The sequence below is a fragment of the Onychomys torridus genome, chromosome 3, assembly GCF_903995425.1.
Source record: "Onychomys torridus chromosome 3, mOncTor1.1, whole genome shotgun sequence".
Taxonomy (NCBI): domain Eukaryota; kingdom Metazoa; phylum Chordata; class Mammalia; order Rodentia; family Cricetidae; genus Onychomys; species Onychomys torridus.
Window position 1 is genome coordinate 28695064 of NC_050445.1, and position 72089 is coordinate 28767152.

Here is a 72089-nt window from a genome sequence, read left to right on the forward strand (position 1 = left end):
ACCTGTGAAAGCTGAAGTGTCTTTCTGTACACATGGAACCGCACCTTCAGATTTCTTCACAATCACAAGTTGTTTGGGTTGAAAAGGGCCTTGGAAGAGTTTCAGCACAAAGTGTCTTCCAGTTACAGACAGGAATACAATAGAGCCAGCACTAAAGCCCAGCTTGCCAGTCTCCAAGTCAGCCATGGCAGCCCCTGGGTAGTGCTGGTGTGTGTGTGTGTGTGTGTGTGTGTGTGTGTGTGTGTGTGTGTGTGTGTGTAATGTGTCTGCTCACCTGCTAACCTCCACTGGCTTTATGAGCTGGCACTCAGGGTTTTTGAACCCGGTGACTGGAACAAACTCCACTCTGAGTGAGCACTGTTTGTGATGTCATGAACCTCAACTGCCCTGCCCTGGCTCCATCCTTGAAGACCCCACCGCCTGTCAGCCATCGGCAGGCTAGATCTGCCAACCAAACTGCCTGTAGGCACCAGACTAAGAACCATGGGCAGAGAGAGTCATTGGATCCAATGAAAAGAGGAGCTGGAGAGGACTAAGAAGCCAGAAAAACCAGAGTTCCACAGAGACTACACAGAGCTTTAGACATGGATACATAGACCCACACACTGCACATATACTACCCACACATGCAAACAAAGTGTGCTCTACATACACCCACCGTACAATACAATACATACATACTCAACATGTAGCACATACACATACAATCCATGTATGCATACGAGTCACACATCACAATAGTAAAATATTTGCATGTCCCATTGTAATGCACACACACACACACACACATACAGATATTCATAAGTACATACCATATACAACAAACATATTATGGAACATGCATGCAACACAAACTGTATGCATATACACAACACACAGCATATATATACATTCACATGCTAAATACACATATAGCATATAATACTCATACCCTATACATACACACACTGTACATATAATGCTACATACTACACACACAACACACCACAAACATATTATGTACCACCTCCATATATACCTCATTCATTCTATGTGTACACTTCACACACTATGACATACAAAACACACATACACAGATGCACTCATTACATACTACATACATGTCATATATCTACAAAGCAAATTCTTCATGCCCACTAGCCAAGTATAACACACACACAATACACACCTTACAACAGAAACTAAAGGGGGGAAAATAGAGACATAATTGCAGACTGGTGGAAATAGTTACAGTGACAACTGAAGGAAATGTGATATGGACACACACACACATACACATACACACACATACACACATATACACACACATACACACATATATACACACATACCACACATACTCACATATACACACATATTTACATACACACACACACACACACACACACACACACACACACACACACACTTTATTGGTGGCTCTCAGTGAACGTTGATTTTGTCCCTTGAAGATGTTGGCAGTAAAGGCTATTGTTACCTCATGACTGGAGGTCCAGATGCTGCAAAGCATTGAGATATGCCTGAATCAAGTCCTACAGGGAAACAGTATGCACAGTACCCAGGTCCAGCAACAATACCAAATGCAGACACAGGCATCTCAAGCCCATTCTCACACTTACGCATAGGTAAATACTTAAAATCTCATCAACATCTCTAGCCCCCCATGCATGTGATGCCTAGAGACAACTACTAATATTCTGATGTCCTTCTCCCCAGCTTACAATTGGAGGTGAGGTTAAGCCCAAAGCAAGAACCAGATAGATCAAACTGTTTCTACACAGCATCTTGACCTGTTCTGGGCTTCATATTATCCTTGCTGTCTGCTGACCCACAGACAGGGAGCTACTTACTGAGTAGGCTGACAATTTGTCTTAGATTTGTCTTCTCAGATTTGTTATCAAAGAAATAGATTTAGGAAGAGTAAGATTTCAAGTCTCTCAAGTTGAGGCCAATCTCTGTGACCTCCTTCACTCCAACACAGACAGCATGCAGCATAAGGACACCCTTTGGCTGCCAAATGAATTCCTCTCACTTAAGTGGGCAATACTGCCCCGTAGTGTCATGGGGACAAAGCCATGCCATCTTCAGAATGCTTTCTGTTCCCTCAGAACCAGCAGTCCAGGAGGCATGGAGGATATACCTGTCAACTGCAAGTCTGGTAGTGGATGAGGGGGTTGCTGTTACCAAGGCCTTGGGTGGAGACATGAGTCCATAGCTTCACTCTGTCCTAAGAACATGATGTGGGATGCAAAGACAGGGACTCTTGATGTTTGAGTTTGTGACCACTAAGCCACCCCATTTGTGTCTGATATCAAGGCCGGGTGAAAGAAGCTGAGAAAGAAGGGGAAAGGGCATTTGAAATTGACGTCTTCCTACTGGCTTCCTGTTGTCTCACTCCCCAGCATGATACAAGCCTTGCTATATTATCTGCTCTCCCACTTGTGACTACACTGGGGTCTTTTCCTGGAGCTGAAGAGGACAGAGAAGGTGGGGTGGGTCAGCGACAGACAAACACTTGGCTTAATGGGCACAAAGGTCCTGGGTTCAAGGTTTGAATTCTAGACTTACAACAACCACCCAGCTTGAACTCACTGACCCCTAGCTGGGTGGGGAAGGCAGCTAATCGAAGTGCATTGTTTGCTCAGGGCTGTATGTCCTGGCCTTAGGCCCAAGAGCAGGAACATGAGTAGCTTTTCATTTGAAGGTGGCCCTTCCATACCCTACCCACAGAGATACCTCAAAGATACCTCACTTTTGCTCCCAAGAACCTCCTCTCCACCCATGCTTGAGTATGCTCATACAAACTAACCCACACAACATATGTGACACACTCCACTGAGCCAACGCATGCTTCATCATACATACCATACCTAGATTCTAGACACACACCACATACCATTATTACATGCATATTAAGCACAAAACATGCACACATACTTCATGGACCATGCACATTACATGAAAAGCACATACTATACGCACATAGCATATATAAAACACACAACACATACAACACAAACAAACACACAGTAAAAACATTCCATATCCTACATACACGTATACAAGATTCCCCATACCTGTCATGTAGTATCATAGTCAGCATGAAGCTTTCCCATAGAAAGAACCAGGGGCAGATCAAAGGCACACACAAAAAATACACACTGGACATACCACGTGTCAAACACATCACATATACACAGCACACATGGGGCACACAGAGCACATGTATGCCACATACACGTGTGTACATACCACCTGCACATTAGGCACTTGCTGTACCACACACATTCACACCTCCCCTGTTGAGCCTTCCTGCTCTGTGAGTGTGGCATGGGAGCAATAAGCTGAAGCTGGCAAGTGACACACAGACACCCGTGACTTTAGACAGCCAGCTGCTACCCCAGCTAACTGGTCCCCTGGGTGGCAGCAGAATTTTGAATTAGACGATCTTCAGCTTCTTCCACATGGGGAAGGTGAACAGATAAGTCTCTGGGTGGGCCCTGTTGAGGTCTGGTGCTGTGACCGAGGATGCCTGTGACCTCTGCAGAAATCATTTTGCCTACTAGAGTAAGGATATGGGGAAGCATGAGCAAGGTGGACTACAGAGTTAGGGGTGATTTGGGGCTTCACCTGTCACTTCTGTGGCCTTAGGGACTTGGAGTACTTGGAGCCTCAGTTTTCTCCAGGGGCAAAATATGGACAATAACTGCCTCATAGGATCACTCTGAGTTTGTGTGGACACACTCAAGTATAGGACCAATGTCTCTATGAGAAAGTTGCCAGCTAAAATACTCTAGAGCATATTAAAAAAAAAAATCTGTATTTATCTCCCTAGTCAGATTTAACTAGGTTTTTTTTTGTTTTGTTTTGTTTTTTGTTTTGTTTTGTTTTGTTTTTCAAGACAGGGTTTCTCTGTATAGCTTTGCACCTTTCCTGGAACTCACTTGGTAGCCCAGGCTGGCCTTGAATTCACAGAGATCTGCCTGGCTCTGCCTCCCGAGTGCTGGGATTAAGGCATGCGCCATCACCGCCCGGCTTAACTGGGCATTTTTATACCTTCTATTTCTAGACCAGGTCTCACAGTGTAGCACAGGCTGGCCTCTATCTTTCCATTTTCTGCCCTTCCTGTGCAGTACTGGGATAACAGGTAGGTGCCACCTCACTGGGCCCGGCCTGTATCTTATCTGGTAACCCACCCACCACCAGAAGCAGGATTTTTCACAGCTAGATTTTATACCCTGACTCACTGGCTTGGGGATGGATTTTACATCTTTATGTGGTGGTGATGAAGACAACCCACAGCCAAAGAGCCAAGACTGTTCATTGGAGACAGTACTGGGCTTACAATGCCCAAAATACATGCACTGCTTGGTTCTTTACAGAAAGCAGTTTTCAACTCAAAGTGGGTGAGAACTAAGTCTTTGCTATTTATACACCTGTTCTGAGCCAGAAAAGACATTTAACCCTGAGAGTCAAAAGAACGTAAACCCTCAGGACTTGAGAAGAGAAGAACAGTAGTAACCCCTCCATCCTGCAAAAGGTCTTTTCTTGCCTTCCTCCTCCACAGCCAAGAGTCCCTCAAGGGAGCCCGACCTATCCAGGCCTTCCAAGAAAAAGGTCATTGGGCATCCCAAAGTCCAGGGGCCAGCTCTTTCATCTCTTTGAAGGCCTAGGAACAGAGGGAGAGTTCCAGGGTGGAGAGCTGCAGCTGGCTGACGCAGGCACCAGGCACGGGCCTCAGCAGGCAGGACTTTAGGGCCTGTCTCTTTAAATCTCAGGTAATTTGGGAGGAGGGAGGGAGTGCCCACACAGCTCCTGCTCACTCCCAACAGAAGCTCCAGATATACAAGCCCAGCAGATTCCCAGCCCTGCCAAGTGGAACAAAGCAGGAGCCCTCTTCAGACTCATAGAGGCGGCCACGGGAAGCCTCACCAGCTCTACAGGAGAAAGTCAAGACAGGAGACAGGAGACGGGACCTCTACAGAGAGAAGGCAGGCCGGCTCTTGGGGGTGCCAATGTGGCCCCAAGGCCGAGCCCAGTTGGGGTCTGGCATCAGCCTCAGCCTCACAAGGAACCAGCCTTCCACCCCATGGGGTGGTCACTGCCTAAGGAGAAGGGGTTGATACTTTGCCTATGGAACAAGTTCTGCAGATGGTTCCACAAACAAGAAGAGTCCTGGGCTCAGAGCCGAGACGAACAGAACCTGCTGCAGCAGAAGAGGTAAGCTTGCCATCTGCTCCTGCTCTTCTACCTAGCAGCAGAGCTTACACCCTACCCCTTCCCAGCTTGCTTGAGTCTTCTCTTGGCACCCCTGGCTGGACAGTCTGTGCCCCAGGTTATGGACTGGCTCCTTGTTAGCACTTTCTCCTGAGTCTTGGCCTGTGGAGCTAGCTGGCCAGGATGCCAGGTGAGAGGTAGCCTGGGTACAGATGGTAGTTATCTTTATGGTCCCATTCAATCCTGTAGGCCTCCTGTGAGTACCTTCCCAGTAGCCAGGCACCTCACTGGCCCTTGTGAGCCCTCTACCTGAGAGGGATTGAGGCTGGATAATGTATTATTCTTATGTGTCTGGACTCCATGATCCTTTTGGCAGCTGATGGCAGAAACACATTTTATATATAAGCATACATGTGGGAATAAATGAGACAGCGATTGAATGAATAAAGCAATAACAAAATATGGCAAAAAATGTGAAAACACTTACACTCCTGCCCATTTGTCTCAGCCACTGGAGGGATTTAAAGACCTGACTAAGCTCACATGCAACCTGAAGTATCTTCCTCTCTATTGGTGGGTTTGCAAGACCTCCTGGCCACAATGCCTGAGATGCTCACCATGCTGCCTTTCAAGCTAGGGTGTCTGGGAGAGAACCTGGAGTCTGAGCCCTTAGGAAAAGCCACATTTTGTTTCCATTCCCTGAAAACTTCCTTATACTCACTTGATGATACCCATGCCTGCCTCACTTGATATCCACCCCTGCCTGAGACAGCATCTTAGAGTTGGCTTTGGGAGCAGGAGCATAGGAAATCTTGGGCCCACCCTGTGGTGGTCTCTTCTCTGACATTGTCAGTGGAGTTCCTCACCCAGTTGGTGACATGCTAAAAAGAAGTTCTGTTTTGGGGGGCTCCCCCAGGCTATGCAGAGACAGGTAGCATGTGTATTCAAAGGGGAAAGGCTGAAGGTTTTGTCTTTGGGTTTTTCTCCATCTCTGAATGCAGGGTTTGTCTTAACCTGGCCTGAGGGCTGCCTGGGATTTCCTCTTCTTTGGATTAAGCATTCCCAGCTGGGATGTGCCCCTTCTTGGAGCTGTGGCTTTTCTGTCTCTCACACCAGCCACCCACCTCTCTCCCCCCAGGGCTGGGAGAGTGGGGGCCAGGGCACATGTCTGGCTGATGACGTCTTAAGGCAACAGAACGGCATTGTTGTCGAGAATAATTCCTCATTGGTTTCACTTCTTCTCTTCCCATTCTCAGGACCCTGTCGCTGGGGGCATCAGGCACAGATTGCAGAAAGGTCATGGGCTTTGAAAGGGGTAGGTGTAGTTCTTATATCTCCTGTGCAGGAAGAACTCAGTAAAGAATCTAGGCCTGAGTAGACAGCCTGGCTAAGCATATGCTATTTGCATGTGTCTAGTCTGTACCCATTTCTTCTTACCATCTAGTGGCCTCCTCTGTAGTGTTGGGCTAGGAAGACCTAATGCCACCAGTCAGAGGATCCTCCCCTCCATTTTCTGATCTCCACATCTGGTTCCATAGTTTCTTAACCCTCTTCTTCCCAGACACTTGGTGTCCATGGTAGTGGCCCTCTTTGGATGTTACTTCCCAGAAGGAGCTGAAATTTCTTAGGAGTTTCTTGGTCTGAGAGGTCAGCTATACACAGGGAAGGCATGCTGGAAATGAGCTGAGGCTGAGCACTTAAGTAAACCCTATGAGTCATGGAGGGTCTCATCCTTTATGGGCACCATCACCCAACTTATCTGATATAAAACCAAACCCAGGCTTTGGATGGAGGGAGATTCTGCCATCCCCATAAAAACAAATCAGGCTTAGAGCTCAAGAGGGAGCCCCAGAGAGGAATTCTGGGATAGGACTAGCTAGGATTTCATGGCCTAGATGATGGTCTCACCAGAAGGCAATGCTTTAAGAACTCTGCAAGATGAGCAGAGGCAACCTTCCACTGTGTAACACACTTCTCTTGGGTCTTAATCATGCACCTCCCCAACTGAAATCCATATTAACTGAATTCTCAACTCTACCAACTCTTCTAAACCATTTCTTCAGGCCTTCATTTATGTATATCCAATGTATGAAACACTGATTGAGCATAATACATACTCCACTAGGTTTGTGGGAAATTAACCTGATATAGTTCTTGCTTCTCAAAGAGCTCATGTTCTCATGGACAAAATGTACCAACGTTCATGTTGTCCCTACATGTCTTCAGATTAAATCAATCTCAGACAAAGAAGCTATATTGCTGCTTGTATATCATACAACATTAGGCTCATGGCAGTTGCATCAACGATGAACATGTACAGCATTTTTTCCTTGTCATCATTACAAAACAATATGGTACAATAGCAATTTATATATAATTTATATTCCACTAGGCACTATAGATTACCTAGAGATAATTTAAAGTACACAAGAGGAAGGTAGAGCAATGGTGTGTGCCTATACTCCCAGTACTTGGAATACTGAAGCACGGGACTGATAAGCACTCAAGGCTAACTTGGAAAACACAGTGGAACTTGTCTCCAAAAATCTAAAACTTAATAAGTTGAACATTGTGGCCTTCACTTGTAACTCCAGCACTTAGAAGGCTGAGGCAGGAGGGTTGCCACAAGTTTAACATGGACTGCACAGTGAGTTCCAGAGCAGCCTGGGCCACAGATTGTAGCTTAAAGTCTACTCGATGAATATGTAAACGATATGCAAATATCATATCACTGTAAGGAAAGTGCTAGAGCTTATATGGATTTTGGTACGAGAGGAATGTTAGAGAACCAATGACCTACCAACTCTGGAAGAATAACTGTACTTAGGTTAAAGGTGAGCATGGTGAAGGTCATGAAAAGGTTTAAGCAAGTGTTGAGAGAGCAGAGAAGGAAACTGTCTTATCTGTTATCTGATTTCTGCTAGTGTGGGGTGTGCTGGGAGCTTCACAGAGGCTGCCCAACCTGACTTCCCACCCCTCCTGTACTGGCATTTTTCACTCCCTGGGAGGACACAGAGTCATGCTGGACGTTTGAGTTGGGTTACATAGATACCTGTATAAATAAATAGATGTGAGTTGAAGTTTCTGTGCAATCTCAGCTCTGCCAAGCTTCTGTAGACGTACCTCACTTCTTGCCTTGATACACACATACATATGTGCCTGTCTGCTTGCCTGTGTAAGGGAGTTGTGGCAGTTAAGAAACAGCTTGGTTCCACATCTTGAAATAAGCACAGTCTCCAGGTTGTGACTTCCTCATCTCATCGCCAGGGCTCTCAGCTGGAGGGAAGTGGCCCATGAGTGCCCAGTGCCATGTTCCCACACATGACTGATCTTTCTCATCTGTGGTCATTGCTCTGGGCCTGACCCCCACCTCCCGAGAAAAATCAGGAAGAGCCATAAAAACTAGAAGAACCACATAATTTAGTGGTAGGCACCTGGGGCTATGTTCTTGGTAAGTCAGTCTGCCTTTTAACCCTGTGTGATCTTCTGGCAATATCTGACCTTGCCGCCTCAGTTTCCTTTTCTTAGAAAAACTGAAGAGAATTACTCACCTGCTATTGTATGGTTGTGGAAAGCAATTAAGTGATGTTACTTTGGAAACTGATAGGCTTGAACAAATGGGATTATGACAGAAAATAGCATTAAAAAGGCAACGACTGAGGATGACAAGAATCGGTGGGGCTATGAACTTCTTCCTAACAGAAATGAATCCAACCAGAATGAAAATGTATGCCCTTGGAAACCACATGGTATTATCATTCCCAGTCTACTCGGCGTCTACAGTCAGCTGTAAGGGTATCTGTAGAGAAACTTCTGTGTATCCTCAGAGGTTTCCCCCTCCCCCGGCTTCTAACCCTAATCAACACAAAAAACAGGGACAGAGAAATGGCCAAGGAGGCACTTGTCTCAGCTCAGACTCTGACCTGGTTGGACAAATCACTTCTGAGTACTCACTCTAAGGCTCCATCTGTTACATGAGTAGGTTAGACTCCATTTCAGCACAATGTCTACTATCCTATTTTGAACATTCCTTAAACCTCTTTGGATCCTTCCTTGTTTCCCAAAATAAAAGACAGAACATGACTCACGCGCATGGCACACATAGACTTATACATTCCTAAGAATCAGAAGCAGAGGGTTGGAGGAGCGTAGTCATGAAGGAGGGAAGCCATGGACTCTCACTTGGAGACACAATCTTGGCCTTGAACAAGAGAACACTAACTTTATCAACAACAACAAATATGCTGGGCTTTGTGTCAAAGAAGCCTATTACTGAATTTTCCCCAAGCCATCATGGAATCAGACTGCTTAATTTTATACTTAATTGCCAAGTAAAACAAAATATTGAAGAACTTGGAAATATCTTCCATGTTTTTATAATTTCTATTTCCTTTTGCTATTCTCTCACCACATCTTTCTGTTTCTTTCTTGTTTTAATTACTAGAAAACATTTTGAATGTTTTATGAAACTTTAGTTTCTTTTTATGTGAAGAATCCCTTTCTCTTAGTAAGTTACGAGTAATTGCACCTGTAAATCAGGGTTTCTTCACCCTGGCACTGTTAACATGTTGAGCAGGATAATTCTTTGCAGGTGTCCCATATGGGAGGTACAGATTGTCTCTTCCATTTATCCCCTGTACTTAGTTGTTCTTTAACCTTCTATGATGGGTTGCTATTGGAGAATTTACAAGAATCTTCGATATTCCTCACACTTCTCCTTTTGGAGACCAAAGATTGTGAGGCAAGCTTGAAGTTCTGTGTCCTTGCTGTTACAACCACCTTAGGGACTTAGGACCTTCTCTGCTATCACCTGGTGGCCCTAAGTAGTTACTGCAAGTGGGAAAGTAGGCTGAAAACAGCTCTCTGACCCTTCCTTTTCCCAGTTCTGGAGTTTGCAACCAGACGAGGCCATTTCTTACAAACATTGTTGAGTTGGATTATAAGCTGTTTCTTTACCAGGGGTGTGGTCTGACTAAGTTGCCAGATAAAACAAAGGGCACCTCTTTTAATTTGACTTTTAGATGAATAATGGGTAAGTTGTTACTGTAGACATGTCTCCAAATATTGCATAGGATGTATTTATAGAATTGAGGGAAGACATTGTGAATGGATATGATCAAAATACATTGTATAAATCCATGACATTTTCAAGGAATGCATAAAATAGTATTGAAATAGTTGCATAACTAAAGTTCTATTTTGATTGAGGATCTTGTAACTGTACTCTACATCTGGTAGTCTTTGGTCTTCCACAGGTCTGCTAGGATAGCAGCAGACAAACGGGGAAGTATTACATAGGGAATTGAGGCTTGTGGGGAACCTTTGCCAGCTTCAGAGATGTGTCATGAACAAAAAGAAATTCTGTGATTCCCAAGAATAGAGAAAGAAACATATTCTATTTACGACACAAACTGCAAGATATTATAATAAAAATAAGACCAAAGGAAAGAGTGAAAAATATTCTGGGAAGAGTGATGTTGGATGATGGTGTGTATGTGTGTGTATGTGTCTGTGTGTGTTTGTGTGTGTGTGTGTGTGTGTGTGTGTGTGTGTGTGTGTGTGTGTGTGTGTGTGTGTGTGTGTTGGAGGAAGCTGTGTTTCCCCTACATTCTAGTGCTGACTCTAAAACATCTATGTAAGAGAGCTTTGGGCAAATTGCTGGAGTCATTGGGGTGGTGAAGGATCTAGAAGACTTGTTTTGCAGAAGTATTTTCAAACTAAACACTGTTTTTCAGTTAGGTTATATGTTTATTGAAGGTTGGCTTGGTGGGGGTAGTAGATAAGTAGATAGAGACAATAAGAGGGGCAGTAAAGCCACTGTGGCATCACTACTGATTCATCCACTCTACAGCTATTATAGTGAGCAGCCACAGCACAGTAGGGAATTTTGCTGGGCACAGAAGTGTAGAATGCACAATGGACAATGATTGGTTGGGGTAGTGGATTCAGGAAGAAGCAGCCTTGTGGGCATAGGCCCAAGAAGAACGGTGTGCTCTGTGGGACTGAGGCGTGTGGTGAGACGGAAAGGCCAGGTGTAAGGAGTGAGGGGGAGGATCAGAGAATGGAAAAATGGTTGCATAAAGACCATGAAGGAGCTCTGTGTTCCTTATCCTTGGGCACTGAAAGACTCATTGGCCTTCTGTAAGCTGTGACTGCATTGCCATTTAGAAAGACAGTCTTGACAGCATTAAAAAAGATGGACTTGGGGTAAGTAGGGTACAGGGAAACAAAGAGAATGCCTTGTTAATCCTGGACCAGAGTGCAAAGATGTGAATTAATGAGCTTTAGCAGCAACAAAGGAGAAAGAACTAAATGGAGACAAAATCTTAGATGATTGATTGAACCTGCTTGCTGCCCATGGACCTATGCGGGAGCTGGGGTTATGGTTGTTCAAGATAGAAGTCACTTTCTTCTCTTTATCACTTTCCTAACCCCAGCTTTGCAGTAAGATTCTTGCCACTGCCAGCTCTTCAGGATGAGAGCTCTTGTCCAGATTTGGTATGCCATGTAATGAGTTATCTATGGGTAAATATGATAATTTTATTTATTTATTTACATAGAAAGACCAAATTGCTCCAAGCTGAAGGAAAAATTCAATAAAAATAGAACCCTCTTTCTTGGAGTAAGACTAGAGAGGTGATTTGCAGAGCCAGGGAATATAATTTTTCCTAAAATGCATAAAAGTCAGTTAATAAATGGGGAAATACAAGGGACTGCGAGTTGGGATAAGGACTCTGAATTCAAAATTGGGTACACTCAAGAAGAAATGGAAGGGGGAAATGAGACTATTTGGACCCACATGAAATTCAATAAGTGAATTCTCTAAATTAGATTCTCTGTTTCCACCTCATCTGTCATTGTTGGCCACCATTTATATCTTCACAGGTACTAATAGTGAAAATAAAGTAGCACCTAAGGCCCTATAGACAGGGTGTGAGGATAATGAATGACTTTACTTCCTAAGCTTTAAAGAGTGCTCTTTAGAGAATGGGATGCCAACGCTTGCCTTGGATTTATTACTTTAGCATTTTCACATGCATGGACCACACTCAATGACTCCTGGTTTGAGCGATGTTCCCTGAACTTTCATTTGCACAAGAATCCATTGGGACTCTTCCTAAACTGCAGACCTGGACATTTCAAAGGGTAATTAGAGTTGAAGTTTATTATTAATTTGCATGAGATGCTGATCATCTATAGGATTCCTGATTTAAGAAGGAAAATTGCAGAAATTAAGATGTGAGGGGAGAGAGAGGTATGAATGACCACTGCCTCGAGCAAGGCTTTCTCACAAGGGCCATTGGTGTTTTTAGATTGAGTCCTGAAGATACTGCCAGAAAGAGGAGGAAAGTAGAGGAATCAAATGCTCCACACTGAAGGTCAAATAGCAAGGCATCTTGTAATAGAAGAAAACCCACTAGTCTCTGCATGTTGGCTTCCTCCACAAATATGAGGGAGGAACTCCTTATACCTTCAGTACATAGAAAACAAGGCTTATCATGCAGGGCAATCTCAGGACACTGCTAAGTCCAGAATAGGACCATCTAGGCATGAACAGATCATGAGGTGAGTGTATGCCTGAACAAAAATCCTCCTTTCTTTATCCAATAGCACAGATAGTTTATATACATGTGCCCCCCCCCCCCCCACACACACAAAGGCCTGGTGTTCTTGTCCTTCCTATTCTTGGGAATAGGAAACTAGTCAGGGCATTCTCTTACACAGGCTAAATGTTGGACGTCAGTTTAGGAGAACTAAGCAACAGGGAGAAGAGAGTTGGTGACCTTTGCACTGTAATGGACCCATCTGCCTGGGTCAGGAACCTTGCCATCCATGCTGTTGAGACACACATATCTGAGTGAAGCCTTCCTAACTTATTCCACAACTGGGCATGTTTACTGTTACCACCTTTCTTGTCGCATTTCCTGGTAGGATCTGGGAGTCACCTCTTCTTCTAGCTGCCAAAGAAAATGATGTCCAGGCTCTGAGCAAGCTGCTCAAGTTTGAAGGATGTGAGGTGCACCAGCGAGGTATGGAGCAGAGTCCTAGCAATGGTTTGTGGGTCAGTCCCTGACCTCACAGGCCTCCCCAAGAGATCCCAAGACCTAGAGTCTGCTTCTTCTCCATTGACTGCCCCCAAAACATTATATGCCTTTCCTCCCTCTAAATGCCAGGAGCCATGGGGGAAACTGCACTGCACATAGCAGCCCTCTATGACAACCTGGAGGCTGCCATGGTGCTGATGGAAGCCGCCCCAGAGCTGGTCTTTGAGCCCATGACCTCTGAGCTATATGAAGGTGAGGCTCTAAGATGGATGGTTAGCTGTGTTTTCCAACAATCTCAGATAGATAATTTGGGGAACCAGAGACATTATCTGGATCCCTACTCTTTATTATTATTCCACAAGTGGGTCCTTTTTCTAAGTGCTGATGACAAGTCATTACATCTGGTCCCGGATCTTCCAGAGACCCAGGGAAGGGGCAGAGTTAGATGGAGGGGACAAAAGAATCTACTGGGATCCTTTAACACCCACTGGGTCTCTGCCATCCATCCAAGATGGCCACACAAAGGAAAGGGGACTTGCGAGAGGAATTCCTTCAGGGTCCTGGAAACAGATATGTGACCTCCAGCTCTCTCTGGGCCAGGTCAGACTCCATTGCACATCGCGGTCATGAACCAGAATGTGAATCTGGTCTGTGCCCTGCTTGCCAGAGGGGCCAGTGTCTCTGCCAGAGCTACAGGCTCCGCCTTCCACCGCAGTCCTCACAACCTCATCTACTATGGTGAGTTCCAGGGCCAGGCTCCAAGGTGGAAAGTGAGGCAATGGCAGTAGCGGGGGTTAGAAAGACCCTTTAGGTCTTTCTGGGAGGGCAGTGCTTCAAAGACTTAGAGCCAGAGGCCAATTCCCTCCATAACTCTCTGGACTGTCCATTCCTGAGGTTTCTGCTGCATAAGTGATCCCAAGCCATAAGCTTAGTTAGGGAAGGAGGAGGTAGTTGTTGGGCTGGAGGCCAACTATGCCTCTCCTCTTCTGATCCTGCTGTCTCCTTGTCACATATCTCTTTGTGTCCACAGGAGAGCACCCTTTGTCCTTTGCTGCCTGTGTGGGCAGCGAGGAGATTGTTAGGCTGCTGATTGAACATGGAGCTGACATCCGGGCCCAGGACTCCCTGGGTAAGAATGGGGATGAGAGAAAGTACTGGATGCTCTGTGTGTGTGTGTGTGTGTGTGTGTGTGTGTGTGTGTGTGTGTGAGAGAGAGAGAGAGAGAGAGAGAGAGAGAGAGAGAGAGAGAGAGAGAGAGAGAGAGAGAGAGAGAGAGAGAGAGGCAGGCAGGGAGGACACTGGGATGGGGAGTGAGTTATCAGGGAACCTGATGGCAACCTCTGTCTTCACCAGGAAACACAGTACTGCACATACTCATCTTGCAGCCCAACAAAACCTTTGCCTGTCAGATGTACAACTTGCTCCTGTCCTATGATGGGGGAGACCACCTGAAGTCCCTGGAACTTGTGCCCAACAACCAGGGACTCACCCCTTTCAAGCTGGCTGGGGTGGAAGGCAACACTGTGGTGAGACCCATGCCCTAAGGTGTCTTTAATGCCTCCCATTTTACATTGCTAGGAACAATGAGAACTCAATCCACCTATAAGGCTTAGGTTCCATTCTCAGCTCCAATTCCAATCTGCATCAACCTATGTCCTTTCTGTCACTGGTCCATTTTTTTTCCTCTTTGCTTGTTTCTTCTGACTGAAGTACTGGGAATTCGTGTAGTCTAGACCTTATCCTGAGATATTCTGCAATGCCCGAGTCCACTTGTCCTTCCCCGAAGAGTGATCTGCAAATTTCCCCATATCTCCAGGTTCTGGAATGAGTCTTGGGGCAGGATAAATCTAGGATCCTGTGGGACACGAGTTCTTTTGTCTTCCAAAGGCTGTGGTCTACAAGAAGGCCAACACCTTTTCCAGTCTTTTTCTCCTGGGCTGTGATGTTCCCTTCAGCTCTGGATCATGACCATCTCCACTCCCTTCCAGATGTTCCAACACTTGATGCAGAAGCGGAAGCACATCCAGTGGACATACGGGCCATTGACTTCCACTCTTTATGACCTCACTGAGATTGACTCTTCAGGAAATGATCAATCCCTGCTGGAACTTATTGTTACTACCAAGAAGCGTGAGGTAGAGAGTCTTCACATCTCAGGCCCTGGTGAGGGGTGGCAGGGTCTTGGAGATACTGTTCTACTCCTTCTGGTGTAGGCCCGCCAGATTCTGGACCAGACACCTGTGAAGGAGCTGGTGAGCCTCAAGTGGAAGAGGTACGGGCGGCCCTACTTCTGCATGCTGGGTGCCATCTATGTGCTGTACATCATCTGTTTTACCATGTGCTGTGTCTACCGCCCCCTCAAGCCCAGGATCACTAACCGCACTAATCCCCGGGACAACACCCTCCTGCAGCAGAAACTTCTTCAGGTGACTCCCTGGTAGTGACAGATAGTACATTGGGAATCTTTTTTTCACAGCAATGTCCCACTTTCCTGACTCCACACCAGAATTTCACTGCTCACCTAGATCTCTGAGAAGTGGGGCACAAATACAACCTGTATACACAAAAACACACATACATTCTTACTCTAGGAGCCGAGTTTGAGACTAGCTGGACCTTGTGGTCTAGAAAGAATCTGAAAGAGCAAGTGGCCTTGGGAACTGATACATAGGACAGAGACAGGCAATCTACCAATATCTTTCCTCCCTAGGAGGCCTATGTGACCCCCAAGGATGACCTACGGCTGGTGGGGGAGCTGGTGAGCATCATTGGGGCTGTGATCATCCTGCTGGTGGAGGTAAGGTGTGGATAGGATCCTGGTGGAGGCTCTCTGCCCCAGGACCCAGCCTGTAGTCTGGTCTTCAAGAGCCTTTATGTCTCCTTGACTTCTTTCTAGATTCCCGACATCTTCAGGTTGGGGGTCACTCGATTCTTTGGGCATACCATCCTTGGGGGGCCATTCCATGTCATCATGTGAGTGTCTTCATGCCACTGCTTTCCTTCATCTCACCAGGGCTTCCACTGGCTTCCATTCCCTTAGCTCCGAGTTCCCTCTGTGATATGTAACCCTGGGGTATTGAGTATGTTGAGGCTAAATCCAACGGGATGGGGTCTGTCACAGCTGTACTCTTGTTTATAGGTCCCCAGGATAAACCTCATTTTTTTTCTCATTTCCCCCATTTCCTTCACCCTCAGGATCACTTATGCCTTCATGGTGCTGGTGACCATGGTGATGCGGCTCACCAATGCAGATGGGGAGGTGGTACCTATGTCCTTTGCTCTGGTGTTGGGTTGGTGCAATGTTATGTACTTTGCCAGAGGATTCCAAATGCTGGGTCCCTTCACCATCATGATCCAGAAGGTAAGTGCCTCACCCATGCTTTCTAATAAAAAGCCCTAGACCAAGGTTAAGCAAACATTTTTCTAGGGGGCTATATATATAGTACATATTTCGGGTGTTGTGAAGCCTATGTTCCTATAATTTTTTTTTTGTTGTTGTTGTTGTTGAAAAATTAAAATCCTCTTACAAGCTTAAAAACCATCCTTAGCTTAAGATCCTCACCAAGACAGGGCAAGTAGATTTAGCCAGCAGGTTGAATTTTGCCAACTCATCCTGGTGTATGGAGCCATCAGACTTTTGGGGTTAGATTTGCTGGTGTCAGATTGGTAAGTGCTCTGAAAGTGTGGTATTCTCTGCCTCCTCCTCCCCACAGATGATTTTTGGTGACTTGATGCGATTCTGCTGGCTGATGGCTGTGGTGATCTTGGGATTTGCTTCAGGTAAATCACAGATCCAGGATGGAAGCTGTGGGAGGAAAGGGCTGGGGTGGAGGAGTTTAGAGGGTACAGAATTCTTCAGGCTAAACTTGGAGGAAGGCCAGACATCAGAGGAGGCTATGAAATGTCTAAAGATAAGGTGTTGCTCAGAAGTGAGGGACAGTAGTGTTAGGGGCAGAAGATTAGGGGCATAAGCCTTATAGAAAACAGTGGAGGATAGTAACTTAAAATGTATCTTGTGTGAGTTGATCAAGGACAATAATAGATATGCTAAGGTGCACAGGGGAAAGCCCAGAGGGTCTCAACCCTACACAGAGAACTGCAAGCAACTAAGGAATGCTGAGAGGAAGACAGTCTTCTTCAAGGAAGAACGTATCAATTTGTTACCCAGCACCTGAAAACATATATACAAGTAACAGGAAATACATCAACAGTTAATGCAAAAGCGGCCATGAATATGATAAAGAGCAAGAAGGAATATGTGAGAGGGCTTGGAAGGAGGAAAGAGAAGGGGGAATAATACAATTTTATTATAATCTCAAAAAATAAAATAATTTAAGGTGTATTGTTTTGAGTTGAGACAGCAATATGAGATGAAGGGGATGGGGTGGAAACAGATATCAAATAGCTAATGGTGGGCTAGTCATGATACAGTTGCCATGGTAACTCTCACCCCTTGGGTGGAGCAGCCTTCTATATCATCTTCCAGACAGAGGACCCTGATGAGCTGGGCCATTTCTATGACTATCCCATGGCACTGTTCAGCACTTTTGAACTCTTCCTCACCATCATCGATGGTCCTGCCAACTATGACGTGGATCTGCCCTTCATGTACAGCATCACCTATGCCGCCTTTGCCATCATCGCCACATTGCTCATGCTCAACCTCCTCATTGCCATGATGGGTGACACTCATTGGAGAGTTGCCCATGAACGCGATGAGCTCTGGAGGGCACAGGTGAGCCCTCTAGTGGCTAGGAGGGTTACTGCGTAGATCTCCTTCGTGCTCAGGAACTGGCCATGCTCAGATAGAAGCAGCCATTTGTACTCATGTATATTTGGATAGGTTTTTGCACAAGTTATAAAATAATGCAACATTCCAGGGTAATTTAATTAGCAACAAAGAGCACTTCTAGAAATTTGGGGAAGAATTCTATGTATTTTCTCAACAATTAAATCCTTAGTCTTTTCTAGAAATAAAGTGAACAAATGGCTAAAACTATATTTGGTAAATGTTGCTCCCAAGTAAGAATGGAAGTATCTAGTCTTCCTGAAAACAGTGAAGCCTGCAAGATTTGACCCAGAAAAATTGGAAGTGTTATAAATAATGACATTTTTTTTTTTTTTAAAAAGCACTTTCTTTAGCAGCAGAAGCTATCTTCAGTTAAGTTATATTATGATGGGCATAAAGGACAATGTGATGAATCAAGTCTTCACTTAAAAATATACCTGGAAAAGAATGTATCTCAACAAAAATAATTTAAGGAAAATAAAAATGGAACTATAAAATCCTAGAAAGCATTTAACTGTGATGTGTGGAAATGGAGTGAAACCTAACCCGGCTAAGAAGGGTTTGCTGGGAGAAATATTTTGAGAGTATGTTGATATTAGGTTTCCAAGCAGAATGTTTATATTTTTAAATCACCTTATGTATGCAGGCTCAAAGCATTCTGAGACCTGTGAAACTCCTCTATGTCTTCTACACTCTTGCCTATACCTTTGGTCAAGGTCTCTCTTGGGGGGAAACTCTTACAGGCCACCCACACTTCACCTGGCTTTGCCATGGCTTTCAAGTCATAGGGTAAAGAATTGTGAGGCTCAAGTCTCATCCACTCTCTCACACAGAAGGGGCTCTACCAAGTTCTTGCCACATCTTGGTTTGGGGTCTTGGTTCCATTTTAGAGCGTCATAACCCCCAGAGTTTGTTACTAAATTGTCTTCTTTCTGCCTGGTTTCCTTTCTTCTCCCTGCCCTTCTCCGCTGTACCCAACCTCTCTGACTTCCCTTTCTGTCCCGAAATACAGGTTGTAGCCACCACTGTGATGCTGGAGCGGAAGCTGCCTCGCTGTCTGTGGCCTCGCTCTGGTATCTGTGGGCGCGAGTATGGACTTGGGGACCGGTGGTTCCTGCGGTAAGTGACATGGTCCATTAGTGGTATTACCTAAGCAGTCACTTTGCATGGTGTCTTCTTGTTTCTAGAAGCTATACGGAGGGCTGTACACTTCCTAGACCCCATGCTTCATTGTCGCAAGTGTGGCTATTGAGGACGGGACTCCCATTTTGAGCTTGGGCTCCTAAGATTCCTCAGAGCCTACCGCTTCCTGAAAGCTAGTGGCTGAGGGGGCTGGTGCTCTGTGTCAGCAAAGTGGCTGCACAGAACCTCCAACAATGGCGGGGCTGAATGAGAAGTTTTGATCTTAGGTCTTCTTTTCTGTTCCACGTTCTCTGAATCCCTCCTCCCACTCCCTCCAGGGTGGAAGACAGGCAAGATCTCAACAGGCAACGCATCCGCCGCTATGCACAGGCCTTCCGGCAACACGATGGCCTCTGCTCAGAGGACTTGGAAAAAAACTCAGGAGAAAAACTGGAGACGGCACGTTCCTTTGGTGCCTACCTGACCTTTCCCACACCCTCAGTGTCTCGAAGCACCTCCCAGAGCAGCATCAACTGGGAAAGGCTTCGACGGGGGACTCTGAGGAGGGACCTTCAAGGGATAGTCAACCGGGGCCTAGAAGATGGGGAGGGCTGGGAGTACCAGATCTGAAGGTCAGCTCTCACCACGCATCACAACAGAATGAAAGAAAACCAGTTAAAAAGTAGAAGTCATCCCCCGAGTCCAAGGGGGGTAGAGGGAGGACCATGTTAAGGAATGCACACTGGGAATAAATGTTCCAGGTCTCCACAACTCCTTCAGCTTGGGGCAAAGGGAAGAAGACTCTCTCTGGTCCTTGCCTTAACCCAACATTCCTTGTTCTGGCATGGAAGCTCCAGTGCACACCAGAGCACTTTAAAGACAGGTTTGCCATCTTGTAAGTAGGAGGGGACAGGACTCTTCCCAGAGTGCTCCAGACAGTTGATGGAGAAGACTGAGCTTGTGGGAAGGTGTGTGATGGAGAGATACAGGCACCAGTCATGGGGTGGGGAAGCTGGGACGAGCCTTGCCACCTTCAATAAAGTCATTTCCGGATCCCCACCCAGCTCCCTTTATGTTTCAGTGAACTTAACCACCGGCCCACCCTGTCATGCAGCTCTGCCCCTCCCCAAGGCCTCCCTAGCCCTTCCTTGCAGACTGAGGCATGGACACACCTAAACTTGTAAATTCCCTTCTTTCCCTTTAATATGGGGGAGGCTGTTGGAAGGGCAGGGTTTGGGGATGCAGTGTCCAGTGGGCTGGGTTTAATGCGACAGGCATGGAGGCCAGAATAAAGCCTGGCTCAGTCTCACACGTACTTCCTCCACCCTATGTCCAGGACTGGGTTGGGGCTTCAGCGGCTCAAAGATTCCCGACCAGACTTTACACCTCCACTGAGCCTGGCTGCCTCAGGTGCTGCTGGAGGAGCTGGATGTTATGCAGTAATTTCTTCTGGTGGCCAGCCAGGGTGATGCCCAGACCTGGAAGGTCTCTGGTGGGGAAGGAGTGGATCAGACTTGGGCTTGGGCTAGTTCCTTCAATATCCTAGATGCACCCCCTTGCCTGAGGTTCAGAGTGTCTTCCCTCCCACCTCATCAGCCCCGCTTACTCTAGGCTGAGCTGAGCCACATCACTGAAGGTGGAAAGGCCGAACTTGGAGAAGTTATCCTTGTAACACTCTAGTCCAATGGCTGAGAGCCAGGACTGGGGAGAGTCGAGGCAAGGAAACGCCAAGGCCACAGGGTTCAGAAGAGCCTGGGAAGGCCTAAGGTGGGGAGGGGCAAGCAAAACAGGTTTCTTCATCTTACGCTCTCTGCTTAATTTTCCTTTTGGTTTACATTTACCCTCCCTGGCTTTCCCAGGCTCCAGCCCCAAGCTTCAGACCTGTCCCCGGAGCCCCCTTCAGCCTGTAGGGTATCTGGCTTTCGGATCATCTTGTCAAATGCAGCCACAAGCTGGTCAAAATGAGGCCGGCGGGCACGGTCCTTCTGCCAAGTGTCTAGCATCAGTAGATGTAGTCCAGTGGGGCACCCTGGAGGTGGAGGCAGCCGGAACTCTTGCTCTATTGCATTTAGTACCTGCAGGTCAAGAGGAGCACGTGATGAGAAGCTATTGCTAGTAGGGGTGTCAGAAAAGCAGGGGTGGGAGTGGGCTGAATTCAGGTGCAGCATGAGGCCGAGATGGGAAGGGAACTTTAAAATTTGCAATGTTCTAGTCACAAGACATTCAAATAGGAATGGCTCAGAAAAAGATGGATTTAGGGTATGAGAGCACAGTTGGGATCACAGTAGAAAATCAGCAGACATATAGGTCATTCACCTCCTGCTCACTCATATCCCAGTAGGGCCGTTCTCCGTAGCTCATCACTTCCCACATAAGTATTCCAAAGCTCCAGACATCGCTGGATGTTGTATACTTCCCATGTGTAATGACCTCTGGGGCTGCCCAGCGAAGCAAGGAACTTGAACCCTGAAGGGGAGAGCCAGAGGTAAAATAGCAATAACCATAGTAAGAATCACATTCACTGGGCAACTTAGATGCTTAGATGTCTCTGGAATCTCACATCCAGCATCTTGTTCTATCCCCTTGACCATCCTGAAGAGTAGATACAAGATGTGGAAGAATAGATACTGGGATCAAGGCTTCAAGACTATGAAACTGCACAAGATCATGGGGCTTGAGAGTGGAGCACTCGGGCTTTTAATATCACCACGGTGACTCTTCAGCCTATGTGACCTCTGTACTGATGGCTAGTAGCAGCTGGTCCTAGTTTTACAGTCCTCTGGTTTTCCTGTGTCCCTTTTCCCCTGGGTTCCTTAAGTCCCTCAATTGCTCTAAGCCCAGGCTTCCCTCCCCTCAGCATACAATGGAGTCTCTAAGTCCTAGGCACCATGATATCCCACTAGCTATACCCACCCCATGTTCTAGCTCTCCTTCAAGCATGCTCAAGAGCAGTGACCCTCCAAGGCCCTGAACTCACCTGAGGACTGTGACCAAGTCGGGCCACCTTGCACACCAGGTGGCTGTTCACCAGCACACTTCGGGCAGAGAGTGCTCGATGCACAAAGGCAAAGCTGGACAGGTACTGCATGGCAGCAGCCACACCCCGCTGCATGGCCACCAGCTGTAGGCTACTGAACTGACCCTCCCGCTGCTGAAGAGCAGAGGATAGAGGTCATCAACAGGGTAGACACACTGCAAAACATACATCAGCGCAAGGGGGCACTTGGGAGCAAACTTGGGAGTCAAAATGGCCTGGGAATGAAGGAGGAAGATGGAGGAAGGGATGGCAAGGAATAAAGGCACAAGGCTCTGCCTTCTGGAAAATGTGGGAGTTCCAGGCTTTCCTCAACCCAAGACCCGCCTCCTTCACCAGAGCAGAACTGACCCTAAGGAAGCTATCCAGGGGACCAAGCTCCATGAGTTCCGTCAGCACCATGACAGGCCTGCTCTTGGTGACTACACCTTCCAGCCGTAGGATATTGGGGTGCTGGAACTGGCCCAGCAGTGCTGCTCGGCCCAGAAAGGTCATCTTCAGGCTCTCAGCACCTCCTGCCCACAGGGCCTGGATAGCCACAGCCTGTTCCCGCCTTCCCCTGGGTTGTAATCGGCCCCGACGCACTTCTCCAAAGGAACCTGGAAGAATAGATACCGGTATGGATAGAAGTCAGGAGATGTCCAGCTGTGCTCAGAAGGGATCACCAGGCCCTCCCAGGCATCCCTTGCCCCTCAAATACCTGCCCCAATGACTTCCTCAATCTTGATATATGTAGGGTCAACTTCCCGAGCAAGCTCTCTGATAGCCTGGCAGGGGTCCTCATATGTGGAAGGGTCAATGTAATACTTCACTCCAAGCCCTGAAGAGTATAGTGTGTTAGGAGTGTTTGCTGTAAACGTGAACACCCAAATACCTAAGATACACCCTTCTACTTCTGGAAGATGGTGAGGAAGAGCCCCTTCCTCACCAGGCATGTGCCTCGAGCTAAGCCTCCAATCCCAGTCACGATCCCTCTTCTTGTCCCTACCTGGGCTGCTGTACTGCTGCAGCTGTTCTGTGTAGCCGGTCCCACGCCGTTTCCTGAGAGGCAAACCAATAGCCTACAATGGCACCTGTTTCTGTCGGCTTGTGTCTGCCCCAATCACCCAGGGCCAGGAGACAACTTGGCGCCCATGGGTCTGAGGACTGAGGGGATTCCACCAGGACCCTCCTTCCCACCTTAGCAAACAACTAGTTAGTAGAAAGATATGCGAAGGGCTGCATGGGTTCCCGGGGTGGTAAGGACTTGAGTGTTACTGGGCAGGTGGGTAGCAGTGGCAGGGGCCTCACCGCTGGAAGATGACAGCCAGTACAGTGATGGCTGCCAGTAGAAGGAAGGCCAAGGCCCCCAGGATGGACCCAATCACCAAGGAAAGCTTCTCTGGAAGCTGGGAGGGCAGCTCACCTGAGGGATCAGTGGCAGAGTCACAGGGGACAGCCAGGCTTTCTATGTGTCTACATGCCTCCAGTTCCCCAGACATCCACAGCACCACATGCACACACCTCACAGGGACACTCATCCACGTGAACATACTTGCAATCCTCCATAGTCAAGAACTGTCCACACAGGTCCACACTACATGCATTCATACCTGCAAACCCACTCATATGAACTCATTACCTCCCACTTCACCCAGACAGCCTCGAAAGTCAGGGGTCACCCACAGCATCCTTCTTTCCCAGAGACTCTGGTCTGGAGGATGATGGGTCAAGATTGTGGCTTAGACGTGCTTGGGACCCAAATGCCCATGTAGACTTCCTCTCACCTTGAGGCAGGGTCTGGAAATAGACTTTGCCCCCATAGGGACCATGGCCAGCTGCAGTCCGTGCCCGCACCTGGAAGCCATAGATGTGGCCTGGGCTCAACTGTGTCACAGTGGCAGTATTAGTCTCACTGGTCATGGTGAAGGAGTGGGATTCGTCTTCTGCCTAGGGACAACAATCACTCACTCACTCTGTCCCTGCTTTTATCCCTTATCTTCCTCTGTGACACACCTGGTGCCTTGGGCTCCTGGCATCTCTTGCCCCACTCCAAAGCAGGGTTAGGGTTGGGGTGGCTGAGAGCTCTCATGAGGCCTGCTGAAGTGCCCGACTCCCTGCCCACCTGGTCATAGTATCGCAGCTGGTAGTCGAGGATGTTCCCATTTGTTTGCTCAGGCTGTGGCCAGGACACTGTGATGCTGTTGGCTGCCCGGCTCACCTGGTGCATCACAGGAACTGCCGAAGGGACTGAAACATAGAGTGGAGAGTTATTGTTGAGGGAGCCTGGAGTCTCTGGGAGCAGCATCACCCAAGGGTGGAGAGGATAGACTTGAGAATGTGATGTCTAATGCAGGCTGGCTGGAAAGCAGGCATGGAGAAGAGGGGAGCTGTGGAGCTGAAGCGAGCTGTCCTTAAGAAGGAAAAGGGCTCACCTTCATGGCTGGTGCTGACATTGATGGCTGCTGCCTGGGGAGGGTCAGGGCTGAGCTCAGACACCCCATTGACAGCCTGCACTTCCAAGATGTATGGCACATGTGCTCGAAGCCCCCCAACTAACACTCGACTCTCCGTCAAGCCCCTCTGGCGGGGGTCGAAATGCACCTCATCCCTGCAGCGACGACAGGTCCCCCCACTGCTGGGCTCCCGGTGGCCTCCACACTCTTTGCACACAACATTGAAGAGCAGGTCCCCTCGTCCGCCCAGCTCGTGGGGCAAGCGCCAGTGCAGCATGAGTGCTGAGCCTTGCACCTCAAACCAAAGCTCCCTGGGAGCAGACGGAGGGCCTGGAAGGGGTGTAGCGGGGTGGGGATTGTGAGGTAAAGGTGATTAGGGGAGGAAGGAGGCCAGAGGGCAGAAAGTAGAGCCAGAAAGGAGGGTGGGGAAAGAGGAAAGTGTAGGTCATGAGGAGAGGAGACCAAAACCAACCAACCAACCAACCAACAAACAACAACAAAACAATGAAGAATACAAAGTCATTCCTCGTGAACTGTAAAGCCCTCTCATCCCCATTGTTAAATTAGGTCCCCCAAATCCTCACCCATTCCTGGTTTTAATGTGCTGAGCTGAGCTCAGGACTCACCAGTGCATGGAGCCTCTGGGGGGTCAGAACTGGCCCTGTAGAAGCCCTGGAGACAAGGGCATACTGGGGCTGCAGGGTCAGGGGAGTGGCTGCGGGCCGGACATGCTGAGCAAGGGACGTTCCCAGCCAGGGCCTTATAGGACCCTTCAGGGCAGGCTAAGGAGGCAAAGGAGAGAATGTGATGTCATGTTTACTTTATCCAGCCACCCTGAGTTTCTAGTCATCTGTACAAAGTGTTCTCTGTTCCCCAGTGCTGGTTCTTGGTCCTGAGACCCAGTCTCCATCTGCTGTTCCTTGGTGCACAGATCTATTCAGTCAGGGGACAGAAATCATTCCCCTTATGAATAGTTCGGTGTGCTGGGAGCTGGGGCAGTGCAAGCGCAGAAGTAGGTGTTCCTAGCGAGGACACAGAAACTCCCTGGAAACATTCTTTTTAGACTATCCACTACTACTTCCTACTTGCCTTTTAGCTACCAGCTCTGCAATGACCCTTCCCAGTCAGGTAGCTTATGAGCACAGAGGAGCCTACACAGGGTAACCCAAGAATGGAGGAACTTTTGCTCCTTGCCCCTTCTTGGGTCCATGGCCTTAGGGTACAAAACATGGGAATATGGGAAACCATGGCCATTTCTAGACACTGCAGATGAGTCCAATGAGCAAGTCTGCATACTTTAGAAAGTAAAATTGGGGAGAATGGGTCCTTTCCTGAGGTGGCTTCGTTGAGATATTTTGTGGACAAAGCCAAATTTGGGGTGTCCAGGAGAGAAATCCAAGGCCAAGGGGGTGTGGGAAAGGCTCTCACCTTGGCAGAGCTTGTCTCCACGGGCAGGCTGGTGACCAGGCTGGCAGCGGCAGCCACCCACAGCTACCATCCACCTGCCTTCCCCATTGCAGTGTAACCGTGGGGGGCTGCCCCCTGCCTGGCCTCCAACTCCATCCTCCTCTGGTTCTGCATGAGCTACACAGGTCCCCACGGCTGCCACCAGGGAGGCGCCTCCAGCTCCACTGGCCTGCGTCTCAGGAAAGGAGGCAAAGGCCCGCAGGACCGAGGGACAGGTGTAGGAGAACAGCTTGACTGCCACAAGGGCCAGGCAGGCCCCTGTGTCCTGGAAGGCCACATAGAAGCCGCGCTGAGTGAGAGGACCAAAGCTGCGTTCCTTGACATTCAGCTGAAGCCCCACCCGCTGACCAGTCCTGTGGGGTCCCACAGCCCATGAGGAAGAGGAGGAGGAGGCGGCGGCAGGGAAGCTCTCATCGGCTGCAATCGTGTCCACTTTGGTCCAGCGTTTGAGGTGCCAGGCTGAAATGCTGTCGGGGCTGTCAGGCTCCTCAGCCTGCCGGTAGTAAAGGGTGAAGGTCTCCCGGCAGGTACCCCCACTGACACCCAGGCTGGAACATGCTCGAACAGAGAAGTGAAGGCGGATGTGTGCCCTCTGCGCCCCTCGCCGCTCCACAAAGTGTGTCTGCAGCCAATTGTCCTGTCCGGCACCTGGAGGGACCCCTGCCACGTGGCATGCTTCGAAGGTCCGAGTCAGACGGCGCTGGTCATCTAGGACACTCACTTCGTCCCACTGCAAGGGGACCAGGGAAAACAACAACTGCTCAGTTTGCAGCGGGACATTGGGGGATTGTAACTGTTCTGCTGAGATACAGCATTAAGGCCAAGCAAAGCAGAGAGAGGGTACACTGAAATTCTGTTCCCTATAATCGACGAGAGTCTTAGTTCATCTTTTATCTAGGATGTCCTCCCTCAATTCCACTTTCTAGGGAACAATTCTGGTCAGAGGATGGGTTCAGAATGAAGAGTGGCACTCACCCCACCTGGTGGGTAGGTGAGCCAGCCAATCTCAGAGGTCTCTCCTGTGGTATCCAGCAGTACTTCTGTTCAGACATAATGGGGCACATTGTGTAAAGCCTCCAGCTGGCAAAGCTACTCCCACTCCATTCCATGGAAAACCAAATACTATCCCTCCTGGATCCATTCAATTTGCCAGCAGGAGCTTAGTATCCGTGAGGATCCTGAGTCTAAAATACTTGATGACAGTTCTGTTCACCCTCTTTACACGCTTCCTTAATATCATCACTCTTCACGTCCACCCCCTCCCACTCGTCCACCCCCTCCCACTCGTCCACCCCCTCCCACTCGTCCACCCCCTCCCACTCGTCCACCCCCTCCCACTCGTCCACCCCCTCCCACTCAACTCCATTGGCTGGATGGGACGCTCCTGCCTCCTCTCCTTCCTACCTTCCAGAGCCAGAACCGAGGGCCCCAGAACGAGGACCCACAGACTGCACACCATGCCCGCCACTCTGCTCCCTGACCCAGCAGTGTCCTCAGTAGCCATGAGGTATCTTCAGAACTCCCACCATTGCCTCGGCTGCCACCCTGCTCTGAGGCGGGGCTGCAGCTTTTGCAAGACTCGGGGTCTGCAGCCAAGTTTGCTTCCTAGGGAGAATATGGGATTAAAAAAAAAAGAAACAGAGAGGAGAAGTCATATCAATACACTGTATAGGTGCCCAAACTTCATATAGTGCCTGCTCTACAGTCCTCAAGCTGTCCCTGAACCAACCATGGGCAGAAGTCAGTAAGCACTGACTCATCTGAGTCTGCAAGGCACATTCCACTTTTCTGTAGAGACACATGCCAACCCCCTCACTTCTACTCTTTATGTGACAGTGTCTCAAGGCCCCAATTCTTCGAGAGGATGCACAGCAGAGTGCTAGCTTAGTCTTACCCTTTTCTTCTGGAAGGAGTTATTCAAGTTTGTTCTCTTCATTTACTCTGCACGTTTCCTCCAGCAGCCAACCTGTATGGTAGTTAAAAGTCTCTGGTCATTAACAGCAGGCAGGTAAGAAGCAGTCCATCCTAATGGACCCGTGGATTCTTACTAGTCTGCCCTGAATACTCTCAGCTGTTTCACGGAGACAGTGAAGCAGAAGGGACAAAGAAAGATGGCTGTGGGGTATGAAGGGAGGGGAGGTGGATGAGCAGATGCAAAAAGAACGCAAGCATAAGGACTCTGGAAGACAAACGAGGCTGTGTTAGGAGAGGACAAAGCTACGTGGGTCTGGCACTCATTCTGAACAAAGGTTCTCTTCCCCACGGGGCATGTTTTCCCTCATGGCTTACAGAAAACTAAGCATACACCATACACATATGAAAGGATGCTTCTTATTTGCTCATAATTGAAGGAAGGCAGGCTGAAACAACAGTGATATGCCATTTGTTACAGAAGGGATCTGTGTGCCTTTACCATGACTGCATATGTTATTATCCTATACCCCAGTGGGATGGTTTTAAGAGGTGGAGCCTTTGGGAGGTAATTATGCATGGAGGATTTGTAGAAATGGATTAGTATTCTCAGAAGAGACCCCCAAAGGACTCTCTAGCCTTCTCTCCACGTTGCAAAGTGGCAACGGATAGAGAGAGGTCAGTCTGAAACAAAGAAGGTGGTCATCACCACAATCCAGCCACACTGGTACCCTGATCTCTGGACATCCTCTAAATGGAACACACTTCTATTGTTTATTACCTGTCATTGTCCAACTGATGGACCTTTACGATTATAGGCTGAAACGAATAAAATATGCTTTAACCTGTGAGATTGACAACACAAAGTCGGACAAGATATGGTAAGGGTCTCTTCTCTACATTTTGCTGGTGAATTCATATTGTATATGGCATGTGGAAAACAACTGGCAATATGTGTCTGGTAACTTGACATCTAGAAGTCCTTCAGATATCACGAATTTGCATGTACTTGTTTAAACCAGGGTATTAATGCGATTGGGGGTGGGACAATGCTGGGGATTGAATCCAGCTCTATCACTCAGATTTGTCCTTAGCCACTGTGAGTTGTTCATAAGGGAAAAGACTGCAAAGTGGCTGAACACCAGTGGGAGGATGGTTGAGAAATTATGGCCCATCCTAAGCAACAAGTATGAGCTGTTAATGTGAAAGTATGAAAATGATGTCCACGTGAAAGCAGTATGTGCAGAATAGCATAGAGTAATCTCCCACTTGTTAACTTGAAGAGAATGGGTATTGAGCTGGGTATTTAGCTCAGTGGTAGAGCATTTGCCTAGCATATGTGAAGCCCTGGGTTCAATCACAGCACCAGAAATAAAAAACAAATAAATACATATGCATGTAGAAAAACATTATGGAATGATACATAAAATTTGCAAGAAAGTAAATGAAAGGGACAGGGGAGATACTTTCCTTGTCTTCTTCTTAATTTTGAGAGTAAAATAATCTTTCGTAAGTATTAATGATCTTTTGAACTTAATGACGAATCGAGATTTATTTTTAAAACTGTAGCTAATACCTGTTTAGTAAAATGAATCAAGATAGTGCTTATGCCCTCTGAGTGATTTCTAGGCTTTACCTAATATCTACCCCACAGGAAGCTTCTACAGCCATTAGTAGGTACAGTTGTATGCCAAACAGCCTGCCAAGACATGGCTGCTTCTAGGGCCATGGTGAAGACCAGCTCCACTAGTGGTGCTACTCTTGTCTTCCTCAGTAACCTGGTTTCAAAAGTTCATGTTGGACATGAACAAGAACAGCGGGATTCATTCATTTCTACTGAGGAGAAAAATGCAAGGCATGAAGGCATGTTGCTCACAATACTGAGAGAACTTAGAGAGAAGCAAGCAAGCAAAACAAACGGCAAAACCTAAAGCTCATTGGAAGGGCAGCCTCACCCTGGCTGCATGTGGCCTGGCGATCCAATGATAGCAAAGGACACATTTCCCAGGAAGCTGAAGTTAGACTGAAACTGGACTTGACTGTGGTCAACAGGAACACTATCGTTTAATTCCTGCTCATCCGAGTTTCTTTTCTGGCGAAGGTGTTATGTGTGTGATAAGATAAGGCTTTTAGTGTTGTTCCATGAAGCCATCCTTAGAGGGACACCTTTTGTACACACCTGAGGGCTGAGTAGCAATCAAGTAGCCAGTGAATTCTTCCCCTCATTATCAATGGTGCCCTAAGTGTGTGAAATAGACAATTCACGGCCCTGTAGAGAGAGGCAATCATTAAACAGCTCCATGTAGGAAGAAAGTTTGTAAGAAGCATAGATTCTCCGAAAACACTGTTCTAAGTGATGCCAGGCTCTCCCATAAACCAAGTAAATGCTCTAGAGAAGAACTTCAGAGCTTATGTACCTGTCTTAATTTTTGTAATGCTGGCTCCAGCATCAATATCTGTTTCATGAATACCATGAAGTAATGCACATTGGAGGTGTAATCCCCCAAATCTCAGGGCTTATCAAAGGAGCCCAGGTTCTAGCCAGAGCTACAGTGTTTGGGTACATTTTTATCAAGGTCAGAAGATGCCAGAGGCAGGTCTTTAAACAGTGAAGGCTACTTTCCTATATGCCTAGAAGATACTCCTCAAAATAGTCTCTTTCACACAGAACATGAGTGGGTTCTGATTCTATACAGTGAAGAAACTGTAAAGACTGGGCCTTTTTCCACTCACAACTGGACAATAATGGGGAAGGAATAATTAACATTTTGTTAACAGTGTTAATAGAACTGTGTGTTTGGAAAAGAAAAGCGAGACAGAAAAAAATAACAGAAAGTAAGTATCAGTTGTGCAATAAGGAACATTCTACACGATGAAGAACGATAAAATGACTGCTTGGATAAGGTATAGTGTAGAGCCTTAGCATGCATCTTGATGACAACCCAAAGCTGGCCTATCTCCAGATGATCCAGAAGATAGCAAAAGCAATGATGAGATACATTAAAGCCACACAGCTCCTGTCATCGAGAATCAAGTGCAAGCACCGAATGTAGATTGTTATTTGAGTACTTGCTTTTTTTCTTTTTCTTTTACTTAGAGCAAAGACATTCACTTTTTAAAAAATGCTTGACGATTTTAAAGTATCCAGCAGTATATTTTGATGCTGGAAGTGAATCTTCAGATTTAGACCTAGAATATTGAAGATTAAAAACAAGTGTATTGGGGGGTGGGATGGGGAAATGTTGCTGAGTCAGAGTAGGAAGTTAGATCAGCTCTTGCTAATCCAACCAACCAAGTCTCCTATTTATACACAAAAAGATCCACAATGTCTCTCCATCGCCAGAATAAAAACAGAGAAAGGGGAAACCCTGAGGTAGGGAGTAATAGCTGTCAACTATGTCATACCACTGCAGATTCTTCTGAAGCAAGTTCCAAAGGCAGAAAAACAAGAGAAAAGACAGGAGTGTTCCTCATGTCTGGAATACTAAGGAGGCAGGGCTTAACACTTGACTTTCAAAGGTTGCTTTGCAGCTTGAAGCCACAACATCCCTCTTATTTGGTGCAGGAGGAGTATCTTGGGCACAGACAGCGTTCTGTAGCCAAAGCCTCCTCTAGCCCCTCTCTCCCAGTCTGTCTGAGATCTCTATTTCTGCTGCAGCTCAAGAAATGAACTGGCCAGGGTTTGGAAGTCCTGACTTGAGCAAGGGCAAGAAACTGATCTCAATCAAGAAAACATTCATATTTCAGATATACATGAAGTTTTAAAAATACCAAATACCAGAAGCAGCAACAATGTGGCTCAGAAAAACATCAACAGGACAGCTTTATGTGACACAAATCACAGTCTATGATTTTTGCATTTTTCTGTTCCTCAAACCCCTTTTGGGGGATCTACTGCTTTCCTTCTTTTTGATTTTTTTGTAAAATAAAGCAAATGTATCAGCTAGATCATAAGCCTGATACATTTGCTTTATTTTACAAAAATAAAATAAAATAAGGCAGGGTCTTTGGCATCAAGGCTATATCTGCTTTTAGAAACTGGCAAAATCCAGAGATGTGTAGCGTTTCAAGCTCATCAGATACAGATTGTGAATTCTGTTTTCTATGAGAACGAAAGATTGGAAAGTAAATTAAATCAGCAAATCTGTAAGAGCTTTTAAAAAATAACTACACTTAAATGAAATGCTAAGTTTGATAGCTTCATGAACAAACCCAGCTTATTTGGCAGTTTATGCACCTCACTCTGAACTAAAAAAAAATAAAAATAAATAAGACAAGTCAGTTTAAAGCAGGGTATGGCAGAGATATGTAGACCGTTAAAACTTGCTACTGTAGGAGGGTGCTACGGATGGAGGATGTGAAGTGGGGATAATTAACTCTTACACACTCCTGAATTGTTTTGTTCTTATTATAATATGCACACCTTACTTTCATTGTTAAAACCTAACCAAAGTTAGGATGTGTGTAAGGATACTTTTGAAACTGGGCACATGGAGCATATGTTTACATATTTAATTTCTCTTCCCTTTTTTACCTGTCAGTTTTCAGAACATCTAGCAATTTTCAACCCTAAAATGCAAGGGAAAGCTGGGAGTGAAGGAACAGAAGGATATCAGCCACAAAGGAGAAGTAACTTTTATTCTTGGGCATTCTATAAGCTTCTCTCCAAAGAAGTTCAAGTTGTCATCATGTCTCTCTGTCACCACGCTGGGCTAAGGACTGTGTCTACCAAGGGAAAGAAGGGGGACAGAGGGGACTGGATACTTGCAACATGTCAGGAGGGCCTCCCTGGCAATAGAAGGAGGCTTGTGAGAGAGATTTTCATGAGGTATGGTCGGCTGCTATGCAGCAGGGATGGGGAGCATTCCCAGAGCAAAGGGCCAGTAGTTTTAGGTCTCTTGTGGTTGCTGAGCTGGTTTTCACACCTGTTAGCTGCAGGGTCAGCGTAGGAGGGGTCAGCACCATAGGCTGGTCCTCTGTCCTGTTCTGCAGCTGTTAAACGCCCAGGAAATTCCAATATAATCCTTGCTCAGTTTACTGCTGCCATCTCTACCCTTTAATCTGCACCCTGGAGATCCTCTGGTGAGCTCTCTCCGTGCTCTGGCCTTGTGCCTTGAAAAGGATCCCGTGAGGCTTCAACGCAGCCTCCATGACATACAGGGAGGAGATGGCTGTCCTCTGGCTCTGGCTCTTCTGATGGCCAGGCTGGAGAAGCCAATTTGTGGATCATCTAGCTGAGGACAGTTCTATGTCCCTGGAGATCTCCAGCCTCCAAGAATGTCCCCCAGAAGCATGCTTGCTCAAGCACTTGTGCTCCCACTCACAGTCTTTGCAGACAGGAGAGGCATTTAAGATGCAAGCAATGTCTAGGTCTAGCCAGACAGCCATTGAGAATGAAGCACTCTGGCTGTTCACTGACTGGGGTCATGACGGTGCTGAGAAAGCATATAATGGATGGTTTGGGGGCAAATATGGGTGAGCGAGAGCAATGAGTCCTGAAAGGTAATGGGAGAAAACCCCTGGGGTCAAGAGCTGTATCAGCAGGTGACTGATGGATGAGATGGAGTAGGCAGCAGCCAAGAGCCGGGGAATGAGTGGCAGGGGTCTTAGGAATTGCTGTCCTTGCTGTGGGCCCTGCTCCATCCTCACTGCTCTCCGGGAAGATGATTCTGCAGAAGTGCCCAGGTGAGCATGGGGTAGAGAAGGGGGAACAAGGCTTCCAGCACCCTCAGATGCTACCTACCATAGTCCCTCCACCTGCAGTGGGGTATGGGAGGGTGACAGGAAACCTAATGGCCAGGTTCAGGAGGTGGTGAAGAGCTGGCGAAATACTATCCCAGAAGAAAATCCTGCCTTGCCCATGCTCAACCATCCCAGCCTGTGATCGCCAGCATTCTGATAACTCCATGGATGTTACCAATCATCTGCTTGTATGATGAACGGACCAATAGACTTGGAAGGAATTTTCTATATGTCATTAGGTATGTACACTGGGGCTTTCATGGCAATCCTCCTTCAGGACAAAAGGACCCATAGCTTTCAAAGGTCCATAGCTGCTATGAGCAAGGTTCAGTCCTTCACTGTCCTATTACTGGGTCAGCCTCCAAGAACTGTCCACAACCTTACCAGTCACTCCTACTGGTCTGGCAGTTGAGAAGGATCATCTCTCCTTTCAGAACCACCTAAGTCAAATTCCCCTGATGGGTGGAGGGCCTGGGTTAACTGATTGGGAACAGGCTGGGCAGCTCTTCTACATGGGCACTGCCAGGGACATTACAACATCAGCTATGCTGGTCCCCTGCCAGCTCCCCCAGGGATGGGAGGAGAGAGGGTGCCAGACGGCCAAGATCAGTGGGCAGGGGCAGAGGCAGAGGCAGGCTGGGCCAAGCACCCAGATGCATAGAGGGGGTGGAGCTGGGGCAGGAGCAGGCAGGAGACTTTGTTTGCAACTGGAGGGGGGGTGCTTATGATTGGGGCTCAAAATCCAAGCCTCTAACTCCAGGCTTAAGGACGGCGGTGGGGGTGGGGGGAGATAGTGGTGAAGAAGTAGATTGGACCCCTGGCTCCTCCCAGCAGCGAGGGGATTGGAAAGATGCCACAGGAGTCAGAGGCATGGGCAAACCTTTTCTGAACGAGGGGAGCCTGACCTTTGCGAGGTTACCCCTCACACAACCCCTCCCCAAGCCAGAGGCCCGGGAGGGTCGCTGGATGATGAAAGAATTCTAACACCCAGGACAGTGGACATGAATGAAGGCTAGGGCAGGGATAGTTCCTCAGGAACCTTCTCTTGTTTTGGAGGGGTATACTCAGTACTCCCCCAAGAGACTCCCTACTACCCCGGGTGTGCACAGGCCCAGGCTAGAGCAATCCTCTACTTTGCAAATCTTAATCCCTTAGTCTCCAGAAACAGTATCCTTTGACCTCCCAAATCCCTAGCTCACCTTCCCGCCGGCCTCCAGCTCTGCAGGTCTGCGCCCCTGAGGCCCCTGTGGTGGCCCTGCAGCTAGCAGCTCTCTCCCAGCGTCGTGCGTGTCCTCTCGGGTCTGGGGACCTCGCTTCCCCGCAGCCCGCGTCTGCTCGTAGCTTGGAGTCTGGGATTCTGGGGAGGACCCGAGGCTGCAAGCAGGGGCTGCTCCCGAGGCGGGGCCCCGAGGAAGCGTGCCGGGGCCAGTGTCACGATCGGAGTCGCCGAGCTCTGGTCTGGGGTTCGGACGCCCGCTGCTCCCGAGTGCCGGCTAGGCGAACGCAGCCGGGCCCGCCCCCTCTCGTCCCTCCCAGCCTGGCCCGCCCCTCTCCGGCCCCTTCAGCCGCCCTCTCCCTCTCTCTCTCTCTCTCTCCCTCTCCCTCTCCCTCTCTCTCTCTCCTCTTCCGGGAGCTGAGCCCGCCCTCTGGGCCTAGGACCCGAGTACGCAGAGCCCGCTCCCCAGTGGGGCGCGCAGTGGAGACGCTAGGAGCGCCCTGGGCCCGCCCGTGTGCTGGGGAGGGTCGGCCTCCTCCCACAGGTCCTGGCCAGCGGAGGAGACGTGGGTCGGAGGATGGCACGCATTAGGGTCCGGGAGGAGGCGGTCAGTGGGCGCCGCTGCGAGGCGTGCTTAAAACCCTGATGCTCGCACTCGAGCATCAGCGGAGCAAAGCGCTACTGGCTGGCAGCTGATGGCCAGGGCTGGGCAGAAGCCCAAGCGCAGCACCCCTGGCTCCTCCTTCCCTCTTCTTTAACTCTAGGAACTAAACCAGTGGGGCTCCTACTCAGGGTTGAACCGAGGTGGGCGTGAGCAGAGAAAAGGAGGAGGTGGAAGGAGAAACAGATCTCGGGGGCACCGGAGGGCAGGACAGCCAGAGAGAGTGCGGGCGTCTGGGGAGGGAAACGTCCCCGAGCTAGCTTCAAACTTGTGTCTCTTTCTGTGCCTGGATCTGGGTCAGCATTGGGGCCTCTCCCTCGCTCCCTTCACCCTTCTCATAATCGGGGAAGCCTGGGGCGGAGTCCGGGAAGTCTGAGGTCTTTGGCTGGCTCAGACATGGCTTGGACAAGTCGCTGCACCTCTGGGTGCCACCTCCTTGGCGCGCGCTCCGCAGAAAACCTCTCCACAGCGGTGAGAGGCGGTGGAAGGTATACTCGGTCGGTGCCCGGAGGCAGGGGCGGAACAGAGCGGGCTCGCTTCCAGTGAGAAACGTTTCTGCCCACCCCTAACCAGTTCTAAACTGGAGTCCAGGATTGGGGGTCTATTGTTCAGGTCCCGCGGAGCTGGGCTGCAGCCTTCTCACGAAATGTTGCTACCACCTGCTGGTTCTTTTAGGGAGCACAGGCACCTGGTGAATTTCTCGGGCCCATTTTCTTCTCCCCCTCATTACCCCATCCCATCTTATCCCCCTACCCCCGCGCATCTTTCATTTATTTAAAAGCATGCTTATGAAGGCCCTAGCTGCGCATGGGCTCATCACAGCCAGTACTTAAAGAGCATTTAGAAACCAATGAAAATTGTGAAAGAGACTATGAGCCAACATGCACAAGAAAGAAACCAAACAATGGAACTCGTTGAGGCACTGAGAGAAACAGGCTTTAATGAATTGGCTGAATGAGTGATAGAAGGGTAAAGACAAATAACGAGTCCCCACTTGGACAGGAGGCTGTTCGCTCATAATATCGAGGGTCAATTAATAAGCCTGATTAAGTTTAATGACCTGCGTTTGGACCTCATTAAAACTCCAATTACACTGGTGTGTCTATAACTCTTGTTTTTTTCCGTTTGTTTAGAAGCTCTCTGATAAAGGGCTGTCTTTACTTGTGGTCAGCTCTTTCCAAAGCTTTTAAAGACTGGGGGGAAAATCCTAATATGCATTGTTAGGTAATTCTATCATGTATCTATCATCATATCCATTCAAACATCTGTGTATTTCCTATTATCCATCTAGCATGCTTTGATGTTCCCACTCTACATTTACCCTACACCCCCAGCCTCTCCTAGATGTACTAAAGATATGCTTGGAAACTTGAAAAAGTAATAAAGTACATAATTAAAGTATGTTTAAACATATTCACAAATCTAAAATGTAGCTATTTCTTTATGAAGCCCAGAAATTCCATTATAAATCTGTAACACACCATGCATTGCTATTACAATGAAATATTTGTTTTCTTTTTTGTTGTATGACATATTACAAATGCCATTTTCTTTTATTCAGACTTATGTAATTTTTTTTTCTTGTTGAGAAAATCTGAGGGCATCTAGTCTTCAAAGAAAACACCACCAGGATGTGTAGAAGATTAAATTTATTATTGCAATTGGCCATATATCCCAATCTACATATTTTCAAATCAATTTTTTCTATTTTTTATTTTATTGTGCATGAGTGTTTTGCCTGCATGTATGCATGCACACTGTGAGCGTGCTTGGACAGTGTGCTTGGTGCCAGAATCCAGAAGAGGGCATCAGATTGCCTGGAACTGGAATTACAGAAGATTGTGAGCCATCATGTGGATACCAGGAATCAAACCTGGGTCCTCTGTAAGAACAGGAAATGCTTTCTAACCACTGAGATATTTCTCCAGTCCCCAACCAGGTGTTAATAGTAGGTAGAAAGTACAGTGTGCATCTGCTAAATTATGCTGTAGTCTGCAGCTATGAACAGGCAGAGCAATGAGTTCCAGTTAAAGTTGAGTATAAATCTTTGCTGTAATTTGCTCAATACCTGGCACATATTAGGTATTTAGAAGTGTTTTAGAAAGAATAAATAATGAACAGTAATGCTTAAACTTTTTAAGCTGAAAGACAGAAGTTAATAAGGCATATGCCTCATAGATTTCATTATCTTCAGCACACACAAGCTCTAATGTAAATGTGGAGCCTAAAAGGTCTCCTGAGTAGAAAACTCCAAGCGAGATGGCTGGACTCCTTGGCTGGCTCTGCCACTTTTGTGCTGATGTTTTTCTTCCGTCTTAAGCTTTTCCTTCTTCAATATCTATCACTCCCCAAAGATGCGCAATTTTCTGCTTCCTTATTTCCCCTTAGAACAGCAGATGCAAGTTGATGTTATTATAAACAAACAACTTTACAAGTAATTTCAGTGATAAGAAATCTAGCAAAAAGCAATAAAAGAACTTTCTAAGCTTCCAAATCATTTATTTCAAGACAGAAGTTATAGCTCCCAGTGTCTGGCTCTTCACCAAATCGTTTTGAGAGCCTGTGGCCCCAACCTACACTCTTACTTCCCCAAAGCTGAAGTTGGTTCCCTTTAAGCATTTTGCTAATAAAAGTCCCAAATGCCTGTTTATACAAAGAAAAACAGTTGAGTCATAAACTTTCAGGGCATTCTCTTAAGGTACTGGTTTGTTTAAAGGCAAACCTGCATGACAACTGATTGGTAAACCAAAGCTGTTGGTCTTCAATGTTTACCCATCACAGTCTTACACTTTGATATTGCTTTCACTAAACAATAGTAACAAGGCTGATGTGTTTTTGCAAAGACAAAAGGAGGATGGCTCTTCTTTAATAATTCGACACTGTCTCAGAGGCTGACTTCAGCTACACATACCAACAGTTTAATCAAATTAGATAATGGTCCCCTGAAAGTTAGTAAGTGGAGTGAATGGAAGTGCCAGGGGCCCCTGCTCTCTAAAATAAATCCTAGGCAATTCTTTGCACACACAATCAGAGTTGAAAACACCATAGCAGTTAGTCAGATTTTGGGCACACTCCAAATGCAGATCAGGATTGATGAATGCTTCACATCACTTTCTGCTCCTTGTCTTCAGGCCCAGGCAGGTGATAGAACACTGACTCACATGGAGCAGGTGGTCTGAAGGTCTGCTTCTCCAGGTGGATGGAGTCTCTTCTTGCAGCTCTGGTACAGAAAGTGCCCTCAGAGCATGTCCACATAGCATAGCAGGAAGGCGGGCCTGCATTTCTGTGTAATCTACAATCAGGATCTAGATATGGTGGAAATATTTCTTTGTGCTTCTGAGTTCTCCCTCATTGTAAATCATGTTTCTCTCTTACCATTCACCCAGGGTTCTGGAAATCCTCTGCATCACAACTTTAAGCACCAGTTACTAAGTGGAGCTATTCACAATGAGTTAAAAAACAAAAACAAAAAAACAAACCCAGAACTTTCAATCATTAAAGAATCTTGGAGATAAAGGGGACAATGAGCAGAGATAAAAGAGTTAAAAGACAAGGTCATTGTTTTATGTTTTTAATGAGTTACAAGCAGATAGGGAAGCTGTTTTCAAAGACAGAGCATGAAAAGGATGAGAAAGAAGAAAGGGAACAGATTAATGAAAATAAACTCTGTCATTCAGCGGGGAAAAAAGATTCACAACTCCAGGAAAAGCAGGCCACTGAAATATAAGATGAACATGGAAGGCATTCAATGTGTTAGATATTAAAGCAAGGCATGGTGGTACACACCTGTAATCCCAGCATGAGGCAGGAAAATCTCAAATTCAAGACTACAAATGAAACTATTATAGTGATACCCTAAATCAAAAAGGCTGTGAAGCATGATTTTTATTAAATAATAGAGACAATAAAGGTCTATCATTAAGAAGGGGAGGAAGGATTTTAGGAGCCAGAGAGGTCAAGGATACAAGAGCATGGCCCACAGAATCAACCAAGCAGGGCTCACAGGGGCTCAATCAGAGTGAAGTAAATATGGCAATCATACCTGTATGGGTATGAACTAGGTCCTCTGCATACATGTCATGGTTGTGTAGCTTGGTGTTCTTGTGGGACTCCTAACAGTTGGAGTGGAGGTGTCTTTGACTCTTTTGTCTGCTCTTGGGACCCTTTCCTCCTACTGAATTACCTTGTTCAGCCTTGTGTTTGTGTCTGATCTTATTGTAACTTGTTATGCCCTGTCTGTAATCCTTAGAGGCCTACTCTTTTTTTGAAGAGAAGTGGAGGAGGAGTTGATCTTGGGGAAACAAGAAGCTGGGAGGAGTGGAGGGAGGGAAAACTGCAATTGGGATATAATATATGAGAGAAGAATTAAAAAATAATAATTTCAAAGTGAGAAGAAAGATCAAACACACAAGAGATAGAAAAAGGAAGATCTAAGTAAATCACTTGAATATTTGAAGTGTATTAAGTTCTTAACAAATATTTATTAAGTACTTGAACTAACTGAAAAAAGACATGAGATTTACCATCTTCTAAATAAATAAAATGGATAAGTTGAATCTAAGATACACTCTAGGGAATACTTTCTAATCTATACCTGTAACATCATACACACACATTTTACACTTACCTGTGACATATTTGTAATTCCTTTCGGAGGAAACTGAAGAATGAGAAAGTAGGGTGATATCTGCAGAGTCCCTAGCAAAAAAGAGTAATTTGACCCAACCAAGGAGCTCACAAGCCATTTCCATTCTCTGATGGGTTATCCTACTGCTGAAGCTGAAAAGCTAAATAATTATACTCCCTATTTTTCTTTTAATTAAGAATAGTTATAAGGCCTGATGGTGGTCTATCTATGAGAAGAAAATAGAATTCTGCCAGGGGCATTTCTGAGAAAGGTTTTAATCTCTGGCAGAAGTCTCCATTGACTAGACAAGTCCTTTCTCTCTGGCTTTTATGTAATTATTTGGACATCATATTGGTTCCTGTCAATATCACAATGAACTTAGCAGTTGAAAACAACACAAATCTATTATCTCATGTCCCAGAAGGTCAGAAGTCTGAAGGCCTTCTCTCAGCAGTGAAATTAAGGTGTGGGCAGGGCTGTCATCTGTAGCTTATAAGGAAAGCCTGTGCCTTGCCCGTTGCAGTTTGACTTCTAGAAGGGACATTACCTCAGGGGCCTGTTTTGTATCTTCAAAGCCAGGGATATGATGTCCCTGATAATGAACCTTTGTATCCATCCTGCTGTCCCTCTGACTCTTACCCTTTTCTATTTTTAAGGACCTTGTGATTATAAAGAGCCTACCAAGATAATCCAGGAAAATCTCCCCTCCTCAGGTTTGCTAATTAGCAAGCTTCAATCCCCTTTCATGCAGACTGCCATAGCAGGTGCCAGAGAATATAGCCGAACATCCTTAGGGACCTTCTGCCTGTCAGAGACCTGGCAGCAGGTGCTGAAGCACCATTTTGGTATCTGAGTAGAAAGCAGCAACTGCGTGCCTGCAGACTTCTTCTGTTAGGAGAAGCAACACCACCACCACCACCACCACCACCACACACACACACACACACACACACACACACACACACACACACAGCGATGGGAGGGAGGTAACCTGCCAGTAACTATAATCTGTGTTTCATGAAACTTTGAAGATTGTTGATATATGCAGCTTTCTGGACTTCAGTGTTTAGAAAACTTGCTACTTAAGACCATTTTTCAACAATGTGCACTATAAGTATACTCTGAAAAACTAGGAGATAAATGACCATAATATTCATGAAGGAAGTAGTGATTAAGAAGACATGCTTATAATCATTTAAATTGTCTAAATTCACAGGATAAATAAAACACAAACAAAATATAGGTCAGAAAATTACTATCTTGTACTTGGAAGAAAATACTATAATTGAAGGTAATTGTAGCAACCCAAATTATTAAATGTCAATATAAAAAAATTGTGTGTGTGTGTTTGTGTGCATGGGTGTGCATGCAGTGTACACTTGCATGCACAATGTGTTGTATGTGCTGTCTGGTATATGTGCACATATAGAGGCCAGAGGAGGATGTGAAATACCCTGTTCTATCATGCTTTGCCCTGAGCCCTTGAGACATGGTCTCTAACTGAACTTGGAGCATGCTTTTTTCAGCCATTTCCCCCTCTACAGGGTTCCCAGCACACAGGGTCATGCACACTTTTTTAAGTGCGTGCTGGAGACCTGAACTCAAGTCCTTACAGTTGTTCAGGAAGTACTTATACTCACCGAGCTATCTCCTTAGCCCCAGAAACATTTGTTTTTCAATAAAGATCTTAGACTCGAGGTTAATATGATGTAAAATATGAAAGATGAATAGCAAGGATGGAAGTCATCAGTGTTGAATTCCTTGACATCCGTCAGAGGAAGCCAGTAGTTACTGTTGGCATAATTAGGTTAAAAGAATTTTAATGCCTTAAGATAATCATGCAAGATTATCTCTAAAATAGGGTGTTAACCTTTCAAGTCATAGATAAAAGATAAAGACAAGTGGACATGATTCATTCATCTAAAGGGAAAATAGAGAAGAGGTAACAGAGAAGCACAAAAACACAAAGAGCATAATTGTGACAGCTGTCAAGCACACACAGTACAGTGTCTAAGGAGCACAATATTCAGGAATAATTTCTATGGTAAGTTGGTGGGATCAGTGCATTGTGAAATTCCACACAGCGAGTAACCAAAGCTGTTTCTTTTTATTATATACACAAATGAATTGCTGTTGTCTTACATTTTTGAAAAAATTCATATAAACAAGACAATATTTTCTGGGTACATAGCCCTTGAATTTCTCAAATAACTATGAGACCATCACTGACAGTATAAATGACTTCTTGTTGAAATTAAGTGTATAATTTAAAACAGATGAACCATAAATTTTGGACACACACACACACACACACACACACACACACACACACGGTGAAACAGCAGCTTCGTCTTTTGTCTCTTTCCCTCCTTTTCCCTCTTCCTCTCCCACCCACCTAGCAATTAGCTGATGCTTTCTTTATTATAAAGCTAAGAGGACATCATGTGGAAGTTGTAGATGTTTTTAAAATCATGGTTAACACACATTCAAATAAAATGCCATATACTTAGATATTTGAAGTATTTTAACTAAATGAGCTGAAATTGTTTATTTCCATATCAGAAAACAGCACATTTCCTAACTAGATATAACATTCATCAATGCTGTTCAAAACAAATTAATGGGCAAGAGATACTTGACAAAAAAATATACAATTATAAATATAATTGGCTTAAATTGCAGAAATTTCTGATGTTAACAGCTTGCTAAATTTCCACTGATGACACAACTCTCCCTTTTCCCATCACCCTAAATCTGTAATTACCTGGAGGAAACTTTTCTAGTTGTACTCTTCACAGCAGCATAATCCTTCTGTTGTTGGCCAAGTGGGCAATACTAAGAGAATCAGGCTCTTCCTCCCCACAGTGTTGTTGTACACTGTTTCTGAGAACCAACAGGTTTATTTGAAAGATGTGCTTTCCAGAGTACTGATACCTGCTGGTTCTTAGAAAAAGGAGGCATGCATCTGACATGGTGGTAGTGATTCAAAGAAGAATGGACTAAGTACACCCTACTCTGCTGGAGACACCAAAGTAAAGTAAATAACTCAGAATCTCTCCCAAGAGGCTTCAATGCCAGAATAACTTAATATATTATGTATAAGATGGATGGGGGACTGAGACTCATCAATGCCATATTCCTTCACACCTAGAGAAGGAAGTCAGAGCTTACTGTTGTGCAAATCAATCTCTCCTCTCTGAGAGCTGTTTTGTTCATGACTTAATTCCTGTTCATCCTTAAAATATCAGCAGAGAGCCCAGAAATAACCCTTACATAAACGGCCAATTGATTTTCAACAAGTGTGCCAAGTCTCTCTAATGGGGAAAAAAAATCTTTTTAACAAATGGTACTTGGATATTGATCTGTTAAAGACTGAAGTCAGGCCCTCACTGTACACTGAACACCAATGCAAGTTCAAAATGGATCAATGATCCAAACCTAAAGCTTAAAGTACAAAAAGGTTAGAAGAAAGCATTTGAGAAAACTTTCATGTCATTGAATTAGGGCAGATACAACAGATAGGGCACATTGAAGAAAAGAAAAATGATACAGTTAAGTTAGACTTCAAAAGTTAAGAACTGTGCATCATAGGATCTTATCAAAAAAGCAAAATCACAATCTAGAGAATTAGAAAAATATTTGGAAATTATGTAACTTCTAAGGGATTGATGTCAGAATACACAAAGAACTCTGAATCCAACCACAATAACAAGTGATAAATGACTCAATTCAAACATGGACAGGAGTTTGAATAGATAAATCTCCAAAGTGGATATTGGGGTTTGTACATGCAGCATCTCCAAAAGACTCATGGGTTGAACAACTGATCATAAGCTTGTAGGCCTAATCACTGAGAAGCAACTGCATCACGAGGAATATGGTCTAACCAGAGTCAACACATTAAAAAAGTTTATAATTTGATGGGATTAGAGAAAGTACAGGGGTTAGAAATATGGCTCAGAAGTTAAGAGCATCAGCTGCTCTACCAGAGGACTGAGGTTTGATCCCCTTAGAACCTGTGTGGTGGTTAACAACCATGTATAACTCCATTCTCAGGGTATCAGATACCCTCTTCTGGCTTCTGTGGATACTATGCACACATCTAGTACACAGACAAACATTCAGGGAAAACATCTATACACATAATAATAATAATAATAATAATAATAATAATAATAATACATGATGATTTTTTTTAAAAAAAGAGGAAATAGTTCACAGGGGACAAGCCTTTGAAGAGTGTCTCATTATGGTCCCTCCTCCCACACTCTTTTTCCTCATCACTCTGAGGTCAGGACTCTGCTCTATCAAACCTGCTTCATTACAATGTTCTGCCAACTCAACTAAAATCAGTAGCATGAGATGACCATGATCTGAAAACATGAACCAAAAGAAATATTTCCTACCTTAAATGGTTTCTCTCCCTTGTATTTTCCACAGCAAACATACCAAAACAAAAACATACGAATATCCAACAAATGTGTTCAAAGATGCTTGGTGTCTTTAGTTACTAGGAAGATGCACATTAAAGTTACAATGGCATCCTTCACCTCTCCTAGGACATAGAAAAGCACAAGTGTTGATGGTGCTGTGCAGGAATCAGAAATCTTACACCCTGATGGGATGAATATAAAATGATGCTCACCACGAAGAGAAGTATGGCTTTGCATAAAAAAACAAAAACCAACCAACCAACCAAACAAACAAACAAAAACTGGCCACAGACTTGCCCTGTAATTCAGTGATTCAACTTGTATCTATTCTTACCTAAATTGAAAATAAGGTCTAGAATAGACAGGTATATGTTAGTAGTAACCTTAATCATAAAAATTGCCATTCAGAAAAAAATCATTAGATCAAAAGATTAACAAAATCTGGTACATGAAATAATATAATCTTATCTAACAATAAAGAGGCATGAAAACAAGAGTGACAAGGCCTCACTATGTAACTATAGCTGACCTGGAACTCAATGTGTAGAATAGGCTGGTCTTGAACTCACATAGACGCACCTGTCTCTGCCTCCTGTGTACTAGAAGTAAAAGTATGTTTCACTTCCACAAGCAACTTCTGTAGATGAATTGCTAAATGGCTTTATTAAAAAAAACAAAAACATGGAGCCAGATATTGGGATGAAAACCTGAGAGATCACAGCAATAGGAAAAGCCACAAGCCAACATCACCTCATTGAAACCTCAGCTTCCAAAGAGAGACCTACTTCCTGTATATCCACACCTATATGCCTTTCTGTTCTGCTATCTCATTTGCTCTTTCTGTCCAGTTACATCACTTCCTCTTCTTGCCCAGCTCTGTCACTTCCTGTCTGTCTGTACAGACCTCCAAACCTTTATGGTTAACTAGTGTTAGATTTTGAGGTATGTGCTACCACACCTGGCTCTGTCTCCAGTGTGGCCTTGAACTCACAGAGATCCAGACAGATCCCTGCCTCCTGAATGATAGGATTAAAGGTGTGTGCTACCATTGTTTGACTTCTATGTTTAATATAGTGGCTGGCTTTTTCTTCTGATCCTTAAATAAACTTTATTGGGTTGCAAAAATAAAATATCACCACAAACTTCAGTATATGCTACAACATGGATAGATCATGAAATTCTTATACTTAATGGCATAATTCAGGGAAAGAGGAACAAATATCATACATTTCCAGTTATACAAATGTTATGGTTTCTGAACTTAGGAATTTACCAGCAGATTCCGGGTCTGACCAGAGCTGGCTTCCTAGGTCATGTGTTCATTGTGCCCTTACATTGCAGGGAGTTTAGGGGGCTTCCCTTGGGGACTCTTTCACAGGGTTAATAATCTTATTGAAGATAATCATATATTCCAAAGGCATCACCTCCTGATATCAATATTCTATGTTACAATTTCAAAACAGAAAATTTGGTGGAATCCAAACATTTAGATCATGGCCATAAGGTAGCATGAATAAGCAAATTAACACACACAGAGGATCTAATTGTGGCTACCAGGGATGCAGGGAGGGAGGAGAGCTGTTCTGGTTGGTGTTTTTCAACCTGTCATAAATCAAGATATATCTGGGAGGAGGGAATCTCAACTGAGGAATTGCCTTTATCGGGCTGGCCTGTGGGCAAGTCTTTAGGGCATTTCTTGATTAATGGTTGACATGGGAGAACTCTGCCCACCATGGGTTGCTCCATTCCTGGAGAAGTGGTCCTGCGTTGTATAATGAAGTAGGCTGAGCAAGCCATGGAGAACAAACCAGTAAGCAGCGCTCCTCCAAGACTGTCACTATACTCCCTGCCTCCAGGTTCCTGTCTTATGCATCTGCTCTGACTGCCCTTCACCATGGCCTATAAACTGTAAACTGAGACAAGACCCTTTTCCCCAAGTCGCTTTGGGTTAGAGTATTTATCACAGCAATATAAATTGAATTAAGACAAGGGATTTTTGTTTAGTAATACGGCTTTTACATTAGAGTCAATAAGGAAGTTTTGGGTACTGAAAGTGGTAAAGACTGTAAGTTTGTGGATATATTTATTACACTGAACTGTAGTTAAAATGAAAAATAGTGGCCTCATATGGTAGTGCACGCCTGTAACTCCAGTACTCCCAAGGCTGAGGAAGGAAAACCTTAAATTTGAGGCCAATCAGGCTAATTAAGCCAAAACTGGTCTCAAAGGTGGAAAAGAAAAAAGAAAAAAGGTCATCTCTTAGGCTGTTATTACAGGGGAACCTGAGATCATCTGCTTAGAATGGACAGTTCCTTTGATCTTATCATGGTGTTCCTCAATTGTCAGCATGTGTATGTTTGGTTACTTTTTTTTTTCTTTTCCAACATAATATGCTTTTTATTGAACTGATTAGTTTTTGTTTTCCAGCCCAATCACAGTTCCTCTCCATCCCTCCTCTCCTCCCAGTCTCTCCCCACAACCTCCACTATTCCTACCCCTCATCCTCCTTCTTTGTCTTCAGAGAAGGGCAGGCCTCCCTTGTATATCAACCAGCCATGCATGTCAAGTTGCAGTAAGACTAGATACCTCTACTTTTAAGCAGTGTCTTTCTTCTCCCCAGAATTGACCAACATTCCCAAACCATTTCTGTGTCATTTGTTTATTTTTCTCCAGACAGTATCTGGCCATTGAAATAATCTAGTAGATGATTTTTTACTGAATTAATTTGTTGAGTATTAAAGAAGGAAAATAAAATACTTTGAGTGTAATGTATACTGTAATCATCTAAATCTTATGTATCTGTGACATTTATTGGGTTGACCAGGTCTCAGAGGGCATTGTTAAAATGGTCAGCCCTGAAAACATGAACATACAAGTAACAATGTAAAGACTGAGCAGGTTATATTTGTGTGTTTAGGAACACACACAGACACTTATATAACGACAAAATGAGAATAAGAGGCCATGAATTTGAAAGAGAGAGAGGCTTGAGGCAGTGTGGTATATGGGAGGCTTTGGATGGAGGGAAGGGAAAGGGGAAATTATGTGATTATATTATAATCTCAAAAAATAAAAAAAAAAAATATAACCTAGTAATCGTGGCATGACTAGGCCACACAGAAACACAGATAGAGAAACAAGTCTAATTATTCTATTGTTATATCACATAATTATCTGTGATCAAATTATAGATTGTAAAAGGGATAATTATTCCTAATGGTCTCCAAGAGCTATCATTTTCTTTCATTTGAATGTGGTAGGAACTGAGTGAGGTGGCTGATTAAGAAGGGGCTTAGCACTGCATTCCAAATTTGAGTAATTCATTCTGAAGACTAATAATGATGGTATGTTAAATAACTCTCCTGTGAGAGCCTGCAAATCTTCAAATAAGCCAACAGGGTATTATGCACTTTTCTGTCTTATAATTTGGAATAATTTTTCAGATAAACGCTCATAGCTTAAAGCATAAACACCAACAAAAAATAGATGTGGGATTTGCAAATTTTTTCTCTCTTCTTAGTTCAGACTAGAAATTTTAAGATTTTAGAACGGCTTTTAATTCTGAACAATCTGATGAATATTGACAAAATTGCATTCTGTAAACATTTTTATAAAATACTTCTCCTTCAATTAAAACCCTTTTATAGTGATAGTGATAGGGGATGCAATGCTCTCGAGGATGAGGAAATTCTATGATTTAAGTTAATTACACTGAAGTTATTTTATTGTATGTCAAATGCCTAGTCCCATTTAGTTCTTTTATTAGTAATAAGTTTGTTTCTGAATTGTATAATTTAATCTATTTTTTTTTCAGATAGAAATCATTGTATGTCTTTGTAAGCCAGCGATTAGAGTCTTTTGAAGGGTTTTTGTTGGGACTCAAAGAAGTTTGTGAATGGTTATGATGTATGCCTTTCTCAATGATATAAGAGTTTTTCAGTTGCTAAATGCTGTTAAATACTTTTTTTTAAGCTAAGAAACTGGTTGTCAGGAAGACAAGCCAATTCACAAACTATTCAGGCAGTGGAAGTTATTAGAATGTGATCAAGAATGTGGTTATGTATACCCTACACCCCTCCCCCACTTAGCACCTGGTTTAAAAATTCCCAGTGGGGAGACTCATTTTTGTCTACATGATTCTCTTAAATAGCCCTTTAAGTACAATGAGTAAGTCAGTTTTTAAAACTTTTTGGTTTAGGCTAAAGGTAACATGCATGTAAATGTAAATGTAACAGGCAAGTATAAATTTCCATGTTGGACCTTAGGCAGAGCTGTATTGCTTCACACAATAAGGGAATAAGTATTTAAGGCTTTGTGTTTATTTTTAAAATATCAGTTAGATGGAAAGACAAGATACCACGAGTCAAAGACAAAGGTGTTAAAGGAGGTCATACTTTTGGTTTTCTTTCTCAATTAAACATATTAATCAAAGGTTCCTATGCATAAGCCTCTCTAGTTCTGCTTTCTAGGTTACTTAGGTCACTCTGCTAGTGCCAGGGAGAATCATGCCACTAGAAAATCTCATAATGGTCTTAGAGATGCCCTCTGCATGTTCTCCTACCAGCACAAGAGAGAGGTGTGCTGTGGTTGAAATGTCACACTTGTCTAGGGACAAGGACCTCATGCATGATTCCTAGGAATTTTGTGGTAAAGTCCATTAGCAATTATACTTGCCTCATTGCATATACATATTTAATATATTTAAGGACAATTTTCTTGATAATCTATTAATGAAGGGGAAGTAAGCAAACTCACTTGGAGCTCACTTGCACTGAGATTAGCTGACTCTGATTCAACACCCCTTGGGGTAGGAAGATGTGTATTTGTAAGGAAGGGTTCAGTCATACCACCCCTCTATCCTTAGATAATGTTCATCATTGGTCATAATTAGTCATGTAACTAAACATGATTATATTCTTCTGTCCCTTTTTCCAGAGATGTTAAGAAATCACCAGTTGGTTTTTCCTGGAGGACTACTTGGAAATTTCAAATGGGCTCTCAGAAAACAGAAGGAAATGGGAGAAATAGAAAAGAAGCTTGGAGGATAGGAAGAACTGGGAGAGAAAAAGGGGGAGGGGCAGATTTTCTTATTTCTGATGACAATATGGAAAGCCTGTTAAGTGTCCAGGCCAACAAGCAGAACAGCAAGTGTACTTTGTGTTTTATTTTCTGTTTCCTGATGGTGCGACTCAGCAGAAAGATTTTGGAAGTTATGGTCTCTTAAATTGTAGTTAGGAAAACAACAGCCATGCTCCAGTCTTCGAATTTTTTCTTAGAGAGGCAATTCCTATCAACTAAAATTAACCATGTAGATCTTTCCATGACCAAGAAATAAATATCCACTATAGTTGTGCAGCTTGGGATCTGGTTATTACAGTAGATGATATTGTTGTAGAATGTCTTTTTCATGCAGATTCATGGTAGAATAGAGATTGTTTGGTGTGAAGCAGGAGGCCAGAATCAGGAGAAGCAAGTGTCTGAGCTGTGTAAAGCAACAAAGAAACAAATTATAATCTACTCAAGTTGTTCATAATTCACTTGAAACCTAAAACTGTAGTCACTACCGCAGACATCTTACAAGGCATGTTTTTTGTAACATAGGTTGAAAAAAGAGGGGTTAGAGGATGCAATACCTGGCTGCCTCAGTCCATGCTTATGTACTGGTCACCGCCATTTTTACCTCCCATTCAGCCTCCTCTCTCTGCTCCCAGGGGTTCACATGGATGGAGTTCTTCTTTGCTAGAGTGAATCACATCTTCAGTTTCAGAGGATTTAAGTGTTTTGTAATTGAATTTCTAGCCTGTGAATTGATGACATATTATCTAAGGATATTGGGCAATATTGGAAAAGATCTGCTTGCCACTATAATACAACAGCCACCAACTTTTCCCATGAGTGGCCATGAGATTCATAAATGGCCCTGAGAATCCAAGCCTTAGTTCACCTTTGCTGTTTGCTGCTTTAGTAGCATGAGCAACCTGAAGTGTCAGGGAACAATCTCAACTACCGATTGAGTGAAAAGAAACAGTAACTTTACTTCTTGGCGGAAACAATTCTCCCATGAATATAAATGAAACAAAGTATTAGAAAGAAAGCAAATTCTTTATTGGCTTGTAAGTTAAATAAGTGAAAGTCTCACCCAATCTCTGTTCCTTGATTTCTTAGCCTCCAGTGTTCTTGCAAGAAGAGATAAAGCATCACATTTCTACTAAAATGAGACATGTCACTCTCTCTAGCATACTGTTCTAGCCATGTGGGAAGCTTTTCATAGTCAGGCCACTCCATCTTTTGATCGAGCTGCTTCTGAGAGAGGGCATGTGATAAAAGCAGAACATTGTATGAGTATAAGTCATAAAACTATGAAATAAGATATTTTGTTGAAAACGTTAAGGGTATTGATGCTGACGGAAGCACTATAGATAAGACAATCCTCCTTTAAAAAATATATACTTTCCTCTGAAATTAGGTTTGGTTTCTTGATGATAAAAGGGGGTCACCAGTAATCAGGTTGCTAGGTAGTCTTCTCAAAGCCTGGGGGAGTGTTATACAATGAGAGCTAATCAGTTGGCAGTGTTGATGATCTACAGTCAATATTGACAACAGAAGCTTGTGTCAATTCATAGTTTCCATTGGTGCCTTTGTTGATGTATATACATCTCACTGAGAAAGTCCTGCAGTGAAGTATCAGTTCACATTGTGCCTAATCTTTAATATTTCAATTCTTGCAATGTTTAAGACATTCATTTTTCTTAAGTTATTCACTACTGATTATTGAATTTTGAAATTTGTCTCATTAGAACATTGTCTTTTTCTTTTTGAAGATTATATTTTGTTGTGGCACCCGTTTTAATACTTGTTTCAGGAATACTTCAATCCCCACATATCTGAAATTGGCATTATATTGTCTTATACTTGATGAAAATTTTGGTTAGATATAGAATATGGGATATACAAGATTATTTTTAGTCTGATTTAAGATCTTATTCTATTTGTTCCTGCTAATCACACTGTCACTGAGAACTCAGTTGATACTTTGATTCACAGCCCTTTCTAGGCCACTTGTACCTGCGTTACTATTTTCTGTAGTTGGTTTTTAAAAAAATATTTTCTTTCTATTTTATATTTGCATTATTATAGAATTTAATGAAACTATTTATGCATGTTTCCTTATTAGTATTTAGGTTTTTTTAAGCTTAATCTTTTCTATTTGTTTGTTGTTTGCTTGTGTTTGATAATTTTTAGTTTTTCTTAAAAATTCTCATCTAAATACATTTTTATTCTTTAAATGAATTCTCCTTATAATGTAAGATTTTTGTCTCAAAGCAAAAGAAAATAAAGCACACGAGACTTAAGATTCAGCTGAGGTTCTTGCCTTTCAGTCAATCATTTCTGTCTCCTCTGGGGTCATCTTGTTGGATAGTCCTGGCTTCAGTCTTTTATGCTGCTGGAGCAGTAGGGTAAATAATGTCACTTGTTAAAGCAAACTCCCAGTTCCTTAGTGCATTAACCAAATGGAAGCTGGTTTTGCTTCTCGTCACACAGAGGCCGGTGCTTGTCCTCAAAGGCATGAGTCTTTCCTGGGTAAAAGCTCTCCATGAGAGGTTACACAGCTTCTCACTGCTGCCCGAAGACTTTGGGGAGATGGATAACATGGTGGAGATTCTGAGTTTGAACTAAGCCTGGAGGTAGTATGTTTCTGCTCAGACCTCACTACTGAGAGCTAGTCATCTGGCCCTAGATGCAGTGTGTTTCTCTTGTATTCCAAAAAGGATAACAATGATTTTGTAAATCCATAGACTTGTTCTTGCCCCAGCTTTTAAAATCAAGTACCTACCGATCGATGCTCAGTTGTCCAGTGTGTTTATGAACAAAAAGATATGCTGTTTATTACCCATAACTGACTAACATTTCCTCCAGAAGTGCTGTCTTTCCTGCGAGAAAAGGCTGGCTGTGAGCTTCTGAGGATGGGGGAGGTGTGTGGACTGGCAGGCCCTTCTCAAAGATGAGCAGCCTCTACTCTGGAGGCAGCTTTCTCTCTGGGCTGTCATTTCACTCAGCCACATGACAGAGACGCTTCCGTAGGCATACTCACAGATGTGACAGTCAGAAGGTCCTTGACTCAGCGTCCACAGGAAGAACTAACAGCTCTTTAACATACCGAGCCATGCTTTAGGTCCTTTCCCAGGCTCTGACTGTGTCTCTAAGGGCCCTGCTTCACCTGCTGCTTTCTCCTATACTTTAACTGATGTACCTCTCTCCACTCTGATTTGTGTACCACTTTAGACACAGTCATTGATACCTTTCAGAAACCCATAATCTTCTTCTGCCAATAATTTCTAACATCTGCCATTATACCAATATATCCTTTAAGCTACAACTTAAACTGCACTATTTGTTGTTTTTAAATGGAATGAGTAAAGGTAAATTTTTTCATCTACATTCTTAACTGAAAGCTCTTTCAGTTGGCAGTATAGCAAGTATGATGGCTATAGGACTCCATTCTATACCATTAATAATCTCCTAAACAAGTTTTAGAATATAAAAGTGTTCCATTTGGGACTGAACTAGGCCCGCTGAATGTGGGTGACAGTTGTGTGGTTTGATCTGTTTGTGGGGTCCCTGGCAGCAGGACCAGGACTTAACCCAGGTGCATGAACTGGCTTTTTGGAACCCATTCCCTGTGGTGGGATACCTTGCTCAGTCTTGATACAATGGGGAGGGGCTAGGCCCTCCTTTAACTTGGTATGCCAGACTTTGTTGACTACCATGGGAGGCCTTACCCACTCTGAGAAGTAGAGTGGGAGGGAAGTGAGGAGGCGGGAGAAGGGGAGGGAGTGGGAACTGGGGTTGGTATGTAAAATGAAAAAAAAATTAATAAATAAATATATATATATTTTTAAAAAAGTGTTCCATTTGTACCACAATTTACCTGCTAAGCTCCTTTAGGTGACTATTCAACTTATTTTGGTATTGTTTTAAGAATTATAAATAACTCAGTTATAAACTACTCTACAATAGGCATTTTTGCACTTAAGATGTTAGAAATATGATGAGTTTTATAGATCAGATTTCTCGCCATGGAGTTACTGGCTCAAAATGCTTTTTGTCTTTTATTCTGTAAACATAAAGCAGGTTGTTCTTGAGACACACCTTAGCATCTTATAGGTCCAAAAGTAATAGTCACTGGCATTTTCTAACATTAATATCATTTATTTAGATCAATAGCATCTAATAACTGTGTGTTTATGGTTCCTTAGTTGTAAAGTGTGATCTAGACATTGTGCTATTGCAGTTTAAACAAGGACCTTCCACATTTCCATCATGAACTAAATATATAGAAAGACTGATAATGATAATTTTAAATAAACAACTAGCTATTTCCCAGGATTATTGTGAACATTAAAGACACATTGTATACAAAAATAGAAAAAATAATTTCCCAGGTAGTTTATAAGTGTTCATTGTAATTTTCTTTCATTCTTAGCTCATTCCTTGAATTCACCAGATACTTCAACCCAAGACCCTTAGCAATGATACAGGGACAGCAAACAAATCATGTGTATAACATCTGCATTCTGGGCAAGTAATAAACTTAGGCCACCACCAATGAGGATAAAAGAGGACAGCAAGGGATTGACCTGGGAGGATTCACTTCCTCTGGGTCAAGCTCTCCAAGCCCCTTTGCTTACAGATTCATCCACACATCTGTCTATGAGCACACTATCCCAAAGACTGAGGTCGCTTTCCCTTCCATGACTCCATGCTTAAGCAACTTTCTGTTTCCTCCACATTACTCCTACTGTGTTTGTGTGAAAAGGACCACAATACAGAAAACACACATTGTGAATGTGACAAGGAACACTGAGGATATGTTTCTGGTTTTCCAAAGTGATGGTGGCTTTGATAAGAAATTAAGGGATAAATTATGAAAGGGATAGATATGGGGGGGAACCTTAGATGATGAATGTGAAAATTAAAGGGATAATCTTGCCTGTGAAAAAGGTAGATATAAAGTAATGGAGAATCAGGTTCTGAAATCATGAGATGAAAAGGAAGCTGAGTTTAACGGGCAGACTGGTTTTCTAGCTGCATGTCTGCCCTGGCCTTTTCTGTGAATTAAGACTCAAACACTGGTTATGAAAGAATAGTTTACATTTAGAATCTTTTTTTTTTTCTTTGTTCTCTTCTCTTCTCCTCAGTTTTCTGTCCTAGAGTACCCTGCAGCCTGCTATATGAAGCCATTGTTTTATATGGCTCTTCAGCTCTAAAAATGTTTTGGTTCAGAGTGTCACTAGACCCATTCAAGTAGTCATTGTGTCCTGCTTTGTCTCCTACATCTGTGCTCCGAAATCAGTTTGAGTATCCTCCATGTATTTATTTCTTTGTGAAATAAATAGGCTAGTCTAGCTGAACTGATAGGCTCCAGGTTTAGTGAGAGATCTTGCCTCAAACAGAAGGTGAAGGGTGATTGAGCAAGAAAACCAAGGTTGACCTTTGGCTTCCATATGTTTACATATTTATGGGTACCCCCACACACATACAACTATTATAAATATATAATAAAACTATTAAAAAATTTTAACTGGCAATGTTAGGTATTATCACTTTAATGTATTTTTTGGTTTTGTTTTGAGAGGGGATAAGAACTATTAAGACACATTTTGCTTGGTAGTCCAGGCTGTCCCCAACTCACTTCTGCCTCAGCCTCCCAAGTAGTGTTATATGTGTATGTATCACCATGCCTGGAGGTGGATTGCTTTGATCCAAAATTTATATTGAAAAATTTACTTTTAAAATTTCTATATGGAAAAGAATAAATAAACAAATGATTAAATAGCTCTATCTCCATCAAAGGGAAAAAGAGTCAATGGCATCTCTTCTGTGTTTATATCTGTAGACTGTTGTTTTTCTTCTGGGAAGAGATGCCAAATAATCATGGCTCATGAAAATCAAAAGAACAGAGGAAACAAATTGTTTGCTTATTTGTTATGATAAGAAAGTAAGTCATATGTGAGGCCGTGGGAAGCTAGCAAGCAGGCTATGTAGAGATTTGGGCAAGCTAGGTGTTTTCTTTCCACATAAAATTCTGAATGGAAGTAGTTAGGACAGGTGGGGCCACTGTGGAGAGATCTGGGATCCAGAACTCTATTCTGTTTTGCTTTCCTTAGGAACTAAAAATGAATGCAAGCTATCCCATTTGGATATTAAGAAGCAGAATAAAGAGGAAAAAGTGAGCTTACAAATTTTCCTTTTTGATACCAAATAAGCATTGTACACAATGCAGTACCATACTACAGTCCATGGCTAGAACTGACTTCAAAGCATACCTAGCTATACAGACATCTTGGAAAGATGTTTTAGGTTTGTATTTTATTCCAAATATCCATAGACCTAACTAAGCTTGATATCAGCTTAGTATGGTAGAAGGAGTAGAGAACAAACATTGGGAGGAAATTAACATTTTTTTTATGAATGATTATTTTTCTTGGCGGGAACATAAAACATAAATTAAGAATATGATAAAGTCTTACGCAGATTGAATGCTAAATTTCCTTTATAAAGCATTATGGTTACTCATTTGTACATTTTTAAGCCACCTTTGAATTTCTGGAATAAAAATCAACCTAATTAAAAAAAGAATGTGATAAAGTCAATTACTTTAAAGAAAACCGTAAAAAAAGAATTGAAGTTATGCAGAATGTAACTATAATGATCTGTACTACTCCGCATTAAGAAATTAATTATGAATATTTAATATCATAAATGCCAATTTCAAGCTTGTAGAATCAAGTTATAAACAAGATGCAAATATACTTGATTATGCCACAGAACATAATGTAAATATTGTTAGCCTTGACAATATGAAGGTAAAATTTAAGTTGAAATTTTGCATGACAATTAGGAAAAGGAAAAGAGAGAAGGTATTGGTACCAATAGCATCATATTATCACATGAAGAGACAAGAGAAGCTAGAATTTTTTAAAATATTAAAGAATAATGGTCCATTCTTTAGATGTGTGGAGTGTGAACACTTCTTTGAGGTACAAAAATATTTCATTGAGAATTTTAAATGAATTTTAAATAGTGAAATAACCTCCTGTGGGTATAGAAGCTTAACCAGGAGAAAGGCTCAATACTGTGAGTGCTTCATACCACCATGTTTTGCTTAGATCCACATTCCAATGAGGTAGCATCTCCAGTGTTCGGTATATTTGTGGGCATGGAGAAGACACATGTACTGAGGAGATAGTTAAGAAATTGTAATTATGATTGGAGTATTTCTTATAAAAGGCATAGAGTAGGCAGGTATGGGGATATTTGCATATAATCCCAGCACTTGGGAAGGAATTTAAGGCCACCATGGGCTATATGAGGGCCCGTTTTAAACAAACAAACAAACAAACAAACAAACAACATAGAGTAGAGGACTATACAGATAAGTAGGTAGATGGATGATTAGACCATTTGAACCATCTAAATCTATAAATGGGTTTTCCGTCACTTTTGGATTCCTAAATACCTTCTCTTCAAAAGAACAATGTGCTGGCTAAGGTGCATGCACTTAGAATCCACAGCAATATTATTTTTTTATGATTGAAATTTTAATTTAAAAGTTGACATTCTATAGTCATGGTTTTTGTTTGTTTTGTTTTTGTTTTTTCAAGACAGGGTTTCTCTGTGTAGCTTTGCACCTTTCCTGGAACTCGCTTTGTAGACCAGGCTGGCCTCGAACTCACAGAGATCCACCTGGCTCTGCCTCTGACTCCCAAGTGCTGGGATAAAAGGTGTGCGCCACCACTGCACTATTTCTACAGTCACGTTGTTCACATAGCAACCTTCTCCTTGAACTTGAGTGAACCATTAGATAAATTGACAGCAAACCAAGAATTGTATCAAGGCCTGTGATGACTTCCCTCAGATGTGTATAGAGAAATCTTTTGATAGCCAGCAAAAGCCTTCAGGATACCACCACCTTTTAAATTGTCTTCTCACCTATAGAAGTATTTCCAAAGGAGTTAAACCCTGGTTTTGTTTACTGTACAGGAAGTGGCCCTTTAACAATAGACCCTCTGTACATTTTGGACATTTTAATACTCACCCTGTTCTGCTTTGAATGTAAAATGACGCTCCTCACACCCCCTCCCCCACTTCCCTGTCCCCTGCTGCCACACACACAGGCTCATGAACTTTGTTCCCCAGCTGGTGTCACCCTTATTGGGAATCTGCAGGACTTTAGGAAGTGGGGTGTCATTGAAAAGAGTAGGCCATTAGGTCCAGTCTTTGTTTCTATCATGGTTTGTGGTGGTATGAGGAGTGTTTGTTATGCACTCTCATGGGCTGGAAGCCTGCCATACTTCCCTTGTGGCTGTAGGCTGCAACCCTCTGAAACTGTGAGCCAAAACCAATCCTCCCCTGAAGTTGGTTCTGTCATTGTAGTGTGGTAAGGAATATACACCATTACTGACTCTTTTTGCCTCAAGCAATTTCCAAAGATAAATGACGTTTCTTCACGGTTGTCCCCTCTTCCCTAGCTCCTCACTTCAGTCTCAGGTTCTGTGTTTTTACTCTTTGAACACTAGGAATCAAAGCCTTCTTCTGTCGTGGCCAAGATATAGGCTTCAGGTGAGAAAACTACTTACCACAGTTGGGAATCACTGTTTTCATCTATAAAAGTAATGAATTGACATTCATGAACTCAGGGACTTCTACAGTGGGAAACACTGGACCTGTACACTCACATTGGCTAGAAATAATTATTCTACCAAGGATTCCCAGCATACGCAGCTGAAGAGACGCTTTGCATGCCTGTGATAATTCAAAGGCTTCAAAATAATATCATTTTATTTATTTAGGCTAACAACAATATTGCTTTGTTATAATTTCCTTTGCCAAGAAGCGTATCCTTCCTCTTGCGGGTTCTGTCCATCAGTTCCACACCTTTAATGTGTTTTCAACACCACTCATCCTCTTGTGTCTGTGCCATGGGAACTTGCTCCCTTTGGCTGGCTCTGTACCCCCAGCACCCCAGTTCCACAAGCCTGGCTTTTTATGCCTCCCAGCTTTCCTCTCTGCTCCCACGGCCTGGTTCCCCACCCCCACCTGCCAGCTTCCTACTCTCCACCCCTCCCTCTTTTCCCTTATGTCTGGACTATCAAGACCTCCTAGTATCCTATTGCACGTGTTCCGCGGCCACTGACTTCTTTATCTACGTTTAGTATTGTGCGAATTCTGCTTGTGTCCCAGAAGCTGCTGGCTTACACACTGGGTTTTGTTACCCTCCTTATCTGCTGTCTTATCTCTACAACTGATCTAGCAGTTTCAAATGATACAAAGGACACACAGGGAAAGCATCTTTAATTCCCTCTCCCGCGATTTTCCATTGCATTGATTTTTTTTCCCCCCCCAAGACTCTAAGCCAGTTGTTATATACTAACTTTTCTTCAAAACTTGTCTTTTGATCCTTTACTTTGCTCAGAGCTGGGCGTTGTTGGGAGGGAATATGGAGAGTTCGCCCTCTTGGTTTGGCTTTGGTGATGCTTTCAGCCAATCATCTGCTGATAGTGAAAATACCTCTTGTTCATAATCTTTTCTTCTTTCCAAATTACAGCTTTCTTAAGCCTAGAGCTAATGACCGTGCTAGAGTATTTTGGTTTTTGTTTATTTTCCCATAGTAGGGTTTTAAGGGCCATGCAGGAGTCCTTTCTGTTCTTATCTGCTGGTGGATCTCCCCAACACCTCTCTCTCTCTCTCTCTCTCTCTCTCTCTCTCTCTCTCTCTCTCTCTCTCTCTCTCTCTCTCTCTCGTGTGTGTGTGTGTGTGTGTGTGTGTGTGTGTGTGTGTGTGTGTGAATTCAGTCTGCATGATGGCACAACTCTACACTGTAGGTCTGGCCTCAGCTACCTCACCTCAGATATGATGGATTATTGTATTGAGAGGAGCCTCTGAACTGGACTTGACCACTGAAAGTTTGGGATAACCTTTTTTCATCCATTTCAGGAGCTCCCTCCACTTCATCCTGCCTGACTTTTAAGCTTCACACTCCTTCAGCCTCTGCCCAGCTGTGCAGAGCAACCGAATCGCCCACATTTTTCCTCACTGGCTTCTTGAAGCAATGGGTCATTTCTTCATGAGTAGAAAGGTAATTTGATTTAAATATACTTCAAATTTATTGGAAAATTTATAAAATAAAGCCTCATGGGCACACTTCGATGCAAGGCTCTCCTTTTATTCCCCCACTGTGATCAAATGAAACAATGGCATCTTTGGGAAATTGGAAGCTTAAAGAAGCCGCTTATCCAGGCATTTCTCTGCTTGGGCCTCTCTGTGTCCTAATAAATCTTCTACTGACATCTAGTCCCATCTTACATTCCATTAAGTCAGCTACTAATCCTTGTGCAATGTTCTTAGACCTTGTGGTTTCTTTCCATGCTGCAAACATAGAAGCTCCTTAATTCTATATCAGTACAGCATGGGTATCTGCTCTGTCTCTGTCTCTGTCTCTGTCTCTGTCTCTCTGTCTCTGTCTCTGTCTCTCTCTCTCTCTCTCTCTCTCTCTCTCTCTCTCTCTCTGTTTTTCTGTTATTTCCCCTCCTCCTTACATTTTATATTCTCTTATAATCAAGTCTTCAAACATTTCTTCTTTCTTTTTTCTTTCATTCATTCGTCCTTCCTTCCTTCCTTCTTTTTTCTTTCTTTCTTTCTTTTTTAACTTAACCTTTTTTGACTATGTTCTTAGAAAGTCTATCTTATTTCTAGAGTCATAGAATCTCAGAGTCCAAAGACTTGGCCCTTGTTAGCTTAATGACATTTTTGAGTGAATTGCATCTAATGAGATCTTAGTGGCCTTGGGTTCCAATTTTCTCTGCACTGGTGGATGACTCAGTGCTCTAGGAGAGAATCTGATTGTTCTAATACAGAGGGAGAAAACCAGGAATTATCCTAACATGGAATGGGTTGCGTTGTGGTGTGTGTGGTGTGTGTGGTGTCTGACATGTAAATGTCCAACAAATGTTTAATATTGTTTTGCACTTCATTCAAATTTTCCTTTTCTTAAATCCAATTTCCCACATTCCCTGACAACTTTACAAACTGTACTTGGATTACTTTGCTCCGTGCAGAAAGCTTTAGTTTCTAGAGATGCTTAAGAGTCCCCAAATTCTAAATTTCCATGACATGCTTCTTCTTAGCTTTCCAAATTATTTTCAATTCTCATGACCCAGAATGCACAGACAAAATTGGGGTCCAGTTTTGTGGTGGTTTTGTCTGCTCAACATTGTTGTGAAGAGGGAAATGAATTAGAATCTTCTGTCACTGTTGCTGAATTTTCTCTTGTTCCTTTATCAACAAAGCAGCAAAGACAAACATCTACCCTAATATAGCACAGCTCACCTTGCTTGGTTACTATCTCAGCTCAACTACTAACTAAGCTTGTGACTGTGGGCAGAAATATATAACCCATCTGCCTCTCTGTTTCTTGTCTGTTGAGTGGCGGTGATAAGAAAAGCTCTTGTATTACATGGCCCTTCTCAGGATAAAGTTATTAAGAACCATGCCTGCGGAGCAATGAGCTCTGATAGAGATGAAGGGAGGTATTGCCTCCGCACAGTAGCAATGGACTCCCTACTGCTCTCCCTGTGATGAGAAATAAGACATTGTGCAGATTAAACACTTGAGCCTTGCAGTCAGTTGGTGTTAGATTGGACCAAGATGCTGCCTGTGTGGTGTGACCCTGGGCAAGTAATTCAGTCTCTTCAAGCCTCAATGCCCACATTTGTTATACGGGATGCTTGCCAACTGCCTCCAGCATTGTGGAGCTTTACTTTAAGGGTGGCAAGGTCTGAAAAACTTGATTTCAGGGGATGCAGCAAGTACCCATGTTACTTGTTAGAAAAAAAAAAAGAAAAAAAAAAGAAAAAAGAAACAGGCTATTTCTTTAGTCCCTAATTTAAAAGCTTATTTTGGAAAATTCTTTGTAATTTATTTTCAATTTACATATAGAGTTGGTTTCTTTGTTCATAAACACTTCCTTTGGCAACTCCTTTTGGTCCTGAAACTTGTCCAAGCTGCTTCTGTCTCAGCTTCCTTCAGCGAGAGATAATTCAATTAGAATCTAGCACAAACTTTGAACAGAGCACAGCAAGAAACTTCAAAGGGAGATGGAAAATGAAATTCTCACATCCTGGCTGCTCTTACTGAGTCCTGAATAAACATACCTGACAGGTCAGGTCATTGTTGCTAATGCTGTGACTCATTAGGAGCCTTGCATTTGAATCTTAGGGAGGGTGAGTGAGAGAGAAAGTGTGTGTGTGTGTGTGTGTGTGTGTGTGTGTGTGTGTGTGTGTGTGTGTGTGTTTACATATTTGTATCCACTGGCCTCTTGCCTCCTGAACATGATTTTCCTGTTTTGACACACCACTCTCTTGGGGTAACAGCAACCAGACACTCCAGGTTTCACCTCAACTTTCTCCTGAATGGCTCTCTTCCTTGCCTCCTGCCCAAATATTTTTATAATCCCAATTAACCACAACCAGTGCTCTTCAGTTTGCCCTCTACCCTGTCCACTGTGACTAGCTCCTATTGGCCATCCTTTTGTAGCACACAGAATCATCCTTACTGTGCAGTTAGCTAGCACCTGCTCTTCACATACACACTGTTCTCTTTTTCTCTCAACATTTTCTAGGTTCCCAACTTGTGCAATCTAAAACCTATCTTTCTGTTCTGGCATCAGACACCCTACTTTTCCATTCAGACATCTCCAAAATGAGTACCAGAGGCAGATGCACAGCAGGGGGTGGGCTGACCTTACTTTTGGACATTGCTATTCCCATTTTTCTATTTGCCATCCTTTGAACTCTTCCTTTTATGACTACAGCCTACTTGAAATTGATGGCTTCACAGTCTCTGCTGACCCATTTTTACATCCAAGGATGATTCAGGCCCTGATTCATGTTCTCTGTTTTCCCCCTTCTGGACTTTTATTTATGCCGACAGTCTCTCTATTGAGTAACTCCTTGGATAATATATTTTATATCACTTAAAATACACACTACAAGTGAAATCAAGTCTCTCCTGGCAACACCCCTTTCCTGATCTTTCTACGCAGAAATAATCATCATTATCAGTTAGATGTGCTCTTTTCTAGCCTTTCTTTTTATGCATTTTTGTATTCCACACAAAGTCAGTAAAATGGAAATGTAAAATGCACATCACTATAGACAATGAATGGAAATGCATATGTACACATGTATGTGTTTATGCACACAAACCTATATATATGCATATATATACATATACACACATATATATACCTACAACCAATATATACATATAGACTAGTTTGCATATGTATTCACTAGCATATTTTTACAGAAACCATATTGCTTCATGCGTGTTGTTTTGGCAACTTGCCTTTGCAATTGAATAATATGTCTTTGGAATTTTTCCATGTTACCACACATCTCTCTCTTTCATTCATTTCAATTCCCATATAGCATGTTATGGATAATTATCTGCCCATTTATTTACTGACAGATACGTACATACTCCATATGTCTTACTGTTTATAAATAATACAATAGCTTAAATCCCATTAATTACTCAAATGCATATATGTTTTATGGAATTCTTTCATTGTGTTGAAGAGTGAATGACATGTATATTTTTAATGAACTTAGCTAAGTTCCCACCACAAAGTCAGCTGTAGTTTACTTCCCTGCTGGGTGTGAAAATGTTCCACACATGCTCACCAACTTAGATAATATTGATTCTTTTAATTCTGAAAATCTTTATATCTAGTTTTTAAATTTGCACTGATCATTATTGAGATAAAGCATCTCTTTGTGATTGTATTGGTCTTCTTCATTCAAAGTCTATGGGTACACATTTTCCTTCTTTTCATTCCATATCAGAGGAAGAAATCCACTTCTTAGTGAAATCATTTCTTTGTGATTCTTTTATTTTCTACTATATTCTCCCTTAGCAATCTTAGATGTAATATTTTCACAGATTTCTTCCTCTTGGTTTTCATATATAATTGAATTGCCAAAACCTTGGCATAAGAGTGCATTCTACTCCAGCACTTCTTTTTTTTTTCTCTGCACCCTGCATCCTTAATACTGTCCATGAGTGCTCCATATCTGCTACTCGTGGATCCTCCAATCAGGGAGATTATTGATGATACTAAGTTCTACTTTTATTGATCTTGACATATCTTCTTTACATGTGTTGCTCTATGTTTCTTGTGTTTCTAATCATAACATTTAATACATCATCCCATCCCACTTGCTTCTGACTACCTTCTTCATTTCTCAAACTGTTTCCTCTTATGTCTGAAAGTGTGGATGGTCAGTAATTATGCTTTTTGTTATTGGGTATTTTTTTTTCTTCACTTGCTTATTTGGAGATATCATCGGTAGAAACATTTGAACTGGTGCTTTCATAAGCTCTATGTAGGCAACTCCCAAGTAGCCATCATTAATCCTGATGTCTCATTAAAAACATACTTTAACTTTGACTGTTTTGGTAAATTGAATTCAAGGTCAAAGTGATCCATATCATTCCATTTCACTCAGTCAAGCTCTTCATTTAAAAAAAAAATCATTTGGTGTATGTGTGTGTAGTAAGACGATAAAAATTTAATTTTCTAAGTAAAAGTTTCTTCTGTTTCCTGGATAGAGAAGTTAACTATCTAGAAAATTCTTTTGTGAATTGCATTTGTGAAAGGCAAGTGGGTCAGAGGGCAACACTGGCAGGGGTTAATTAAGCCTGTATAATAAGAACTGGTCAAGTAGGTCTAATACATTGTTGTTTTCCTGGAAACACTTTTCAAACTGAATGTCTGGTACTATAATGAGGTCGAGAGGAGCTGCAGAAAGATGGATGAAAAGGTAGCTGGCATCTAGAATGGAAATCTAGCAAAAGAACTAACCTGTGTAAGAGGGATTTTATGCTGCTCTGCCGTGCAGCACACACTACAAATGATTTGACTCATCTCTCTGGAAAGTCTTCAGCATGAAACTTGTTTCTCATTTAGTGCTTGTGATTAACTGTGGTTAATTAATTAAAACATTATATTCATATGAGGCTCCCTTGTTCAAGTGTTCACAATAGTTTTTCTGTTTTTCAGATGCTTAAATTACGTTTATTTTTATACTAGTTTCATTTAAGGTATATTCGACAAGTAATGCAATATTTAAAAGGTATCATTTGATAAATTTGAACCTATTAAACACCTATTAAGCAATCAGCAAGACGAAGGGGATGGACTTCCATGTCACTCTGGAAAGCTTCCTTATGTACTTTGGTCTTCCTACCGCCTCTTCTATACTATGCCTCTGCTTTTCCTTGTTATAGATTGCCAAGCATTTTCTAGAACTTTATACAATGGAATGATAAAATGTCTACTTTTTAAAAATCTCACTTCAATGAGAGAACTCTTCTCAGAAAACAAACAAAAAAAGAACAACAAAAACAGAGATGGATGGCATCTGAACAACAACTATGCCAGAAATAGTCTCTGACCTCTACACATATGTTCACGCACAAGTGTGCCCATACACATAAACATGCGCAACATCATGGGCATGATCACACACACATGAATGCACATACATTACCTCCCCCCCCCAAAAAGCAATCAATTAAGACATAATCATGGCTTAGTAATTAAAAACCTCCCGTAAAGAAAAGCTGATGACATCACCGAAAATTCTGTCAAACATTAGAGTGAGAATCAACACTGATTCTTCTCTACATAGGTCTTTTAAGATACTGAAAAAGGGATGTATTTTAAAACTTTGAAAATGGGCTTAGAATTAATGACCCACCAAAGCCAACCTAGGATGTTACAAGAAAGTAAATTAGCAATCAATATCGCTAGTGGACATAGATGTGAAAATATTCAATCAAATGCTAGAAAATTGAATTCAATATCACATTAAAAACATCATTCACCATGATCAAATGGGATTTATTCTGAGATGCAAGGATGGTTCAATATATGCAAATCAATAGATGTGATATACCACAGCAACAGAATTAAGAACAAATAGCATGATCACCTCAACAGATTAAAAACACATTATAAAGTTCGGCATCCTTTCATCATAAAAAGTCTCAAAAATTGGGTACAGAGAATGTATTTTAGTGCAATAAAATCCATGCTTTACAAGCATAGTTGACATGTTCAATAATAAAGAGCTGGAAGCTTTTCCTTTATAGTCAGAACCCAGGGGCTAGATTAGAGATGGTTCAGTGTTTAAGAGTATCTATGGGACCTGCACAGGTCTGTGCTATTCCTCTGCATGAATGCTATGGCTATTAGCTTGGTGCTTTTGTGGAACTCCTAACAGTGGGAGTGTGGGTGTGGGTGTCTCTGGATCTTTTGTCTCCTTTTGAGACTCTTTTCCTCCTATTGGGTTGCCATATCCAGCTTCAATATGAGGTTATGTGCCTAGTCTTATTGTATCTTACTGTGCCGTGTTTGGTTGATATACCTGGGAGGCCTGCTCTTTTCTAAAAGGAAATGGAGGAGAAGAGAATCTGGAGGATAGGGGAGGTGGAGGGAAACTTGGAGGAGTGGAAGGAGAGGGAATTGTGGTCAGGATGTATTGTATGAGAGAAGAATAAATAATAACAACAACAATAAAGAGCACTTGTTGCTCTCCTAGAGTACTCAGGTTTGTTTCTTTGCACCTGTATCAGGTGGGTCACAAAGCCCTATAACTGCAGTTCCAGAGACAGTGGATATAGCCTGGCTCCTGCAGGCACCTGCACTCACATGACACATATAAACTCACACAGGCACATAAACACATAAAAATAAAAATAAATCTAAAAAATAATTTGGTCCTCAACTGCATGTCAACAGTTCTACCTATCTATCTATCTATCTATCTATCTATCTATTATATATCTGTATCTATATCTATATCTATCTATCTATCTGTCTGTCTATCTATATCTGTCTATCCATTCATCGATGATTTTATACTCACTTTTCTCATTCAAGAAGTCACAGCTGGGTCAATTAGGTTAAAAAAAAAAGCTACCCCCCACACCACAAACTTAAAAAACAAAAACAAAAATATCCTGGACATCCAACTCAAAGAGAGAACTGTCTCTACAAATGCAATGGTCTTTGGTAGAAAAACAAAGCACTCAACCTTAAAATATTTAAACTGGTCAGCAAATTCAGAAGTCTCAGGTTACAAATGTTAGGATCAAAGTGGGCTCCCAAAATGGTAGTGTTAGTGACAATGTTTCAAACAGAAGGATTCTGACTGGATAAACGAAAGAAGTGCTATTGAGTAAACAGAAGCCTAAATTCAGCATTTTTCAGGAATCTGAGGGTTTCTGTTTACCAAGACCTCTGTAATCCACCCCAAAGGTCAGCTACCTCAGACAAGGGCATCAGGTTCTAGGTTAGCATGAACCCCCTGTTCAGCTGAAAGAGCCCCACCTGCAGACTGCCATCCTCTTTCTTTTCTGCCATCTTGCTTCTTTCTGACCCACCCCCAACCAGAGGTCACCTTGGAAGTTTGAGCCCTAAAAACGTTCCTTTCTACCCATGGAGTGGTCTTATTGGTAGTTTTCTTATGCTCTAACTTACAACAAATCATTGTGAACAATGCAGTTCCGTTTTCAAATGTTAACCTTGAACTATCAACAGAAAGACACAGCAAGCCCATTTACAAAAACTAAAAATGAAAATATGTGAGAACAAATGAAACTAAGGAATTGAACTTGAACCAAATTTTTTTTTTCTGCAGAACAAAGGAAATATCAATGAAATGAAAAAGGGACCCTTGAAATGAGGCAAAATATTTAGTTAATATTTAAAATTATAGAAGGAATATATAGAGCTCAATTACAAAAGTAGAGATTCAAAACAAAACAAAATAAAACAAAAATCCAATTAAAAAATGGCAAAGTGTTTTTCTCAGAGAACAAACAAGCACACTCCTACTTTTTTAAGCATGTGAAATAATACTCAACTCACTGTCATCAGGACATGCAAAGCCAAATGATGATAAGGGATCATCTGAAACCTGCCCATGATAAAAACGTCAGCAGATTTTTTTTCAGTCTCTTAAATATAAAAAAGTTTGATTTTAATCTGGCTGTTCCTATTGTTTTCTTTTAAGATTAAAAAACTTTATTATATAAAAAGTGCAAATAAAAAAATATCACACACCCAAATTATCTAGCCCCAAAGTCTAAACATCTGAAAGAACTTTCATACAGTTAGAGTAGCCATGTTTTCTTTTTAACACAAGTTTTGAGCAATTTAAATGATATTCTTTTATGGTGTGTGTGTATGGTCTGTGGTGTGTGTGTGTGTGTGTGTGTGTGTGTGTGTGTGTGTGTGAATTTAGATTAAATGGTCTTGAATCTTGATAAGAAACTGTCCAGGAAAACTCTGTGCAGCTCAGGTTGGCTTTGAACTCATGGCTGTGCTCCCATTTCTGCCTCCCAAATTCTGGGATTTGGGTGTGAACCGTCACACTTGTCAGAGTCCCGTATTTTATAGTTTTAATATTGATTTATTTTATTTTTTATATTTTTCTTACCGATCAGTCTGGTGATGCTGTGTAATTACAAGTATACAAAATCACTTTTACATTTTGTCTGTAATTTATTGATGATCTGCTTGCTTTCAAAAATGTTTCGCTCTGCACCTCACTGTGGTTTGTTTCCATTACTACAATCAGGCTTTTACCTTTGCTTTTTGACATAGTATGATCTACCATTAGTCTTATCAAGTGTGTTTTTCTTGTCATGCATTTTAGTTTTTTATCTCCATCAGTTTGACTTGGTGCTTTGGGATACCTCCCTGTCTGAGTTTAACACAGTCAATCTCTCGGCTTCCCGTTGAACATATGGTACACAGTTATAATTACTGTCTTAATGTCTTTGTCTTTAATTCTGACATCTGTGTCATTTCAGGGCCAGCTCAATTAATTCATTTTTGTCATCTTTATAAATTGTGTTTTTCTACATGTTTTCTATGCCTAGTACACATTAATTAAGTGCTACACATTAATTTTTACTTTTTTTTGAATTGTTATATTCTGGTGAATATCCTTGAGTTCCATTTTAGAACATTTAAAAATTTCCTGCAAGCAATCTAATTCTGTAGAGTTTGGCTTTAAAGATTCATTGGGTGGTAGCAGAGTAGCATTGAGCTCAAGGGTAATTTTTACTTTTTTCATAAGTCAAAACACTTAGGATTGCACAGTTTCTCATCTATCAGGATCATTGTGTCTGATATATGTGAGGTCCTTGATCCATTTAGACTTGAGTTTGTGCAGGGTGGTAGGAATGGACCTATCTGGATTCTTCTACATAGAGCCATCCAGTGTGACTAGCACCGTTTGTTGAAGATGCTGTCTTTTTCCAGTGTGTATTTCTGGCTTCTTTATCAAAAATCACGTGTCCATAGATGTGTGGATCTGGGTCTTCTATTCAATTCTATCTATTGAGAAAACAAATAACCAAATTTTTAAAATGGGGTATAGCTCTATATAGAGAATTCTCAAAAGGGGAAATTTCAATGGCTGAAAAACACTTAAAGAAATGTCCAGCATCTTTTGTCATCAAATAAATGTAAATCAAAACTACTTTGAGATTTCATCTTACACCCAACAGAGTTGCTAATATCAATAAAACTAGTGACAGCTCATGCTGGCAAGGATACAGAGAAGGGGAACACTCACCCATTGCTGGTGGGACTGACTGTAAATGTGTGCAACCACTATGGAAATCAGTGTGACAGTTTCCTCCAGAAGATGATAATAGATACACCTCAAGATCTAGGTGTACTACTTGTCTTAGGGTTTTTATTGCTGTGAAGAGATACCATGACCACAACAACTCTTATAAAGGAAAACATTTAATTGGAGGGGGACTTGTTCATAGTTTTAGGGGTTCAGCTCGTTATCATCATGGTGGGGCACTTGGCAGCATGGAGACAGATGTGGTACTGGAGCTGAAAATCTTAATTCTTACAGGCAACAGGAAGTCAACTGAGACACTGAGCAGTATCCTGATCATAGGAAACCTCAAAGCCCATCCCCACAATGACACACTTCCTCCAACAAGGCTATACCCACTCCAACAAAGCCATACCTCCCAATAATGCTACTCTCTATGAGATTATGGGGGCCAAATACGTTCACACTACTCTTGCACATATACCCCAAAGTCACTTTATCCTACCACAGAGATATTTGCTCAACTCTATTCATTGCTGTTATATTCATAATAGCCAGAATTTGAAAATAATACAGATGTCCTTCAACAAAAGAATGGTTCAAATGCAATGTGATATTTGTATACAATGTTGTATTACTCAGTCATGACTCTTTTCTTCTTATTGAGTTGCCTTGTCCAGTCTGGTTATGAGGGCTTTTGACTTGTCTTATTTTATCTTGTTTTACTGTACTTGATGGTTGTTTCTTGGAGGCCTGCTCCTTTCTGAAGGGAAATGGAGCAGGAGTGGATCTGGAGGAAAGGGGAGGTTGGAGGAGATTGGGAGGATTGGAGGAAGGGGAAACTGGTCAGGATGTATTGTATGAGAGAAGAATCTATTTGCACTTAAAAAAAAATGAAAACTTCAGGCAAATGGATTGAACTAGAAAAAAATCATCCTGAGTGAGATAACCGAGAACCAGAAAGAGAAATGTATATATTTGCTTATATGTGGATATTAGCTATTAAATAAATGATAGCCAAATAATAATCCATAGAACTATATAGGTTTGGCATACAGTATTAAACTAAGGAAAGAGCTAAATATCCCTAGGAAAGGGAAATAAAATAGATGTTATGGATGGATGGGAGGCTGGAATAAGAGGATCAAGTATGGAGGGGGAGCCAAGAGGGAGATGAGGAAGGAAATATCTTAAGAGAAAGCTAAAATTACAGGCCTTTTGAAAGATAGTATGGGAACCTAATACAATAGAAGCTTCCTAGAATGTATACATATTTGAAGGCTATCTAAATGCAAAATAATGGGGGATATAGCCCCAAATGGCCATCACCTGTCACCAAATGAAACTTCCAGTACCAGAAATGGCTTACATCTAATTGAGTTATTGGCTAAAGAGGTATATAGTAATTCCCCAAATAACCCAGGCTCTTGCCAAGACTATAGGTAGCTCTCCACAAACTGGCAGCAAGACCCCATTGCTGAAGACAACACCTACACAACTCAGTGAACATGGAGAAGTTGAGCTGGTGTCCGTATAGACCATTCACTCCTACATTCTAGTATCTTTGGTACAGGAAAGTACTCTGCATGCTACCAAAAGAGAGACATAAACACCAACCCAGCTTCAAATCTTTTGTTCTACAATTATACCTTGTTTGCAAGATACTCAGGTGCAATAGTGGCACAAAGCTTGTGGGAGTAACCAACCAATATCTGATTTGAATGAAGGCCTACTCTACAAGGTGTAACATCTCCCAGACACTGCTTGGGGAACCAAGAACCTGAGACTAGATGGCTGGGTAAAACCAAACACTGCTGTTTTTAAAAAATAAAAAGTATTAAGAAAATGATTCTGTTATACTCATAAGTCAGCATCTTGCTCAGCCATCATCAGAAAAGCTTGCTCTTGCAATCAATGGGAATAAACATGGAGACACACAGCCAGACATTATGCAGAGAATGAGAGACCTTGGAACACTCAGATCTAAATGAAATGTCTCCTCCAAATCTCTCAGGACTCAGGAAACTGCAGAAAAGGAGGCAGAAAGAGTGTAAGAGTCAGTGTTTACACCAAGGAAACAAGGCCTTCTAAATCAACTCAATCAAAATTAATATGAACTCACAGAAACTGAGACAGCATGTACATAGTCTGCATGGGTCTGTCTGAGGTCCTTCACTTATATATTATGTCTTCCAGTTTAGTGTTTTTATGGGATTCCTGAGTGTGTGAACCACTGGGTCTCTATTTCTTGTGCCTTTTCCTTCTGTTTGGTTTTGTCCTGTTCTGATATGTTAGGTTTGGGTTTGTATAATTATTTTATTATTATTCCTTAGAAGCCTGTTTGTTTACTAATGAGAGACAGGAAGGGGGTGGGTACAGATGGGGGAGGATGTGGGGAGTGATAGAATTTCTAGCTACTCCCCCATGATCCTGCACGCGCTGGCAAGAGGCTTAGTCATTCCAGGTCCTACATAATCCATGCACTGCCTGGTCAAATAATTTGCGTGGAGTGTGATCACATAATCTAAGTGCATGCGTGGCATAGCTTCATAAGCCTACATGCGCATGTGCAGGAGAATCCGTAAAAGCAGGTCCCATGTGCCCCTCCCCCTTCTCCTTGCACCACTATTTTTATAGGCCTAAGCACCCCATTCTGTTCCCCTTCCCCTAATAAACT

General features: G+C 43.1%; 2 protein-coding genes across 3 annotated transcripts; one reads left to right on the forward strand and one right to left on the reverse strand.

Annotated features, from left to right (window-relative positions):
- Positions 1-4902: 4902 nt before the first annotated feature.
- On the forward strand, positions 4903-20236 carry Trpv6 (transient receptor potential cation channel subfamily V member 6). The gene is made up of 15 exons (XM_036181104.1): positions 4903-5220; positions 13150-13247; positions 13392-13514; positions 13863-14000; positions 14293-14391; positions 14616-14788; positions 15251-15397; positions 15476-15688; positions 15973-16059; positions 16159-16235; positions 16458-16623; positions 16976-17042; positions 17729-17997; positions 19064-19170; positions 19512-20236. Exons 1-15 carry the CDS (start codon positions 5090-5092, stop codon positions 19801-19803), a joined length of 2187 nt encoding a protein of 728 aa, XP_036036997.1. The 5' UTR covers positions 4903-5089; the 3' UTR covers positions 19804-20236.
- On the reverse strand, positions 18390-35305 carry Ephb6 (EPH receptor B6). 2 transcript variants are annotated; one of them, XM_036181102.1, is made up of 18 exons: positions 34962-35305; positions 28004-28075; positions 27514-27714; positions 27085-27149; positions 26071-26839; positions 25269-25424; positions 24622-24972; positions 24312-24436; positions 23974-24136; positions 23498-23612; positions 23196-23248; positions 22908-23027; positions 22559-22806; positions 22151-22324; positions 21490-21639; positions 21055-21248; positions 20780-20935; positions 18390-20662 (listed from the first exon to the last, which is right to left on the reverse strand). In XM_036181102.1, exons 3-18 carry the CDS (start codon positions 27611-27613, stop codon positions 20554-20556), a joined length of 3048 nt encoding a protein of 1015 aa, XP_036036995.1. In that variant the 5' UTR covers positions 27614-27714; positions 28004-28075; positions 34962-35305; the 3' UTR covers positions 18390-20553. The 2 variants fall into 2 exon arrangements, with proteins under 2 accessions (XP_036036995.1, XP_036036996.1); XM_036181103.1 differs by lacking the exon at positions 20780-20935.
- Positions 35306-72089: the final 36784 nt, after the last annotated feature.

What these genes read in the sequence shown, in the direction of transcription:
- Ephb6 (XM_036181102.1), bottom strand. Translation starts at nt 27,613, where the DNA reads ATGGCTACTGAGGACACTGCTGGGTCAGGGAGCAGAGTGGCGGGCATG. An exon ending in GACTTGGTCACAGTCCTCAG is followed by an intron (nt 21,640 to 22,150) that starts GTGAGTTCAGGG and finishes TCTCCCCTTCAG; the next exon opens with GGTTCAAGTTCCTTGCTTCG. An exon ending in GTGGCTCAGCTCAGCCTAGA is followed by an intron (nt 20,663 to 20,779) that starts GTAAGCGGGGCT and finishes CTTCCCCACCAG; the next exon opens with AGACCTTCCAGGTCTGGGCA.
- Trpv6 (XM_036181104.1), top strand. Translation starts at nt 5,090, where the DNA reads ATGGGGTGGTCACTGCCTAAGGAGAAGGGGTTGATACTTTGCCTATGG. An exon ending in TGCAGCAGAAACTTCTTCAG is followed by an intron (nt 15,689 to 15,972) that starts GTGACTCCCTGG and finishes TTTCCTCCCTAG; the next exon opens with GAGGCCTATGTGACCCCCAA. An exon ending in GGGCCATTCCATGTCATCAT is followed by an intron (nt 16,236 to 16,457) that starts GTGAGTGTCTTC and finishes CTTCACCCTCAG; the next exon opens with GATCACTTATGCCTTCATGG.